At 42.5% G+C, this 72089-nt stretch overlaps 1 non-coding gene across 1 annotated transcript; it reads right to left on the bottom strand.

The window, feature by feature from the left end:
- Positions 1-19530: 19530 nt before the first annotated feature.
- Positions 19531-19715, bottom strand: LOC135873137 (U2 spliceosomal RNA). The gene has a single exon (XR_010561082.1). It is a non-coding gene; the product is annotated as a U2 spliceosomal RNA (small nuclear RNA).
- Positions 19716-72089: the final 52374 nt, after the last annotated feature.

Below are 72089 nucleotides of genomic sequence, written 5' to 3' on the forward strand. Positions count from 1 at the left end.
GGAATCTTTCCACTGACTTCAATGGGCTTTTTTGGATCAGGCTCCCTAATGTCTTGAAGACCGGAGGCTGAAATTGCTCTGATGTATTCTAATTATTAATTTAATAATGAGTCATCCATATAATGTTAGGGAAAAAAAAGGTGCAGAAAAAATAATTGTAAAAAGTTCGTTTTTTGACTGTGAATAAACTGCTTTTGGCAACAATGCACAAATGGAAGGTAATCCTGCAGTTATTGGCAACAGGAATAATAAAAATATGTTGGCTGATTCTTTAAAGAATATGAAATGGATACAGATTTAGTGACATGTAAGCAAACATGTTGGAAATATCAGGGGTCCGATCTTGCATGTCTCAGGGACTGGTGTGACTTGGGAATTTTCAGCATCTCAGACGATCATGTCCTATCAGCTCAAGTAAGGTCTCCTGAGTGCTGATTTGTGCCCTATCCACCAGACCAATATTTTTCATCTATGTCAGGTGGGCAACCCCTTATTCAAAGTCAAACTTCACCACCCCCTTTCATTTACTATGAAAATGTGTCAGTGATAAGTCTAAGTAATTTATTTGTGTGTGTGTTTCGAGAGCTTGACAGAGACTACTTAACCTTGAAGAGTAAGGGTGTGCGGGGAGTGGGGGAGCAAGATGTTTGTTGCTTTAGATCGTAATAACATTTTCAATTTGAACTCCCGCCTCCTTCCCCCACCAACTTGGGATTCATGACCCACTGGTGGAGAAACACTGCACACTAGACCATCCTCTCTGCCCCACTAAAGCTTGAGTAAGAAGAGCAAGATGTGTCCCTAAAAGAAGAATATGAGGATCGATCTGAGCAACATTTCTACTAAATTTAAAAGGGGCAGTGTGTGGGTTTTTTTCCCTTTTCTTTTGAAAAATCTGTGGTGGTGACATACTTTATTTGGTGAGCAAGTTAGGATCTCAAGGGGAAGCAAACACTAACAGACTGATCTTCGCCTCCAGATTAGGAAGTAGGGTCCTGTTCAAGCTATCTGGTAACATTTTCTGTAGTATAACCACTGACATGGAAAGGCTATGTTTCATGATGCTGCTTGCTGGTATTTTAAATTTCCATCCCTTGGACTCCAAAGCTTCTTTTAGACCTCTGGAAATAAAGCTGTCATCGTGCTAAGAAGAAAGCCTTTAATTGTCACTATTTGCAAATAGTCCCACCAGGCCAAGAGACAGGCCTTGCTAACCTGGCAGGAAGAACAGCAGAAAAGCCTACAGGATTTTATAAGAGAGCAGGCCAGCGTGCAGCAGCAATTCCTGCAACGAATGGTGAGTCCCGCAGTAGGGGATGGCACCTGGCCGCTGGGCTTGGGACTCTGTAAAATGGAGCCAGCAGATGACCTGGATGCCTTCCTTGAAATGTTCGAGTGGGTAGCCACAGGTGCCAGATGGGCTAGGGCTACCTGGGCCCTATGTCTGGCTCACTATCTAGCGGGCAAAGCTCAAGCGGTCTATGTGGCATTGAGTGACAAACAGGCCTGGAACTATGAGGCGGTGAGGGCGGCTGTCCTAGACCAGGTGGGCCTGTCGGCAGAGAAATACCACCAAAAATTCCAGTCGGCTCGATGGATGGGGGCTGTGTGGCACCGGGATTCACCCAGGGGCTGATGGACTGGGCCACCCACTGGCTGAAGCCCGAGATGCAAACGGTGGGAGAAATAATGGATGCCCTAGTCCTAGAATAATTGCTACAGGGCCTCCCTGATTCTATCCGAGTCTGGGTCAGGCAACGTCAGCCAAGTACAGTCAATGCAGCGGTCAAGCTGACTGAGGAATATACAGAGGCAGATATCCCCCGAAGGAAGGGCCGACCCTATAAGGACATAGAGTGGGGGAAAAAAAACCGAGGGAACCCCTCCCTGGGAAATGCCTGGAGAGGAAGTAGGAGGAACTCCGAGAAGCTCCCAATAGAGCCGGTGTGATCGTTTGCTGGCAGTGCAGGCGGCCAGGACATAAAAAGGGAGACTGCCCAGACATGGAATGTGGGTGGGCCGAATTTTACGGCTGGACTAATGCTGGAGGGAGGGAAAGGGGGCAGAGGCTGTCCACCATCCCAGTGAGGGTGGGAAGGAAACCCCAGAGGGGCCTGGTGGATTCAGCTTCAGCCTGCTCGCTCGTCCAGAGGGGGCTGGTAAAACCGCAGTGGATAATTCCAGGTGCACAGATGGCCCTGGAGTGTATCAACGGGGACAGGAAATACTGCCCGATGACCCAGGTGCCCCTAGAAGTACAGGGCAGATTTAAATGGAAATGGGTCGGGTAGTAGAGGAGTTACCATACCCTGTTGTGTTGGGTATGGACTGGGGCCCTCTCCCTGGAAGGAAAAGGAAAGGTTCCCTGAAGAAGGGGGTGGGGACCCCTAGACTGAGAAGGAAGGAAGGAAGGTAAGGAAGAAGAGCAGGGTCCTCAGGGAAGTGAACACGGAAACCCTAGGCAACAGATCCCAGATAGGATAGAAAGAGGGGAAGGAGGTGTGGGGAAGAACATAAAATGGCCATACTGAGTCAGACCAAAGGTCCATCTAGTCCAGTGTCCTGTCTTCCGAAAGTGGCCAATGCCAGGCGCCCCAGAGGGAATGAACAGAACAGGGAATCATCAAGTGATCCATCCCCTGTCGCCCATTCCCAACTTTTGGCAAACAGAGACTAGGGACACCATTCCGGTTAAAAGCCATTGATGGACATATCCTCCATGAACTTATCTAGTTCTTTTTTGAACCCTGTTATAGTCTTGGTCTTCACAACATCCTCGGGCAAGGAGTTCCACAGGTTGACTATGAATAGTGTGAAAAAATACTTTCTTTTGTTTGTTTTAAACCTGTTGCCTATTAATTTCATTTGGAGGTGTGTGACAGGGTGCTGGCTAAGGAAAACTGAGCCAGTTCCTCTGTCACACCAGCTCCAATCAAGAAAGGGGAATTGCAGCTGGCTGAGTAAGCCCAGGCCTGATTGGCAAACAGGGAACAGTTGCGGGCCTTGTTAGCCAGGGGCTACAGAAAGGCTGGTAGGAAAGAAGCCTGGGGGAGAGCGGAAAGGGAGAAGCCAAGGAGTTAGAGGGTGTGGGACCGCTTCTCTGTAAGACTGAGGCTATTTGTAGCTACAAGGTGGTGGGACAGTAAACTAAATAAAGGGCACGGGTGATTGCACCAACGCAGAGGTCTCTGGCTGGTTTGTGGGTGCAGCAGGGGCAGAAGCTAGAGGGGCCCAGCTGCACCCCGTTACAGGACTATTGGATTTCTGGACTATCACTGGCAAGTAATAAAGTTCTACAGGCCAAATTCTGCCTTGAGTTCCAGCTGCACTGTCCCATTGCCTTTTGGGGGTTTGGCAGGTGAAACTCATTTGATTCTTAGTAAACCATCCTGTTGTCGATACCCAGCAAGCAATGGAACCATGCTCTTTCTTTTAGCTGTTTGCGCTGTGTAGTGCTGAAAGGACATGGCTCTGAATCTACGCAATGGGCAGATCTGAGAAGAAGGGCTGGTTGGAAATTTTAGGCAAAAATGAAATTTCAATGAAAAACAGAAATGAACATTTTCATGAGACTGCCCCCCCCCCTTTCCTGTTTTCTCACTAGAGGCTAAGTAAAAAGGTGCCATTTTTACATAGTGACTTTTCATAGTGGAACCCCACTTTACCGATTAGATACAATTGCTTCTAAACACTTTAATAAAGGGATATAAAGCAGTTACCAGCATTTGGGGCAGTTTTAACAACCGTGCTTGCTCTATGAAGACAACCCACTCTTCAGTTTGATAGCCAGACCTTTAGCTTCTTTGTCTATTCATGTGCCTGGGAGGAGTGATTCAAAGTCTCTCATTAATTAGTGATTTTATCTAGATTTCCTTTTCAGCACCAAAAGGTCACGGTGCCCTTGAAGTGCTAGCAAAACAAATGTCACAGGTTTGCACAGTAAGTTGAGGACCGTGACTAAGCAGCCTCTGCAAGTGATTTCAATAGGAGAGGAGTCATTTGGAGGAACTGGTAGAAAGAAATTTCCCACTGCTTGAAGTGGTGCATTGTGCACTGAACACACAACTGAGCTCTGGGGCCGATATAATTTATTATTATTGTTTATGTTGCGATACTGCTCAGAGGCCCCTTCCCACTATCAGGGCCCCATTGTGCTAGGCACTGTACAGATGCATAGCAAGAGACAGCCCCTGTCTCCAACAGTTTGGTGATTGGGATAGTCTGGAAGAGCTGGCAAGAAAAAATCAGTTTCACACATACAGAATGGGAAGAGACTGTCTAGGAAGGAGTACGGCAGAAAGGGATCTAGGGGTTATAGTGGACCACAAGCTAAATATGAGTCAACAGGGTGATGCTGTTGCAAAAAAAGCAAACATGATTCTGGGATGTATTAACAGGTGTGTTGTGAGCAAGACACGAGAAGTCATTCTTCCGCTCTACTCTGCTCTGGTTAGGCCTCAGCTGGAGTATTGTGTCCAGTTCTGGGCACCGCATTTCAAGAAAGATGTGGAGAAATTGGAAAGGGTCCAGAGAAGAGCAACAAGAATGATTAAAGGTCTTGAGAACATGACCTATGAAGGAAGGCTGAAAGAATTGGGTTTGTTTAGTTTGGAAAAGAGAAGACTGAGAGGGGACATGATAGCAGTTTTCAGGTATCTAAAAGGGTGTCATAAGGAGGAGGGAGAAAACTTGTTCACCTTAGCCTCTGAGGATAGAACAAGAAGCAATGGGCTTAAACTGCAGCAAGGGAGGTCTAGGTTGGACATTAGGAAAAAGTTCCTAACTGTCAGGGTGGTTAAACACTGGAATAAATTGCCTAGGGAGGTTGTGGAATCTCCATCTCTGGAGATATTTAAGAGTAGGTTAGATAAATGTCTATCAGGGATGGTCTAGACAGTATTTGGTCCTGCCATGCGGGCAGGGGACTGGACTCGATGACCTCTCGAGGTCCCTTCCAGTCCTAGAATCTATGAATCTATGAATCTATAAGGGAATTGGCACTTTCTCTAGCCAGCTGGGGTGGAGTGCTTCCTGACAATGGAATGACTTTACTGTTATGTTGACCCTTTCATTAAGGCCAGACCATATAGTACCTCCAAAAAAAGCGCTGCCACCTCTTGAGTGCCAAATTCCCCAAATTGGTTCCTATGCCTTCTGGGTCCCAAAAGCCCCAGTTGTCCTCTACGCAGCTGCCAAAACCTCTAGCTCCCTTCTTGAAAACTTTTCCAATGTAGTTAGGGATTGTCAAAAGAAAAATTTGTGGCCCGCTGAAACTTGGAGCAGCATAAGACATTGATTTTCATATCAAAATAAGTATAGCACAATGGCTGAGTCGACGGGTCTATTATTCATTTTCCTATTTGATTTAATACAAATCTCTATTTTGAATTCATCTGAGTCTTCCACAGAATTTTCCTTTTGCTGCATCACCAAAACCCAGGGCCTTGCCACAGAATTTAGGTTCAGCTTGCCACATGGTACATGGGCTGTGTGTCACTGATTGTAGAGGATATGGAAAAAATAGAAAGTGTGCAGAGAAGAGCTACAAAAATGATTCAAGAGCTGGAAAAAATGCCTTATAGTGAGAGACTTAAAAAGCTCAATCTATTAGTTTATCAAGATCAAGAGGTAACTTGATTACAGTGTATAAGTACCTTCACAAGGAGAAAACACCAGGTACTAAAGTGCTGTATAATTAAGGCTACGTTTTAGTCATGAGTATTTTTAGTAAAAGTCATGGACAGGTCTCAGCCAGTAAACAAAAATTCATGGCCCGCGACTTTTACTATATACCCCTAACCAAAACTTGGGTGGGGAGCTGTGGGTGGCTCTTGGGGGGTGGTCCGGGGGTGCCGCAGGTGCTGGGGAGTGGTGGCATGGGCAGCGGTGCATGGCCCAGGATCCCTGCTGGTGCTGGGGGGGGAGGCAGGCACGGTGCATGGCCCAGGACCCCCGATAGTGTGTGTGTATGGGGGGCCTGGGATCCCTGCTGGTGCTGGGGGGGATTGGCAGGGCTGGCAAGGGCTCCTTACCCGGCTCTGCATGTCCCTGAAGTTCCTAGGCGGTGGAGGGACCAGGGGGCTCCACTCACTGTTCCTGCCACTGTGCCACAAGCACCGGCTGCGCAGCTCCCATTGGCCGGGAACCGCAGCCAATGGGAGCTGTGGGGGTGGGGACTGTGGGCGTGGGCAGTGCACGGAGCCTCCTGGCCCCTCCGTCGCCTAGGAGCTGCAGGGCCATGCCAGTGGGAGCTGGGGAGCCCCCCACCTTGAGGTAAGCAGCCCCGCACCCCCCAACCCCTTCCCCTAGCCCTGAGCCCCTTCCCACACACCCAAACTGCTGCTGCTGGCCCAGGGGCTGCCCGGCTCGGGCAGCCCCTGAGCCAGCACCAGCCGCTGCAGAAGTCATAGAAAGTCACAGAGGGTGAAATTCTATGGCCTGTGTTTTACAGGTCACACTAGATGATCCAATGGTCTGTGCTGGCCTTAAAGTCTGTGAATCTATGAGAGTATGTGATATGAAAACCAAGATCTATTTAGGGTTTGATACCACGGTCATCACCATAGGCTCCAAGCAGCCAAAATACATTAAAAAAAAAAAAAGCAAATACAGCTAGACATGAATCAAAGAGATTCTTGGGTTGCGTGGTGTTACTATGGGAAGGCTGATCAAAGAAGTGGGTTTCACATCTTGCTCAGAAGGTGCTAAGGTTTGTGCTTATCCTGGCTGCAGGTCCATTGTTCCACTGGAACCTAGCTATTGTGGGAAGTTGTGAGCACACAAAGTATTGTAAGCAAGACACGAGAAGTAATTCTTCCGCTCTACTCCGCGCTGATTAGGCCTCAGCGGGAGTTTTGTGTCCAGTTCTGGGAGCCATATTTCAGGAAAGATGTGGACAAATTGGAGAAAGTCTAGAGAAGAGCAACAAAAATGATTAAAGGTCTAGAAAACATGACCTATGAGGGAAGATTGAAAAAATTGGGTTTGTTTAGTCGGGAGAATGGAAGACTGAGATGGGACATGATAAAAGTTTTCAAGTACATAAAAGGTTGTTACAAAGAGAAGGGAGAAAAACTGTCGTCCTTAACCTCTGAGGATAGGACAAGAAGCAATGGGCTTAAATTGCAGCAAGGGTGGTTTAGGCTGGACATTAGGAAAAACTTCCTAACTGTCGGAGTGGTTAAGCACTGGAATAAATTGCCTAGGGAGGTTGTGGAATCTCCATCATTGGGGATTTTTAAGAGCACGTTCGACAAACACCTGTCAGGGATGGTCTAGATAATACTTAGTCCTGCCATGAGTGCAGGGGACTGGACTAGATGACCTCTCGAGGTCCCTTTGATTCTTTGATTCTTTGAAAACGAGAAGGTCCTTCAGGTAATTTGAGTTAATCTTATGCAGGGCTTTGAAGATGAGGGTCAAACCCTTGACTTTGACCTGGTTTTCTACAGGGAGCCAGTGGAGAGAGCGGAGTGCTGGGGCTGAGGTGCTCTCAGCAAGCTGCACTGCTGAGCAGGATGTGCTGCTGTGTTCTGAACCAATTGCTGGGTTTTTAAGGTCAGTGGCTTCAAACCGAGGTGCGGAGAACTACAGAACTCATGCTTGGGAGCTATGAATGCACGGGGCACTGTGCTTAAATTTGAATTGGAGAGGAGGGAATGCAGCATCCTCTCCAGTCATAGAAGCAAACAGGTTATTTTGTTTTTGTGTTTTTTGCAACCAAGGCTATTTGGGTATCCAGAAGCAGGAAGTCACCCAGGTGAACTCCAAGGCTGTGGACTAGCCTAATCATCTGAGGTCAGATACCCTCAATGAAGGGTCATGTTACAGAGGTAGCAAATTCTTCCCACTAGCATCGCCTGGGTTTGATCTAATCTCTCTAATCTGTTTGTCTATGTACCAGTGTGATGAATAGGCAAAAGCGGCAGACAGAAGTCCTCTAGAGCCCCCAAGTGGTTTGCTTTGAATACTACAGCCTAACTATTTACTTCAAATGTTCAGTTCAAAATTAGCCAGGAAAAGTGAGGCTAGATTTTGATTTCAGTTACACCAGTGTAAACCTGAAGTAATTCTGCTGATGTGAAATAGAATTATTCTGGATTTACCCTGCCATAATTTAGTTCAGAATCTAGCCCTTATCCAGAAATTTACTTTATCACCCGAGTTATCTTCATATCAATTGAAAATATCTTACCACGTTACTCAGCTATAAAACTGCTAGCATGTAGTAAGTATACCAGTATCAGTGTGGCTATGCCACATGCATTGCTTATGATGAGCAAAATACCTGGTGTAAATAGTTGCAGCTCCACTGAAGCCATTAAACTAGAGAGATCTGTATGCATAACTGATGGAGGAACAGGGGGAAAGCAATCTGTTGGTCGATACTTTAGCTAGAACTTTTTACATTAGGAAGGAAGACAGGGCAGGAAGAGTTACACAGTTCTGAGTTTTTGCTTTTCTGGGAAAAGACTACGATTGCAGTTGTGTTAACAGTAGATCCAAGGGGTTTCAAAAAGATTGTACATCAAGACCTGCTTTACCAGCTTGAAATTAGCATATGCTTATCTTTAAGTATGTGCTTAAATCCTACTCGCTTAATGCTTTTCTGAATCAGGGCCTTGGAGCGATTTAATAGCTTCTTGGATTCTGCTCAGAGTAATGCCCCTTTAAACTTTATGAGGTACTGTCACTTTATATTTTTCTATCAATATGGGGAATTTTAACTTCTGTAGGAACTTTTTGATGTCAGCTAGGACTATATTGTCCGTTTGTCCACTTTTCCTGTAAAGACTGTTGGGCTTTCTCCCATGCCACTGCTTTGACTTGGGAACGCCCCCCAGCAAAATTCTCAGAGCCATCACCTTATCCTCATTTAAGTTTCTATTTAAAATTTCCCTTTGCTATGTTGCTTGCAATTCACTGCCACCTGGCACTGGTTAGGCTGGGTGACCGCTTGAGACTGCTGTTATGACTAATTAATGCATGCACACCTGTCCCTAATCTTGTCCTCCCGCCTCCCGATTGTTTATTCACCTGTTGCACATTATCTAGATTGTGCGCTGGCTGGGGCAGAGACTCTCTCTGTGTTACAGTATTTATTTGTGCAGTGCCTCACACAATCGGGCCCTGATCCCTGGCTGTGGTGTCTAGCTACTATTCAATATCAACAATAATATTAATTGTTGTTCCTGTCCCTTTTATATCTATTAGCTTTTTCAGATGATAAAAGGTCCAGTTCATTTTTAGTCCGAGTTACCTTCTACAAGAGTTTAGAGGTTACGGTGACTCTCCCATGCCTTGTGCAGTCATTTATGCTTGTGCAAAGTTATGTGTAAAATTCTACCCAATTAGAATGGTAACATTCTGCACCCACTTTGTACTCCCTGGCCTGATTCTTCACTGTCCTGCTTTGGGTAGCCATTTATACCTTATGTAAAGGGGATGTAAATACTACTCAGGACATGGGCACTGATCCAGCAAAGCACTTCAGCACATGCTTAGCATTCAGCATCAGAGAAGTTCTATGGGCCTGATCTAACTGATTGAAGCCAGTGGGAGACTTTCCAGTGGCTTTAATGGCAATTGGTTAAGCCCCATTGATTTCAATGGAGCTACTCATGTGTGTAAAGTTAAGCATGTGCTTTAGAGCTCTTCTGATCTGGGGCCATGCTGTTGTTGCTATTTGGTTCTTTACCAGAGGCTGCTAGGAGACTGCTATGTCTGTGTCTGTTTTTGTGCTAATATAGGTCGCAGAGCTTTTTTTAAAGCAGAAACGTGTCCCAGGGATGTTTCTGTCACTCTAAAGTTCCACAGCTCCATGTGGGAATGGAGCTAGAGGTCCGTGCTTGTGCAGTTGAGAGGTAGGTCTGTCTTGCATGGTGCTCCCTGTCCCTTTGAATATAGTCATTTCTGGTAAGCCTGGTGAATAGGAGCAATTCTTTATCTCATCCCCTTGGTAGAGAGAGGTAGGACGTTACCTGCAGATCCAGCCAGGGTCAAACTGATAGGAGCTTCCACTTAATCAAGCTTTTACCCATTTCACAGACTGTTTTCATCCATACCAGCTCCAACACAGGTCTATATCTAGTTAGAAGTGGCTACTACTCTATTACAACTGTTCCTATGTGTCTGCCTTTAATTTATGGCAAGCAGGGGGAGAGATCTAGATGCGGATTTGATGGAAGCAATTCTGTTATGGAATATGCTTGATCTGGCTTTTCTTTTTTACTTCTTAATTACAATTTTCCTCAGTATTATCAAAATACATGTGCCAGGATAAAATGTTTTACAAGGATTTCTTCTAATAAATTCCACTGGGATTTAGCTAAAGCCTAATTACTTCCCGTAATTGGTATGTGCCACATTGGGAGGCTCAGGCCAACTGCTGATTATGAATTGTCCTTACTTTGCTAATGCTTGCATTTTCTTTTTGGCAGGTAATATTTACTGAGCCAGATGGTGGCCATTACCATATTCATAATGTTTTGTGTAACTGCTGAAAAATAAAATCACATATGCACAAATGGAGTTTCTCTCTGATGCAGCTATTGCCCAAAGTGACTAGACTGTTCGGAAATTCGTAAGAACCTTTTCTAAGCTCCTACTTTCATGAGTGTGAGCCCTCACAGTCCAATGGCGGCGTGGTACATGTGTGCACCACCATAGACACACATTAATTTCCTGGCGGTGGCTTGAATTCTGGTGTCTGCCCAGTCTCATTTTAGTGGTGCCCATTCAAGCGAGAGTGGGATATTTATGATCTTGTGCAGTATAAGTTAGGGATCTTTTTTTGTGTGCTCATGCACTCTCAGGCAAGCACAGCTTGAGTGCTCAGAGCCTGCAGCTCTGAATGTCTCTTTCCAGAATGTTTAGGTGGCAGCTTATAGAAACAGGGGGAAAAAATGTACCATGAAGCCATCTCCCACTTGCATGTCTCTCTGAAAGACGCTGTGTAAGAAGAGCTATTAGAATATGTGATGATGCGGCTTGAAGGTAAAGAGAACTTCAGTCTTTATAGGGATGAAGGGAAGGCAATGAATAGGGTCTATATGTTTAAGGGTAATATTTTGGCAGTGGAATTAGGGATAGATTGGACAGGAAAAAAAGACATTGTGGCAATCGGGCACCAGCATTGAGAGAAAAAATGATTTTGTGTTTAAGGTACTAGACTGGGATGCAGTGGATCTATGTTGAGTTCCTACCTTTACAATGTTGAATAAATCACTTCATCTTTCCATTCCTTAGTTCTCCATCTGTAAAATGGGGGCAATAATACTTCTTTTCCCAACCCTTGGTCTGCCTTGTCTATTTAGATCATGAGCCCTTTGGGGGCATCTCCTACTGCAGGCATGTACAGAACCTAGCACCTCGAGTCATAGTCTCATTTGGGGCTTTTGGGTGCTACGGTAATACCAGTAATAAATAAAAGTAGGTCAGAAAAGTGTCTAAGCGTCAACTGCATATAGTTATGTGATATCTGGTTTCTTTTTTTCTGCATCACCTGCATCTGTTACAAGCTTGAACACAGTGACAAGCAATTGCTTTTACATTTTGTTTTACATAAGGTTAGAAGAATAGACGGACAAGGTAATATATGAAATGGAAAATAACGTACACCATATTTTTCAGGATAAAAATTAGTACAGGAATATTGCCAAACTGTTTCCTTAAGGAGCATTTCAGTGTATCAAGGAATGTGTTTATTATGCTGAAAGAGAAGGGATTGCAAAAGGAGGCTGCCCTCTTCCGATAGCTGTGAGAGGAGGACAGTGCTGTTCATCTGAGCGTTTTCACTGTTGCTGAACTTGGACAAGAGGCCATTTCTGGCCCTACGTCATGGGCGGGGCAAGAAGGAGTCAAAGAAAAGAAAGATGGGTCACTGACTATGTTAATAAACATCTATGGAAAGTTATGTACCGATGTCATGCAGCCTCTGGCTCCTGTCAAATTGCCATTGTAGCCCTTGGTTTTGCAGTCTTCTGGATATCCCTCTAGTAGAGCAAAGAAAAGGCCAGTGTGCAGCAGGAACAGGGTATGCAGAAAACTCTGCAGAGACCCTGGTCTGAGAGGTGTGAATTGTCTCATTTATCTCTAAGAGTTAAGTCTGATGCCCACTGACGATGATTTAAATTGTTAACTATTCCATTCCTCAGGTAAGAGTGGAGAGGGAGGTTCAGAAAGAGAAGCGGCGAAAGCTGCCTAAAAGTGTGTGTGGGGGGACTGGTGCCTGAACTGTGGCCCCGCCCCTGCACCACCCCTACCCCGAGGCCCCGCCCCCACACCACCTCTTCCCCTGAGGTCCTGCTCTCACGCTGCCTCTTCGCTCCCAAGACTCTGTCCCCCGCTCACTCTTTTTTGTCCCTCCCCCTGTCTCTCGCCCTTATGGCCAGTAAAAAGTGATGGGGCCATAGCCCTCTGACCCCCCCGTTCCTGCGCTCCAGCTCACAGACCTGCACAATTTACTGAGTGATGTCTCATTGTGGTGCCACAATTGAGTGGCATTTAGGAGATACCACTCTGTATTTTTTTCTCCACTCAAGAAGGAGCCAAGCCCAAGGAGCCTAGAAGAGGCCATGGACATGTTCGAGCCCCACGGAGGGCAAGTCAAGCTCATGGAGCTATTCTATTCTATTGTATATAGGTTCTTATATCATGCTCATCACTGTAGTATCGAAGCACCTTCCAGGAGTGCATTGAGCAATGTGACTAACACCTGTCATTTGTTTGCTCTCTCATCCACTCTCCTGGGGGAGAAGTGTCTGCAGTAGCGTGTTTTGGTTTGGAATTTTTAAAAATCTCTCTCTCTTTCTCTCTGTACTGTTACTACATGTTTATGATAGAGAAGGCAGGTCTAAGAATTGCACCTTGAGCTTGGAGTGGAAGATGGGGAGGTTTGTGGTGGTCCTTAGTTCCTGGTGCAGTTCATCCCATGGTCTGGGATCAGCCCCTGAGAAGGTTCTGTTTCCTGCACAGATAAGCTTTGTCCTCATAGCAGACAGTCCCATTGTGTCAGGGTCTACATCACAGAGCTTTAGTCAATTGGTTAGATAGTCTGAGCCCAGGCCATTGGGCACTGTGAACTTGATTTAATAGTCTATGGGAAGCGAGTGTAGGGAAAGGAGGACGGGTTCAATGTTCTTGTGGTAGTCAGTGTTGTTGAGGCAACTTCTTGCAGTGTCCTTGTGATGTTGTGCAGTCTATATGGTTTTATAAAAACATGATAATAAGTGAATATAATGTAACTGGAATTTGCTTCATTCAAAAGGTCTCTTGTAAGGTATCATTACAAAGCTTATAATCTACAGAGTGTGATCATCCTATTTGTATACATGTACCACTCTTGTATCTGAAACTAGAAATATGAAATATAACTCTGAGGGCCTATTGTAATTATGCAAAGTGTGGGCCATTAATGGTGGTTTGGAACCTTGATGACTCCCATTGTCTGCAGATGGCTGTGTTTATCTGTGAGTCTTCCTGTATATGTGTGTGCTGGCAAGTGGGTAATGAAGTCTTGCAGTGACATGTGATCATGTCACCTGAACTGGAATCCATCTTTAACCTGGTGCTTTTCCAGTGAGGGGGGTGAAAACCCAGAGGGACAAAGGGTTCCCGCCTTATGCAAAAGATATATAAAGGGGTAGAAGGGAACAGAGGGGAGAGGAGCCATCATGAAGAATCCCCTAGCTATCACCTGAGCTGGAACAAGAGCTGTACCAGGGGAAAGAATTATGCTCAGGCCTGGAAGGTGTCCAGTCTGAGAAAAAACATACTGAAGCATCTCTGAGGGTGAGATTATCTGTATTCAGTTTGATTAGACATAGATTTGCGCATTTTATTTTATTTTGCTTGGTGACTTACTTTGTTCTGTCTGTTACTACTTGGAACCACTTAAATCCTACTTTCTGTATTTAATAAAATCACTTTCTACTTAGTAATTAACTCAGAGTATGTATTAATACCTGGGGGAGCAAACAGCTGTGCATATCTCTCTATCAGTGTTATAGAGGGCGAACAATTTATGAGTTTACCTTGTATAAGCTTTATACAGGGTAAAACGGATTTATTTGGGTTTAGACCCCTTTGGGAGTTGGGCATCTGAGTGCTAAAGACAAGCACACTTCTGTGAGCTGTTTTCAGGTAAACTTGCAGCTTTGGGGCAAGTTATTCAGACCCTGGGTCTTTGCTGGAGCAGACGGGAGTGTCTGGCTCAGCAAGACAGGGTGCTGGACTCCTGAGCTGGCAGGGAAAACAGAAGCAGGGGTAGTCTTGGTACATCGGGTGGCAGCTCCCAAGGGGGTTTCTGTGATCCAACCCATCACAGTCCTCTTAGCTGGAGTTTCCCAAGTGCTGAAGGCATTATGCCTAGGTGTATTGCAGCTCTCTAGTCAATGGTATATTGCAGTGGTGTAGTCAGTGTAGGTCAGTGTCGCTTGGAGAACACACATGATAATATTCCGAACATCTGCACAATCTGCTGTGAGCAGTCTCTCATTCTGGCTACTTCTCTGGGCTATCCAGGCTGAACCCTGGAACTGAGAATAGGGGACTGTCTCTCGGGTGCTCTCAATGCTCCCACTGCTGACACCCATGCTGTGTGGAGGAGGAAGCTGCCTGATTCAGTTGAGCATGGGGCAAGAGGTGGACCTGGTATAGGGGTAGTAGATTGAGACAAGTAGCCGGGGGGGGGGGGGGGAAGACAGGGACTGGGAGTTCAGGTGGGGGGCAGACTGGAACTGGCTGGGCAAGGAGACTGGGAAAAAGGAGGCAGTGGAGGGGAGGGAACTGAGAATGGCTGGGTAGAAACTGGGACTGAGATGATAAACATGAGGATTGAAGACTTGGATTGGCTAGGTGAGGAGAATAGGGCTGGGACGAAGAACCAGGAGTGGGGAAGAGGCAGGATTGAAACAGGGACAGGTTGGAGGTGACAGGGCAGCAGGGGTCAGAAGAGTTTGTGCCGACTAGAGTACACTCCCCTCCAGAGCTTGGAATGGAACCCAAGATTCTTGAAAAGAACAGGAGTACTTGTGGCACCTTAGAGACGAACAAATTTATTAGAGCATAAGTTTTCGTGGGCTACAACCCACTTCTTCGGATGCATATTCTTGAGTCTTATGTTTCCTCTGTCCTCAGCAAGTGTCTGTGAAACCCACTGGCAAAGTGTGTCTTATCTCCCTATACGGCTGATCCACATAAAGGATGACAACCTACTGCTATTATCAGTTACTCTGTCAGCTGCCTTAGAAAATTAGATTCTATCTCTGCCTTTGCCAAAGAGTCCCTGTGGGGTGCTAGGCAAGTCACTTAAACCAAACCTTTTAGAGGTGGTCATTGTGTGTTCCTCAATGTCTGGCTGCCTGACGGGAGACCCTAGGGCCTGATTTGCAGAAGTGCTAAGCGCTCCCAACTGCAACTGAAATCAGTGGGAGCTGTGCTTTGAACATATCTGTACTCCGCAGGTCCTAGATGTCTCAGATTGGGCACCCACAATTAGTGGACGCTTTTGACCTTAATCTCCCTGTGTCTCAGTTTCTCATCTGTAAAATGGAGATAATACCACTCCCCTAACCTCACGGGGGAGTTATGAATATAAACCAATTAATGGTAGTGAATTACTCAGATACTAGAGTGATGAACGCCATAGGAAAGTCAATGAGGAAATTATGAATTCTGTCTTCAGAGCAGAGATTGAACAGTTGTGCAGTAAATATGGTTTATGGGCACACATCGAATAGTGAGGATAAAAGCAAATACCTAATAGCTGCTCATTAAGTAAATCACCATCCATTCCATGGACTGAATGAGGCAGGAGGAGTCCTATGGAAAAAATAGTATGTGAGCATGTAATAAAAAGATTGCATCATAATGCGCATGCACAAGGGGGCTGAATTAAGACAACCTGAATTCTGGCATTTCCTAACTTTTCAGTGCTCAACTTTGCAACCTTAGTAATGTTCTTTTAACATAGTTTTTGTGTGTAATATGTAGGTGTGTGGTACCCATTAAGCCCGGGGCTTTAACAAATGCTGTTTGTCTGCAGGTATTTTACATACAATTTCTTCACTGTCAGAGGCATAAATACACTTGCAATTTCCTGCCTACCATTTTTTGGAATGTTATTTTGACTCAAATTTGAATGAATGTTGTGGTGTTCATTGCTATGAAATCGGGTGATTGTACAATGTGTGGAAATTGTTAGCTTGAATATGTAGCTCTGTTGTGTAGTAAGAAATCGGAAGCAGAATTATTTGGTAGTAATAGATTCTACATAGTGTGTCATAGTTATATTATGTTGAAAAGTTACTGATATGAGAAAAGTGCATTTCAAGTTTTTATTCTGTGTTGATAAGTGTGCAATTTTTTTGCAGTTTTGAGGGTGTAGAGTTAAGATCGAGTGGGCATTGTAAATCAGTTGGAGAGAATGATCTGTGGTTGTGTGGCGGTGGGAAACTGACTTGCTGAGCATCCTAGTTTGATCTTCTCTTTCAGGTGATGTACAAAAGTCAGGTGACTGTATTGACGCTTTTAGGTCTGTCCCCAGTCTTTGATCCTGCTGGCCGTGAGGTATTGCTGGTACAGGGTAGCATCTGAATATGCCTCAGCTAGATTCAGCTACAGCTAAACAGATTTATTGTCTGTCTGTCTCATTAAGGTTCTTCTTCTTCTTCTTCTTCACACAACCTACTCTTTTTGTGACCTGTGTTGTGTTATACAGGTCAGGCTAGGTGTTCCCTTCTGTCTTTAACATCTATGAATCATTGGTAGGTATGCATCCTGCAGTCTCGAGAGGCCATGGGTATGTGCCCCTGAGTGGTAAAGAATTTACTCAGTTGGTTTTATGGCAGCCATGGCTGTGGCTGAAAAGACCTACTCAAGAGAGCCAGTCTCTGCTGCAGCTGACACATTTGAAGGGGATGTTTTGCCACTTTGGGCTCTGCCTTCTGCAAGCTCTTTTCTCCTCTCGTAACTCCAGAGACCTTTGTTTAGCTCTTGTTTCCAAAGGCTGCGGTCCTGAGTGTGATCATCCCTGTTATCCACATCAGGTCCGTTTCTTTGAGGTCTCGCTTGCACACATCCTTGAAAAGAAATTTTGGACACCCTTTGGGTCTTTTTCCAGATGCCAATTCTCCATGCAGGATGTCCTTTGGGATGCGCCCATCATTCATTCGGCACACGTGCCCAAGCCAGCGGAGGCATTTCTGTTTGCAGAGTGTTGGTATACTGGCCGGCTTGCGCACCTCAGTGTTGGTGACTCTGTCCCTCGAGGAGATGCCAAAGATTCGACGAAAGCAACAGCATAAAATATGTGTTTTACTTTTATGTAATTTGCTTTTTTTTTAAAGTGACAATTATATCCTATCTCCAGCAGATGGTGCTAAAATCTTAGTATTGTGCCTATCAGATAAGGGTTGTAACAAAAGTAAAGCATAAGGCTTTGCTAGAACACAGAAAAATTAAATATGCGAACAGAATAGTGCCACTTCTTTTCAGTGGATACCCTAGTTATATGGTCCTGGTTGCATATAATATTATTCTAAGATATTTTCACAGATGTGCACGCCAGGTCAGCCACTCTTACTCTTCAATATCAACAATATTTTGCAATTCTACAGCATCTTCCATCTGTACGTCCCAAAGTTCCTCACAAACAGGAACTTACTTAACCCCACAATGTGCCAGAGAGATTGTAACAATTTCTCATCTCCCTTTCTACAGGTGTGAAAAGCAAGGCACGGAGAGTTATCCACTATCACACAGGAAGTTTGGGGCCAGGCTTCTGACTCCCAGTCCTGGCCTACAGGATAATCCTTTGTCCCTTAGGTCAGAATCCTTTCCCCAGTCCCTGTAAAAACAGTCAGAGGAGTCTGATCCATATGACACGTCAGAAGTATTGAGCCCAGTCACATGAGCCAACTCTGCCATCGGAGACTGAGACTTTATAACCTGATCCGAGTCACTGATTCCATTGGCTATTATTACCGTGCCCAACCTGACTAGCTCAGCTGAGTACTGGGGAATGCTCCCAGTGGAAAAGGGAGAATCTTCTTACCCAGGTCAAAGAATGGTAGTGGAGCCACTCCATGCCAAGCACCAGGGTGGATAAAAATATCAGCATTTCATTTTAGTAAAAAATCAGATTTTTAAAATTTAAATTGGACTTTTTATTTAAATGAGAAACAGGTTTATTTATTTAACAAAAGCTATTTACAATGACATTTGAATTTGATAGCCTAAACTTATAATCTATTAAAATCATTTCAGTTAAATACAAATAATAATATTAAGCAGTACATATTTGCCTCCAAGCTTTAAAGAAGGTCATACTGCTGAACTGGCGGTAGTCACTGGCTAACCACCTGAAACCCCTGTTTGCTGAAGTGCTAAACCAGATTTTGACAGCAGTAGCCTCCTCTGCAGGTGCAGTGAAAATATTTTCTTCATTTCAGGTTATTCAATTGGTTCAGTTCAGTGACTAGTTTGTTTAGTTCTTTCAAAGTTAAGAAACCAGTTGGGAGTGAAAAAGCAGGAAAGCTTGGTTTCCTCTTCCAATCTATGAATAAGCATTCGGTATAACAGGATGAGAGCTATTAGTTTTAAAATCTTGAAGGACATAGTGATCAGAAATAATCAGTTCAACTCACTAACGAGAGATAAAAAGAACAGGAGTACTTGTGGCACCTTAGGGTAGGTCTACACTTATCCGGTAGTTCGGCGGCAAGAAAATCGAACTTCTGGGTTCGACTTATCGCGTCTTGTCTGGACGCGATAAGTCGAACCCGGAAGTGCTCGCCGTCGACTGCGGTACTCCAGCTCGACGAGAGGAGTACGCGAAGTCGATGGGGGAGCCTGCCTGCCGCGTCTGGACGGAGGTAATTTCGAACTAAGGTACTTCGAACTTCAGCTACGTTATTCACGTAGCTGAAGTTGCGTACCTTAGTTCGAATTGGGGGGTTAGTGTAGACCTGTCCTTAGAGACTAACAAATTTATTTGAGCATAAGCTTTCGTGAGCTAAATTTGTTAGTCTCTAAGGTGCCACAAGTACTCCTGTTCTTTTTGCGGATACAGACTAACACGGCTGCTACTCTGAAACCTAACGACAGATAATAATTCCTTTGTCTAATAAGTCAGTTAGTTTTAAATGCAAAACATGTTCTGATAAACCTTTTTATAAACTTTTTTTCTTGTATATCCAGCACATTTAAGGGAGTTTTATTTAATAGGGTAAAAATCTGTTTTCGATCATTTTTAACTGAATTTGAATTTTCATCTAGACAGAGCTTGACAAAAATCCCAAGTAAAAACTTAATCATCTAGTAAATAAAAACTGCATCATTCAGCATTTTCTAACATAATAAAGACCAGAAAAATTAAAAGCCAAATAAATGTTAAGTTAAGCTATGCAATTGCTTAAATACATGTGTATAGACATAGTGTATGCTCCTGGTTAGCAGAAAGAAACACCACATTTAGTCTAAAGGCTATATTTAGTTGCAAATCATCACATTTTAATGGTTATCTACCAATGAGAATCAGCCTTTCTTTAAAAAATATACTATAAAGTATAAATGAAAACATGATTAACATCAATGACTTAAATCAAGGTTTCAGTTCCAACACTCCATTTAATACACAGTGCCCAGATAAGGGAAGTATCAGATATTAAACTGATAAGAACAGATACTTGATTTTAGCCAAGCCAAGAAGCAAACAATGATAAAAACTTCCAAGATCTTCACGTTAATTAATGTAACATCAACCCCTGAAGGCTCCCAAGAAAATGATAGAATAAAACTCTTGAAAAGTATTAAACAAAATCTCTTAATAGGGCTATTAAGAACAAGCATCAAAGCTGAAACAGTTTTAAAATCTCATTAACATTTGATGATATAAGTTTGTTTACTTTTTGTATTTCACTCAGCTAGGACAGTGAAATCTCTCTGTCTCTTCCTCTCTCTCTCTCGCTGCTGTCTATCCTCTGATACTTATAACTATTGTATCTGAGTGTCTTACTTTTCACTTCCCTTTACACTATAATATCAATTTCACAGTGAAATTCCTTTTTTTTTTTAGTAAACTGGTTCCATTGAATAAAGAAATTTCTGTTCCTCTCTCATAAAACCCTCTAGGGTAACAAAACCCAAAAGTGAGACATACATTTTTTGAGAGTGTCCCTTTAAGCCCCACTGTTCATGAAGACTTCAAATGGCCAAATCTGGCTTCCCCAAAGTTGTTAAAATCAGTTCCATTCTGTTTCAATTTAATTGTCACTTCCTCCTTCCTTTATACACGAGTAAACAGAAAACAACAAACAGCCATCGAAGGAAAATTGTTAGGATTAATTTGCTGTACAAGTAAGACATTCATGATTTTCTGAACTTGGTTCATTTGGTCAGTAACAACGAAGCATGTGGGACTATGTATGGGATGTGCTAAGACATTGTCAATGCACCAGATGGCTAGCTTTCAGGCATGGATAGAACAGCATATGTTGCTAAAACCTGGCCTTGGGAGCTGCATTCACCCTTCACAATACATTAAAAGGCCAATTTCCCCATGCTGATAGTGTTGTTACCATGCTGGCTTGAGTCCATGACTTCAGAGGTAAAGAGCCACTCTGCACTCTCAGTCCACTTGTTTTGTGCTTCCAGAGCTGCCAGACATTTCAGACATTCTGTCAATCACTGATTTCCTGTCTTCATTCATTACTGCAGCCATTACTTTCCATCTTGGAGCCAACCTGGACATTTTCAAACTTCATTTATATTTCCAAATAGGATGGGCACATTTTGCCCAATTGCATCTTACTAGCCACTTTCTGGTATGAGCCAAAGTGTACACAGATGGAATTAATGGGCTGAGTTCTCTTTTCATCTACATCAGAGGAACTTCTTAGAAGTGAGATGTAATTGAGCCTAGCATTTGGCCTCATTATCATTTATATTATGGTAGCATACAGAAGCCACAACTGTGCCAGCAGCTGTACAAACACATAGGATGAGACAGTCCCTGTGCTGAAGACTTTACAGTCTGACAGTTCAGGTAGATAAAGGGTGGGATGGGACACAGAAGCACAGGGAAATGAAAGTACATGCCAACGTTTGCATAGCAGGCCTGTGGCAGAATCAGGAATGGAACCCAGATCTCCTAAATCTCAGTCAGATCTCTGTCCATGAGACCATGCTATTGCTTTCTTGCCTTATGTGGTCACCCTCCAATAGCAGCCTTAAGTACATGAGAAATACAGTGAAATCTTGCGCTAATGACCATATAGAGCTGGAAATGTGCCCAAAGACCCCAGTCATGAATTGGGGGGTGGGATCTATTTTGCCAGACAGAAAAGGACAGTCCAAGCCCAGATGTGTATACAGTATTGCAGCCAAATCATGGATGCCACCTATGAGGAATCTCTATGCTTTTTTCCCTGTACCCCCACCAGTCCTACTTCTGTGTCCACAAAGGGCCAACCACAACTTAGTCCTCGATGATTAACTCTTTTTAAAATGCATGTCTATAGTTCAAATACAATTAGTAGTGTTTATATGCCAGCACATGCCACTAGAAGCAAAGGACAGGTCCTACCAGCTAACATTTATAATCCCCTTTAGGATGCAGTGATGATTTTTTCCCCCCCATCAGACAAATCCCTGCCATGTCAAAGGTCCTGTAATTGATCTTTGTCATTAAATCCAGTAAAGCCCAAATTTACAGATCTACCTTGTTTCAGGCTAATGTAGATAAATGAGGTTCATGGTAAAATATTGACTTTTTCTTGCCATCTATGCACCTCAGCACTTTATGCGTTTGATTAACATACAAGAAAGGCTGTAAAATCAAATAAATGACTGCAAGGAGCAACTTTTATGCTCCTTAAGTGATCTATGAGATGTAGCTATTTATAGTCAGGTGAGGGATGGGGAAATGTAAATGTAAGCCAATTCTAGGAATGCTGATACAGGAGAGTTGGGGGGAAAATTGATATTGGCGTGAGGAGACTTCTGTAGTGAAAGCCAGAACAACATGTAGTAATGTAATACTCATTTTTTCTGTGCCTACACCATAGTATATATCAAATACTGTCAAACGCTGAATACAAGCAATTTTACAGACCTAAGAAACAAGGTACAATGTTTTGAACAGTGAGGATAATTAGCCATAAGAACAGTTTACCTAGGGTTATGGTGGATTTTTCATCCCTGGAAATCTTTAATGAAGATTGCATGTTTTTCTAAAAGAAGTGCTCTAGTTCAACTACCAGTATTGGACTTGTAGAAGGAACTAATTTACTCCTATAGCCTCTGTTATGCAGGAGGTCAAACTAGATGCTCACAATGGTCACTTCTGGCTTTAAAATCTGTGCACTGAATTTAATACATTCAAACAGAAACAAAAAAGCACATGGTATTGCCATCGCACTGTTATATTATTAGGAATGGCTGCATCCAACTTAAGGATCGATGGAGCCTCAAAAAGACGTGATAACGTAAAGAAAATATATCTGTAACTGAAATCCTGACCTCATTAACATGGCCCACAGACAGGGAAGCCCTTAAATACAGACCTAGAGCACAGGAAAACTATTAATTTCAAGGCAAGCACATTGTTTTATTCCAAGCCATCCTTATTACCTGATTTTCAGAGACATTAAGCACCCCATTGAAGTTGGTGGGAATTATGGGTGTACAGCAGTTCTGACAATCAGGCCTTAGTTGTCTATTTTCAGTATGGCATAACCTGATCTTTTGGAGAGTCTGAAATGAGTCCCCCTCTTCATCCCCATCAATGTAGTTAGGAAATTTACATCACTAGCAGACAGGAAGGATGGTCCAGTGCTGAAGTTTCTCTTTGTGAGTGTGGCGAAGTGCTGAAGCTCTGGGTCTTCTGCTATACCGAAGATCTTGGACAGAACTCACTGATATCTTGTCCTATCCCCACTAGCATGTTCTAATGAGCCCTGAAAACATTTTGTTGTTTGTCCTTGGATGAAAAATAACAAAACTCTGACAGTATTTCAAGTGGAGTTTCTTTATTTCAAGGACATCATAAATTAATTTTGGAGATCCATTGACTCAGTTGCCTATGTCCAATAAATTATAGCAGGTAATTAAGCTATTCATTTTAGCTTCTCTGCTGTCTTTCCAATGTCCTTGTGGATCTGATGTATTTTCAGTTAGAAACTTGTATAGCCAGTCGCAGCATTATTTGGATAAGAGGGTTTATGCAATTGTGTCTTATGAACATTCAGATATGAAAAGTTACCGTAAGTTGTTCAATTAATTTAGCAGTCCCTGATATATTTTTTCTCTCTGGTGTGGAAAAAGGTCCTACCTGTGCCTAGCTTTTGATTCATTGCAGCTATCGAATGATTTAATTACAAAACTCCCTAGAATGAATGCATTTGATGTATGTATCAGATATTCTCTGATGCTCGTTGCTGTAGTATCTAAGCACCTCATGATAGTTAATGACTTTATTCTCATAAGACATTTGTGAGGTAGGCAAGTGCTCTCTCCCCTCTTTTACAGGTGGGGAACTGAGACAAACCTATTGACTTGGGGGCTTTGGATTAGGCCCTAAGTGGCTTGCCTATAGCCACACGGGAAGTCTGGACACAGCTGGGAAATGAACCCATATCTTCCAAATCTCAGTCTTGTGCTTTAATCCCATGACCATAGGAATGTTTTGGACTCAGCTGTATACAATCCTTTGCTTTCTCTTTTAGATGATTGTTGTCCTTGGTTAGTTTCTCAAATCATTATCATTTTTATAGTGTCCGGTTTGGTTCTGTCTATACCTAGACTACTGTGAGAAGATCTTGAGCTGTGGTGTGACCTTCAGCTAGCAGACCTACCGGCAGAACGATCTGGATGCAGCCATAGCATCTATCTAGAGATTGAGATACTGTGTGCAGTTCTGGTCTCCTATGTTTAAAAAGGATGAACTCAAACTGGAACGGGTACAGAGAAGGGCCACTAGGATGATCCGAGGAATGGAAAACCTTTCCTATGAAAGGAGACTCGAGGAGCTCGGTTTGTTTAGCCTAACCAAAAGAAGGCTGAGGGGGGATATGATTGCTCTCTTTAAATATATCAAAGGGACTAATACCAAGGAGGGAGAGGAATTATTTAAGCTCAGTAGTAATGTGGACACGAGAACGAATGGATATAAACTGGCCGTGGGGAAGTTTAGGCTTGAAATTAGACGAAGGTTTCTAACCGTCAGAGGGGTGAAATTTTGGAACAGCCTTCCGAAGGAAACGGTGGGGGCGAAAGACCTCTCTGGCTTCAAGATCAGGCTTGATAAATTTATGGAGGGAATGGTTTGATGGGATAACGTGATTTTAGTCAATTAGGCATTAACGTGCCATCGCGGGTAAAATGAGGGTCCGGCTGTAGAATCTTGCCTGTATGCTCGGGGTTCTGCTGATCGCCATATTTGGGGTCGGGAAGGAATTTTCCTCCAGGGTTGATTGGCAAAGGCCCTGGAGGTTTTTCGCCTTCCTCCGCAGCATAGGGCAGGAGTCGCAGGCTGGAAGATTCTGTTGTGGGTGGGTCAGCTTTTGTGCCCTGCATCATGCGGGAGGTCAGACTAGATGACCATATTGGTCCCTTCTGACCTTAAAGTCTATGAGTCTATGAGTCTATGAGCTGAAAAAGTGGCAGCTGTTAATGGAAACTCCAAATACGGTTTCATGGTTAAGGCTGAGCTGAGTTTTTCCCTTAAAGGAGGGATTCAGCCAACCACTCTGTTATGTTTGAAGAGTACAATGTATCATCCCCATATTTACAGCCCTTGCTCTTTGAATGAATTTTCTGAGAATTTACGAATAAATTGGTTGACTTGTTTATGAATTAAAATTAATTAGTGACAAGTAGTGACATCATGAGGAAAAAGATGTCTTTAAAAATTAGATTAAACTAATCTGAGACTAACAACACTATTATGCATTAATCGTAATTGTATGTTTATTACATGGCATCGCTACAAGGCGGAGTTTGAGTGCCCTCGCTGTGCATTCCCATATCCAGGGCCGGCTCCACCATTTTTGCTGCCCCAAGCAAAACAAAAAAACAAAAAAACACACACACAAAAAGCCGCTTGGACTGCCGCCCGAACGGCTGAAGCAATAAATAAAAAAAAGGCCGCCCGGACTGTGCCACCCCAGGAATGGACGGAATGCCGCCCCTTAGCATGTGCCGCCCCAGGAGCCAGCCTTGTTGCCTGGAGCCGGCCCTGCCCATACCTTTCTTTAGAATTTAACCTTCATTCTGAATTTTCCGGTTTCGTAACACCTGTTTTCCTAGAGAATCATAACTGCTCCGTAATGTTAATTTAGGGTTTATCTGGGAATATTTGAGGTCCTTTTTTTGAATCATCGCAGTAGCAATGCTTGGGTTCTTCTTATTTATGTGCGTTACAGAAGCACGTAGAGCGGGTGGCAGAGAGCGGGGCTCCATTGTGAGGAGCGCTATACAAACACACAGCAAGACACCATCTTTTGAAGCTTCTACCGTGTAAACAGAGAAGACAAACAAGATTCCCCGCCCCTCCCCTGACTCCCTTCTGTGTGGCTCCTCTGGCTCTCATCCCTATAGCAACATGAGTCCTGGAGGAGCTGGCTGCCCTTTGTTGAATCCCCCTGTGGCTGCCCAATGGTAGTTGCGGATGGTACTTTGCAGGCCCTAATGTCACTTTCTGTAGCATTAACTCTCATCAGGATAGACACTTGTCTGGCTACTAGCAGAGCAGAGGATGGAGCTTTGGGCCTGACACTCAAAGGTATTTAGCACCTCACTCCCATTGCAATCAATGCCTAATACCTTTGTGAGGATCTGGGCCTTGGAGACCAACAGCTTCTCTGTTCCACCTGCTCCTACTCCTAGCCCTGCTCCCGAGACCCCGTGTAAGGGCTTCTGCAGAGTACAAGGCAAGGGAGGAGATGCTGCAGAAGAGGTGGCATTTCTGCCCTTCAGTCTGGGGAAAAGGAAAAGCCAGTGGGGTGGGGTCTTCAAAGAGATGTTCCAGCCCCATAGTCCCATGCCCTGGGGCCTGCTGCACTTGATTCCAGTCTATGGACTTCCTGTCAGTTTCTCACCACGTACTCAGGGAACAGTGGGGAAAAATGAGAGAAGGGCACAAACTGCAAAATTCAGATAGAGATCTGGGGTCATATCCTCACCTGGTATAAAGTGGCATAGCGCAGTTGAACTCCATGAAGCAATGCCAGTTTCAACTAACCGAGAATCTGTCCCCCTGAATTTTGATTGCTCTAAAGTTTGCCCTAGGAGGGACCAGCTGCAAATTTTCCTTCTGGATCAGGGTCAGGTTGTGAACTATCCCAAAGTTTAGGGTTTTTATTTGGACCCATTTGTAATAAAAACCATTAGGAAAAAAAGTCATCCCTCCCAGTAAAACCTGGGGTTTTATTAATTAGGGAATTTCAGTGTCTTGTATGCAGAGATTACATAAAAGGCGTTCCATGAAAATCTAGTGAAGTAGCTCCCAATGAGAACACTTTAATGAAACAGTGGAGTTGTTTACCAAGTTAAGTTCATTGTTGATGTTGGGAAACTAGCCCAAATCTGAGCTCTGAAAGTCTGATAACGGGGAGGGGGAAAATAGAGATGTGTCTTGGAATCCACAGACAATAACAGACAATGAAGGAACCCAAAGATAAGTGGGAAGAAATATTGTTAACCAAGGGGGATGGCAATTGTTTTTCACTAAATTAAATATTTATGAGGTTGGGATTTGATTACAGATCGTTTAACGAGGTAAGGTGAGAAGTGCTTCGGTTTTCATGAGATAGCCATAGAGATAAATACGCTGCATATAAGAATAATTTATCATAAGAAGATTGACATGAAAATTCTGATGAATGTTCTAAAGCCAGGCTAAGCAGCATTTCTATGGTTATCTGCCTACAGTGCTAAACATCCATTTCCCATTAGTTCAGTGCTCCTCTCTCTCCCTGCATCAAACATCCAAGGCCCACATCTCTTCCCATCCACAATTCAAACGCTACAAGCAGGATCTAAATCTTTCATCGGTAGAAGGCTTAATATTGAACTCTAGAGAGATACCATATACAGACCTTCTGCCATTTGGGGATTAATGCAGCACATCGGGAAATAATGGCACGTAGTATGCTTCTAAGGTGCACCCAGAGCCAACTGCATACAGGAAGGATGGTTCAGTGGTTAGAGCACTACCCTAGGACTTGGCAGATCTGCATTCAGAGGAATTATTTTATGTGTCTACAAAGAAGGCACATTCTCACCTGGAGAAAGGAACACATACAGGCGAACCAGTCTGCAGTGCTCAGCTTAAATTGCTTCTCAATCAATTGGAGGCCATTTGAGCTGTACATGTGAGATGCTGCGGTGAGAGGGAAATGAGAAAGCTAGCTGGGTGGCTATTTTATTAGCCTCTTAATGCATTACTCAAATTCTGATGAAGAATAAGCATAATGTAGCATCGCTCACAGTGTATCTGTTGGACTCATGTCACAACAATTAAACAGAGCTAAGGCATTTCAGGTAACTAGGATGAAGGGTCAGAGGGAAGCATCCATCTTGCCAAAAGGAAAAAATAGCTGGTAAAAAATAAAGCCAAAATTGGACTGGCCCAAATAGGATCTTAGACTAAATTGTGATGATAAAATGAGTGTCTCATTCAACAGAGGAATATAGCTGAGATAAACTCAGCAGTAATTCCTTTCTATCTATCCTTCTATCTACTCTCCGTCAAGTGCAAGGCTCCCATTTATAGGAACTTTCCCCTCCCCAATATGCCTGAGTGGGGTTGACCCTTGAAATTTGGCAGAACCAAACAGCCACAACCCTAATGTAGCCATTTTGCAACTGGTAGCTGCATCTCTGTCTCTTCCATCTGGTAAGTACCTCAGATATTTTCCCCACTCCTACTGCTCACAATTTAATTCTGTTAATCTGCTTCCTTCTCAGTACCAAGTGTTTCATCTGTATAGGGCCAGTTATGGGTCCAGTCGTGATAGCTATTGAGAACCTTAGCACTCATTAAAATAAAGGATAAGCAAGGATGCTCAGCATCTTACAGGATTGGTACCTAAGTGCCCTACCTTGCACAGAACAAGTTCTCTTTAAATAAATTAAAAAGAGACCCAAGTGAATAACATCACCAGTAAGGTTAATAAAATGTTAAAATGAGAAGGTGCTCACCCACTGGTTTATCTTTAGTTCAATGCTTTTTCCTAAGAGCAGTACATCAGTAACCTGCAGTATATTCTAACTGATTGAATAAAAAGTTATATTTAATTGGGAAATCAATGAGTAGGAATAGGGCATGGAGGTCATATAGATTGTAGCATCCTGACCAATCTAACTCACTTGCCCTTTCTGTTGGTCTTTCATCATTGGATTTCACTTGCCAATTCCTCAACGGTCTTAATTGTGGGCACAGCAATTTGTCTTCAAATATCACACTACTGTGAAATCTATGCATCAATAAATACAGCTCAAAAGCTGTTTTCCACACTGCTGGAGAGTTAATTGGTTCCATGGTTAAAGCAAATGCTGTAGTTCTTCACATTTGAGGGGATTTTTCAAGGTTTTCAAGTGGCTGGAGGCCGTTCATAAAGCCAAATTAAAGGAAAATATTGCCTTTGAATATAAAGAGATGTCCGGAGCAATCTTCTACACTTTATCTGTGCAGAACATTCTGTGCTGTACTGCAATCAAAGTACTGTTTAGAAATAAAGAGGACATTTTTTGAAACCATGGCTATGCTAAAGGTGAGCAAAGCAGAGATAACCACTGTTCATTTTTTACGTACCAGCTTAAGTAGCACCTGATGTACTGAGTGCAATGAGTGAATATTAAAATTGCAAATCAACCCAGCCCAGGAATCATGTCTGTTCAGGAAAGAATAACTAAAACACTAATCCATCTCAACTGTGTACCTTCCAACATAAGAATAGCCATATCGCGTATCCTGTCTCCTGACAGTGGCCACTGCCAGGTGCTCCAGAAGGAATGCACAGAAAAGGCAATTATCAAGTGATCCAGCTTCTGGCAATCAGAGGCCAGAGACCTCCAGACCATGGGGTTGCATCCCTGACCATCTTGGCGGCTAATAGCCATTGATGGACCTATCCTCCATGAACTTACCTAATTCTTTTTTGAATCCCATTATAGTTTTGGCCTTTACAACATCCCCTGGCAACGAGTTCTACAGGTTCACTGTGGGTTGCGTGAAGACGTTCATCCTTTTGTTTATGTTAAACCTGTTGCCTATTAATTTCATAGTGACCTCTGGTTCTTGTGTTACGTGAAGGAATAAATAACACTTCCTTATGCACTTTCTCGCCACCTCTATCATATCTCCCCTTAGTCTTCTCTTTTCCAAGCTGAAAAGTCCCAGTCTTTAATCTCTCCTCATATGGAAGCTGTTCCATACCCCTAATCATTTTTGTTGCTCTTCTCTGTACCGTTTCCAATTCTAATATAGCTTTTTTGAGCTACGGTGATGTGATGGGGTGTTCACCCCACACTTGCTCTGAAAGGGTTAATGCAGACTGAGAAGGGGGCTAATTAACCCAACAGACCACAGCTGAGGGGAATCAGGTGGCTAAGCAATCCCCTGAGTCAGGGAGGGAGCCCAGCTGAGGTGGAATGAGTTGGGCTGGATTTATAAAGCCAGGAAATCAGAAGCAGAGGGGGTTGCAGGGAAGTAGTCTGGGTGAAGGGAGGTGTGTTTGGGATGACAGAGGCAGGTAGCCTATGGTCACTCCCTGGGAGGAGGGAGCTTGGGCTTGCAAACCCAGAGGAGTGGGGAGAGCCGGAAGAGGCTCAGGGAAAGGCAGGAAGGTCTAGGAGGGAATAGACCTTGGCTGCTGCCTTGAGGATCCCTGAGCTGGAACCCGGAGTAGAAGGCTGGTCTGGGTTCCCCTACCAGCCACAGAGGGAGTGGCACCTGAGGCAGTAAAGGGGAAGACTGCCTGAGACTGCTGGTGAGAAGAGTCTTTGACTCTACCCCAGAAGGGAGAAACACGGTTAGCGACCTGACCAGTGGGCTGAGTCACAAAGAGGAGGCAGCAGGTCCTGGAATAAGAGAGGGGACGCAGACAGCGGCAGCAAGGTGTGCAGTAAGCAGCCCAAAAAGGCCTCAGACCTGAAAAAAGCGAATCCCCAGATTGGCCAAGAGGAGGTGCCACCTGTGGTGAGTGGACCCCGTCACAGGTGACCAGAGCTGCACAGCAGGATTGTTCCCTAAGGTGTAGTGTGGCTGCTGTCTATGTAGCTACTGTAAACATAGGGCTTGACTGTGCCTTGAGGGATCAGTCTGTGGCAGAGGGGCAGTGCACAGCTGTGTAAGACATTGGGAGGTGGAAGGAAAGACCCTATATTGTGGTTATGTCAATAGACTGGGCATGAGGATATCTAAGCCTACTGCCCAGCTCTATCACAGGCTTTGCTTGTGTGACTTTAGGAAAATCACCTAGGATCTGATTCTGCCACATTACTCAGTGGGACTGCTGTGAAGTGAGGAGATAATAATGCTCCCTACCTTACAAGGGTGTTGTCAGGATAAATCATTAGCATTTGAAGCTCTCAGTTGGGTCTGTTGAAGCACCTAGATAGCTAGGCAGACACATTGGATGGGACTCCCAAAGGTATTTAGGTATCTAACTCCCATAGATTTCAATTGGAATTAGGTGCTTAAGAACCTTTGTAAATCCCACTGATTGTCTCCTGGCAAATTCAGTTTTACTGTGCCATCCTTTTAAGGGTGTAGCTTGTGCTCCTCTACAAGCTGGTGTCAGAAGGATGGTGGTGGTGGTGGTGGTGGGGGAGGGGGGAAGGCATCTGACTGTGGAAGGGACATATTGAAATAATCTCAGTCTACCTGCAAAATACTTGTACAAATAAATCTGCTTTCTAATGGTCTGAGGCACATGCTGTAAGAAGCTTGTTCTCTGAGCCAATCAGAGTGCAGACTTGAATAACAGTGCAGTCTAATGCATACATATCCAGAAGACACATTGATTATCTCTACATCAGTCATTGGGTATAATGGAAATAAAGCTTCTGTAATAGAACATTATCACAGGGTTCAGTGTCTCTGACTTTTGGCTTGGTTTTACCTCTGTGTTCATAAAACAGCTGGGGATCCTGTGATGTAGACCATTGATATTATCGTGCCCCTTTGTGAGCTAAAGTTTGACAGGCCTGAAACCAATAGAAATCTTTTCCCCCTGCTCCTGATCCTAGAACCAAACCTAAGGGTTCCTCTGAAGCTAGAGTAGAAGGATGGTGTCCTTCTAAGCAACTGTAGCGAAACAGTGATTGTACAGGAGTCACTTCCTTGCCTGCCTCCTTCTATAGAGCAGGAATGGTATGAAAACATGCAAGAAACCCAAGAATGGAACTAGTCTCCTTGTCAATATATATTAAATGCCCTGCAGAGAAGAGAATGACACACAAGCATGCCCTTGATTCACAAATAAGCCCAGTGCGCTGGGCTCGGCTCCAGTGCCCAAGTGGGTTTCTTGTGGGTGTCTTTTCAGGCAGTGAAGTTGTCTTTACCTACACTGCAACTCTAGCTTAGGAGGAGCTGTTAGGTTTGGTGTATACACAGGATGTGCCTACACACAAACGATCCACTCAGAAATTACCTTTGTGAGTATTTGTTGCCTCTACTCACGGAAATGAATGTGTTCTTAAATTCTCTATATGTGGACACTTTACTTGATCTTTCCTGGCAGGTGAAGACTCACACTCACTGAGTTTTGTTCTTTCCCTAGACACAGAGTCTTATTGTTCTGCTAGTTTTATGGAACTCTGAAAAGCAGGCAAGTTACGTAGGCTTTGTGCAGAGTGCAGCTACACCTCTACCCCGATATAACGCTGTCCTCGGGAGCCAAAAAATCTTACTGCATTATAGGTGAAACCCCATTATATTGAACTTGCTTTGATCCACTGGAGTGCGCAGCCCCGCCCCCCTGGAGCGCTGCTTTACCGCGTTATATCCGAATTCGTGTTATATCGGGCTGCGTTATATCGGGGTTGAGGTGTATTACCTATTTTTGTTTTGCCAGTGGGGATTTGGCTAAATTATCTCCCTCCAGCACATAAACTGTAAGTCTGTTTTTTATGCACATCACTGATGTGTTGTTGAGGTTTTGTCCTACCAACGCCAGAGAAGATTGTCTTGTGACTTTGCCCTGAGCAAACTAACCTTACTAAAACTGAAGCTTCACCTTTGTGGATGTTGCTTCAGTGTTTTCTTTGTGAAAATAATTTTCTTTCATGAGTAACAAACTGTAGTCATGTATTACAACCCATGGAACTGGAATCTCTAGGCAAAGTATCCTGTCTACTTGGGGGAAAAGCAAAGACTAAGTGTTCAATTCTCAGTTACACAGTGTAGATCTGATTATTGTACAATCAATTCACTGGTTTTGTCTTCCCTATGACTCGTGCTCAGTAACGTATAACTATATTATAAAGCGCAGCAGTTTAGCAAGGGAAAAAATAATTATAGAAAAGGGCTGCCTTAGTGTACAAACGTTTTCTCCGCTTGTAGCGTGCAGTTTCCTTTTGGATTTCACGTGTAATTAACCATTCTGCTGAAATGTGCCACTAGATGTGAATAGTGATGAATTTACTATGTTATTTTCCCCTTTGCACAAAGCGCAGGGTTATGGTGGGCCACTGCTTGAATTCCAGTCCAGGCTGCAAACCCCTTGCTCCCTCTGAGGAGGTGTTACTCACATGAGTAGTTCTATTAACTTCAATGGGACTGTGGGTGTGAGGGAGTGCTCTTCTTAGTGAGTAAGGGATTTGTAATCTGGCTTTTGGAAAGAGGTATTCTCCCTCCCAGCTAGGGGGTACTTTTCTGCTAGAGGGGGTGTTCATTTAAAGGCCTGATTGCGAAATGCCTGCTCATATTGGTGAGCAGTGACCTGCTCATATAGTCCTATTGACTGCAAGAGAGACTGCTTGCAGAAGAAAGTGCTCACCAGCATGAGTAAGGGCTGCCCAGTTGGGCCCTACGTTTGAGACGAAAGGCGCTATAGCCATGCCTTGGACATTACCATTATTTCCTGTTAGGAATTTGAATGTTACACAAGTGAGCATTCAGCTGATGGTTGGATCAGAATTCTCCGCGCACAGTATTTATGTTAGGCTATTTCAGATCCTAATAATCAAACCTAACTTAGGGAATACAATTAGTTGGCCTGGGTCACTTCAGGTCAAAGAGCTTTGTGACCTTTTCCCCTTTTGCCTTTTCAGAACAATTGAACCTTTGAGCTCACTACTTACTATATGTTTCTCATTCGTTCAGGTCCCCAACAAAATCCATCTACCTATCACCTCATCAACTTTTACATCCCTCTTTAAAACTCACCTCTGCCATGATGCCTAGAAGACAGTGCTAGCAGCCAGGCAGGTCCCAAGCCATGACTAATGCCCATCTTGCCACAATACAGTTGTTTTACAGTTACTTCATTCTAAAAGATATGCTCTAGGAATTATGTTGGGGAAACTGTATGGCCTGTGTTATGCAGGAGGTCAGATGAGATGATCACAATGGTCCCTTCTGGCTGTGGAATATATGAATCTATTTTCAAGAAATATTTGTACCAGCACCTGGCATCCAATCCCTGAGCGGGGCTCCGAGGCAGTACCTTAATACAAATAAAGATGACTGGGCTTCTATGCAAGACCAAGCCGGGGCAGTCCTAAGAACTACTATTGGGGGTTCTGCATTCCACATTTTGTTTGAAGGAACAATGGGCCAAGAAAGAAAGGAGCATTTTGCTTCCAGAGTTAAACTATGGGAGGGGCAGAAACTCATCAAGAAGAAAGAGAAAAATTCTGACATGAGCTTCTAGCACAGGGCAAGCATGGTGAGAAAACTTGATGTGTGATCCCATGCTGCTGTGCTGGAGGAAGATCTTTGACCCCCTCCTAAGAGTCAAGAGCTTGCATGAGTGGCAAGCATTCAGATGCTTAAGCCATCCCTGCTGCTGCCTAGGATTGTGATAGCTGCACTTCCTCATGTCTGTTGACAATAGTAGACCCAAGAAACTTCAGTAGCGGGGCTGAACCTGAGGCACCTGTCTTGCCAATGATCTTTAGATAATAATGCCACTTTTGACTTCTATAGCACCTGCTGGCCAATAAGCTCACAGATTTTTTACAAAAAATAATGAATCCATCTTGGCAATTTCCTGGTGAAGAACAGTAGACATAATGGCTGTTGTTCTTGTCTTGCAGATGGGCAAACTGAGGCAGCAGAAAGGTAAGGCCAACATCTTAAAATGTAGCTCCTTCAGAATTGGCATTGTCAGTAACCTAACATGGATGGAGCAAACCTCAGATGACTGTAGCTCCATTGAACAATATCTAGTGGAAAGTTTCTTCTCGGTGGCGTGGAAACTCCTCTCTTGTAACTACTATTATAATTGGTGGACTCTGGATGGGGAGGTTTGGATTTGTAGGTGTTACTGTAATACCTGTAATACAAATACTCACATAGGTTTCAAGTATTATCTTCCCCAGCTGTACTTACAATATAGCTAGACCATGTACAAACATAACCAGGGAACGGGAAGAGACCCAATCAAGGCAGCCGAGAGAGTTAATATAGCCTGCTCCATAGAGGTTCCACAAAGTTTGTTTGGATTTTTTTAATGTGAAAAGGAATGACGATTTTCAGTCGTGTTGTTTGATCAGACCCACCTGAGGAGAGGGCTAAGGCCCCGATCCTGCACATGGAACGATGTGGGCAGGCCCCTTTTAGGAAGCATTGTTCGTGGAGAGATGGAAACATGGCAGATCAGGCAGGGAGCGGTTTCCAGGAGTATTGGGTAACGTGGAAGAAAGTCCAAAGCCAGAGACTTTTAATAACTCCCCTTTGTACCTTCGAAAATCTCCCCCATGATTAATCGCATAGCTTGGGCGGCGTGGAGAACAGACAGAAGAGGGATGGGAGCAGGAAGGGTAGGTGGGGGAGGGGCTGGGTACAGCAGGGCAAGGAGGGACCAAAGCGTTTAAATCTGATACAGAGGGTGATGGGTACGTGTAACATATTAGTACGGGTGCAGAAATCATCGTACCCAGCAGTGAAATGCATCCTCCTTAGGCAACTGAAACAATGGGGAAATTCAGGCAGGCAGAATAGAATTCCTTTGGTAGCGGAGACCAGCCAAGACAGGGCAGCACTAGCCTTTTCAGCTGAAGAACACGAGTTGAGCAAGAAATAAAAAAGAGGCACCATCAGCAGGCTGCAGCTTTGTATCCCAACAAGTTGGTGTCATTTTTTTCTAGAGCAGTAATGGAAGAAAATGAGTGGCCTTTGTTTTCAATAATTGGGAATCATTTAAAATCAGCTGGGCAAGTGAGCAAAAAAAGGGGTGGAATCATTTTAAATGCTTGAGTGGCTGTAGGGACTGGTGGATTAATTATTACATTAGGCAGAAGAAATGCCTGGGTTCTAATCCTTGCTCTGACAGCAGCTTGCTGTTTGTCTTTAAGCAGATCATCTCACACCCCTGACTTCATTTCCCCATCTCTAAAATGGAAATAATATTACTTTGCAGGGAGATGCTAAACTTAACTAAAGAGGGCCTCATTCTGCTATTCTTACTCATGGTACCTTGCTTGACAAGTAGTTTCAGTTAAATTATTTCAGGAGCAAGTTCCTATTCAGTGTGTGTGAAGGGCAGGAGACTCTAGTCCTAAGTGTTCGGTATAAATACAACCTCAGTCATCCCAAACTCTCCATCTGAAACAGTGTCATGTCCCCTGATGTCTCTTAATGACACTGGAAATTCTTTGGATAATTGAGGCAGTACTGTGCTATTTTTAAAGGAAAGAATGAATAGAAATGATCCATCTACACCAGCCTCTTCCAAAAGGTCATCAATGGTATCACTGTCACTGAAATATTTTTGTCAATGTGTAATTTCCCTCTTTCTCAGGACATAATAGTCCATGTCGCTTGGCTTGGCTTGGGGACACTGAATATAGAAATCATTGGACAACAGCAGATGGCATGTCATTCTACACGTGAGTAATCAATTTCAGAGTTGCTCTGCACCTTGACATGAGGTTATTCCTTTTTATTTCTCAGAAGTCCCATAGATTTTTTTTCAATTGGATTCAGGTCAGACCTTTGTTCGGGTCTTTGATTTTGTGGGGGATTCTGCTAGTGCTCTAGAATCCTGACACTGCAGTCAGATAGATACAATTGGGGAAATAATTATGAATTTATTACTACTTTAATGGGATGGCACATAACTGCTCCTGCCCAAGAGTGAATGGAGACTGAGTTTGCCTCCTTGATAGGGCGCAGCTTATGCCCTGCCATGTACTTAGCCAGACACTCTGGCCAATGAATAGGAGATGGAGCCAGCCTCTCTCCTTCCTCTGCTCTTGGGTGAGTGGAGAAAAGTATTTGGAACGGAGGTGCACTCCGCACTGGAATTGAACCCTAGATCTGGGTAGAGCTGAACAAGGAGGCATATGCAGGACTTACTCCCCCTCCCTGCCCTACTTGGCCAAGTAAGACAAGGGGCCAATCTAGATTTAAGCAACCACTTCAGTACAGTATATTGTAGCAATTCTGGTAGTGTGTGTGAAAGAGGTAGTGGTCCTTGTAAACAAATAGTGCCCTTATAGAAAAGACCTATAGGATTTAATAAGAGTGAAACCAATAGCATTCACCAGAAATTCTCCTGAAAGTGCATAGAATTTAATAGAGAATGAGATCACTTCTATAGCTTATGTGAGTCATCCTGTCAAATTCTGTAGCAGGGATAGAATTCTCTATTCAGGTCTCTAGGATGGCTCAAGAGGCCTACATTTCATATAACATTTTTATAGCTCTTTCCCCAAAAGAGACAATAACTAATAGGAATCAGGTTTACCAAATCCCGATGATGAATGCCATGAGTTGTTGTTCATTGCAGAAGGCACACAAATACTTTATGGAAAAAAACTTGTCCTGGAGTCTGCACAGCCCAAAAGCAAGCTAAGGGGTAATGCAGAAATATTCTGGTGAAATTTCTTTTTGCCAAAGATGTTATGACCAGCTCTAGTTAGAAGTGAAGGACTCAGATTTCTGCTTGTAATTCAGCTGCAGCTGCGAACCGGCAGCCTCAGAATTCCCCTATAAAAAGAGAAGCTGCTTTTCAGGACCCTTGCACTAGCAGTGAACAGGAAACTAGCCTTGGTTCTTTAGACTGTGATCAGCTGGCAGGAAGTCAGAATATAGCTAAATGTGCCAAAATCACCTAAATCTGAGGATTGAGTTTGTGTGCTCACAGGCTTGTAACATCTGATCAAAGCTTGTATGTGACCATAAATTTGTCCTGCTATTAAAAATAAACCTAATTGTAAATGCTGGAATTGTGTGAAGAAAAGTCACTGGGTCAGATCATTGTCTGGTATAAATTGGCATGGCTTTGTTGACTTCTGTGGAACTGCTGATTTCATACCGGCTGAGGACCTGGCCTACAGTTGCTTACCAAATGAGAAAATGACCTCCTACTGTTAAAATAGTAGCAAAACCAGTTCCATTGCTTTGAATCTAGCAAATGAAGGGAAAACTGCTGAGGATTTCTTCACCCTTCCCTTCTCCACTTTATTTCCTAATCTAATGGCTGGCTGAATGAAATACGGACCCTTTCAGGGATGTAATGCTGTTGAGCAGACTGGAAAAAGGTTTCTGCATTTCACTAGTAATCTACTAGAGAAATCTGTTGCCAATAAAACAATTGGGTTTTTCTTTTTCTTTTGAGCTGACACACAGTTTTTTCTAACTCTATAAAGGTGTTTTATTGCACTTACTAAAGATATCAAGGATATTAAACAGCAATGCATAATTTACAATAGACTTTATAGACAACCGAGTCATTATAGCCACTGCTTTCTGGAATGTATTTATTACTACTTTACTACCTGCACTAGTAACCATGTTGAACTTCCAGTACATCTGTCTGGTGAAAACACAGAAGGAAAGTAGACAGGGGCCAAAGGAGTGAAGAGAGAAACAGCTGGATGTTCTTTGGACACTTGCCAGTTTACCTCAGATACAGAGATATGGTTACCGCATTAGCTGTAGTCTTCCCTTTACTTACTTTAGGAAATGATTTAAATATAGAGAGGACAGATGGTGCAGTGGTTAGAGAACTATCCTGGGAGACCTGGGTTCAAGTCCCTCCTCTGCCATTGACTTCTGGTTGACCTTGGGCAAGTTACATTCTCTCTGTGGCTCAGTTTCCCATCTGTCAAATGGGGGTATTAGCGCTGCCCTGCCTCACAGGGCTCTTGTGAGGATAAACATCTAATGATGTGAGGTGCTTAGATGCTACCATGATGGGGGCCAGATACATGCATCTAACTTAAAATTTAATTAGAGCTCGTTTCAGTCTAGCCCGTAGGTGAGGCTGCAGTGAGGGATTGGAGCGCACTCCCCACTCTGCATGGAGCCTTGGCAGAAGTATGAATACATATACTGTGATAGCGCCCGAAGGCTCCAGTCGGGATGGGGACCCTGCTAGGCACTGAACAAACACGGAGAGAGACAATCAGAGGGTTGGTGATGTCAACAAGGAAACGAACACAGCGCTGACAATTTTCTTCATTACATGTTTTGGTGCTGGGATTTTTTGTGTGCTTTCGAATGGTGGAGAGGGGTGTGCTGAGGGGAAAGGGCAGGAATGGGGAGTTGGTAACCGGAAGGGAGCAGAAGAACCAAAGGGAAGGAAGGCATTTGCAGCTCATTCCCTAGACAGAGTTAATTTATACACCCGGCCACACATGCACTTAATCCATTCTCCACACCCCACAGTTGCTCGGCGCACACATATAGCCTGTGTGTTGAGGGCGACTCAGCATGCCATGAGTACAACGTGAACATCCAGAATGTCTGGATAACCCTTCTGATCTGGGGTCTGGCCCTCCTTTCCTTACACAGGCAAAACTCCCTGAAGCCCAGAAAGTTTTACCTTCATAAAGCTGCAGGGTCAGGTCCTAAGTGAAAAACTGCAACAAAGGGTACGTCTATACTTACCTCCGGGTCTGGTGGTAAGCAATCGATCTTCTGGGATCGATTTATCATGTCTTGTCTAGACGCGATAAATCGATCCCGGATCGATCCCGGAAGTGCTCGCCGTCGACGCCGGTACTCCTGCTCTGCGAGAGGAGTACGCGGAGTCGACGGGGGAGCCTGCCTGCCGCGTCTGGACCCGCGGTAAGTTCGAACTAAGGTACTTCGACTTCAGCTAAGTTATTCACGTAGCTGAAGTTGCGTATCTTAGTTCGAAGTGGGGGGTTAGTGTGGACCAGGCCAAAGGGAGATCCTCAAAGGCATCCAGCTTCCACGGGCATGCAATGGCCTAAGCAGCCTTTGTGCCTTGGAAAATCTCCCCTCATTAGCTCATTGTTCTTAAATGTTTACAATGGCCCTATCAACGGGACTGCTCACACATGCAAAGTTAAACATAAGTGTTTAGAGAGTCCAGACCAGTGCTTGTAAGTGAATCAAAAGGAAGGAAGTTGGAGGATGTTTAGATCTTGGAGCTACTCAATCTTTTTTTCACAACAGACCTCGTTCTCCTCCTCCTTGCGTGACAAATCCTGCGCAATGAAACATATCAGGTACATAATTAAAATCACGCATATCCTCTTATTCATACATGGTCTGACTTTCAGAGTTGCCTTGCTTTCTCAGTTAGTCAATGAGATGGGATGGTGATCCGCAACATATAAGAGCACAGATCTTCTATAAAAACAGAGGAATTGCATAATAGCCATACTGGAAATGAATGGTGATCATCTTGACGAGTGTTTCTCAACTAGGGGTACACATGCCCCTGGAAGTACCAGAGGTCTTCCAGGGGGTACATTAACTGATCTAGATATTTGCCTAATTTTACAACAGGCTACATAAAAAGCACTAGCCAAGTCAGTACAAACTAAAATTACATAAACAATGATTTGTTTATACTGTTCTGTATACTATACACTGAAATGTAAGTACTATATTTATATTCCAATTGAGTTATAATTATATGGTAAAAAATGAGAAAGTCAGAAATTTTTCAGTAATAATGTGCTGTGGCACTTTTGTATTTTTATGCTTGATTTTGTAAGCAAGTTCTTAAGTGAGGTGAAACTTGGGTACAGTAGTCTGGAAAGGTTGAGAGCCACTGATCTAGACCAGTGTTCTGTAGTTGCCAATGTTGGATGCTTCTGAAGAATATTGACTGCCTTAAATTGACAGGGTAGATTTAGGCCCACTGATTTTCCACATGTGGCCCTGCCACATGCTTTATGAACTGAGAATGAAAACACAATGGATTTTATGACCTTTTTAAAAAAAGATGAAAACAAAGAGTTTGCCAACCTTGGCTGCAGCTGACAGGAAACACAAAGACAACCAGAAGCACAACCTGGGAATAACAGATGAGGAAACAATGACATCTTGGCTCTCTGGCATTTTTCATGGAACCTCCCCATGCTCCAGCCTCTAACATGCATTTCCATGTTATCCTGCAGATGACATGTCCTGCCACATCACTGTAGCTTGCCATCTGTTGCCGAGCAACCTGAGGTGACGTAAAGGCAGAGTGAAATAAATGAGTGACCAACTGAAAGGAAAAAATATCTATATTCTGCCATACCAGCATGTCTGGTCCCTGGGCCCTAGCCAAACCAGGGAAGTGGTACAGAAGTAATGATGACTGAGGTATGTCCCTTGGTTGTGAAGTTGTGGCTAGCATAATTTATTAACATCTCCTAGAGTGTGAGACTTTTGAGACTAGGATGCCGGCGTGGGTTGCCTATTTCCAGGAGTATTTTAGAATGAATACACTTTTTCTCCAGCAACATACATTATTATTTTGCAGTCAGATACAGTAGATTTCCTTCCAGACATGAGGAGAACCACTGATGATGACTGGATTCCTGTATAAAAGACACTCTCAACCTTCAGGAGACTGGAATATTAAGTTTCCCTATAAGTTATTGCTATGGTGTATAGCATCTTTCATCTGTGGACCCCAAGTAGTTGATGAAGCTTCACAACACACCTGTGAGGCAGGTGAACATTTTTACCCCTTTAACAGAGGGTAAACTCAAGCACAAAGTGGTAAAATGGGACTGGCCAAGGTCACACAGCAAATTGGTGACAGAACTGGGAGTAGAATGTTTGCTCTGATTCCTTAGCCACACTCCTTCCCGTAAGAACTAAAGGCTTGATTTTCAGATGTGCTTTGCACTCAAACTTACAGTGAAGTCAATGACTTGTGTTCTGCTCCTCTGAAAATCAGATCTGAAGTGTATTCCTTACCAACAGTAATCAGATATTCGGCTGGCTGGCTAAGATTCAAAGACAGTTATCTTATTCCTTCCCCAGTATACAGCAGTAGTTTGGTACCTATGTGAGGAAAATGAGATTTTCATTATTACCTCTGAAATGAGGATGTGTCAATTCTCTGCGACCTTATGCTGAATATAAACAATAGTTAATATAACTAGTTTTCTACTGTGGCTGACAAGTAACTACAGCAGGAGCATAATTAAAAAGAACTGCAGGGATATTTGCCTTTATTCTTTAAAAGGGCACAATTCCTTTCAGGGAGAATCAGCTTTGACAGTGTGATGGTACGATGAAAAATTCATACCTTCCCGCTGTTAGGTTCCCAATGTGAACATATATATGTTGGCATACTCTCTCATGGGTGTCAATGAAATCTCAGTCTGAAGCCTTCCTGTTGAAAGGTATCGCTCTGGATGTCATTATCTGTGATGTCCTTGTATCTGATTTCACACTGGTTTTGTTCCTGAATCAAATGAGGCAGCTGCATTTCTAAAGGCTGTTAACTTTGCTGGCATTGGTCCCCCTCTGGAGATTTGAGCTTCTTAAGTGCTAATTCTCTTAAATTTAAGCTGCCTAGATCATGCTGAATTGATCAAGCAATTAATTGATTGCTGAAGACTTATCTGAAATAGCGAGTCAGCTGTTTTTCTTCCATATCAATTACTGGCCCCTTTCCCCTCCCCGCCAGTACACCTCCAAAATATGGAAGTAAATTATAGCTTGGTATAAGCAGGTGTCCTTTGGTGCCTGATTTTGTTTCCTAACTCAGAAGAGAGTGCAACTTTACTTCTAACAATGGAAAGCTGATAGATGGATGGGGGATGTAAATTGTTATTATCCATTGTAAGCAACACAAATATCCAGTTGCTGTTAGTAGGGTGGCTAAAACTTTAAGCCTAATTGGATTGTGCTGTGTTGTGTTGCTCAGGGTTGATGCACATTATCTTCCTGTCTGTCATCGGATAACAGGGTCTTGTCTCTTCTGACACCCCAGGAAGTTATTTCCCATATTGCAGCTGTTTCTTTGTGGGATGTGTCTGGAGAAAACTGAATGGCCCTGTGATATAAAATAAAAATATAGGAGATGGCAGGTCAGATTTACAACTGAAATGATTACAGATTCAAGGGTTTTCACCTTCAGTCCCAAACTAATTCAAAAGTTTTGGCTTTATAATAACTGCTAGACATCGAGCTCCAAGAATCAGTATTGATGGGTGGGAGTTTGTCAGAGTGCTATTTTCTTGATGCTTTGCAAGTCAGATTAGCTTACTGAATTTTCTATTCTCCGAAGTTGCAAAGCAAGTTAAAAATAACATAAACCAAAATCTCAACATTCCCAGTAGTAAAAGACTCTGAAGAGAACAACTCCAGTGTGTTTGAATACTATATGCACCTGATCCAAAACCCACTGAAGTCAATGGGAGTCTTTTTTTTTTGGAAAACCATTCGGAAAGAAATAGAGAACTCAAACAGGATATAAAGAGATGTGTATTGGGAGCCAGCCTGTTAAAAAGATTCAAACGGGGAATAAGGAAGCTACTCCTATTCTTAGTCTTTATAGCACAAAAAAGCAATCTTAACCTTGTGGACCAATGCAATTATTCCTACTGTAGATCACTGGGGGGAAAAACTATTAATAAAATATCTAATAAGGGAACACTTCTCAAATTTTATGAGAACAGTGCCAGACAAATTCTCTCTCTCATGCATGCATACATGCACCAAAAAAAAAAAAAGGCTAAAAGTAATAGTACACTTTGCACAGTAAAACAATACCACTGAAGTCACTGAGATGCTTTGATCTAGATATGGTAATTCTATACTTGTGAGATAGTCAAGAAGGATATACACAGAGGATAATAATCGAATTACACCCCTCCTCCCTTAGCTTTCCTTTCTTTCTGTTTTCCTGAGATTCTTCTTCCCACCACACCTCCACCTCTTGGAAAACATTCACGTACACACACACACACATACACACCATGTTAAGGTTGTTTAAATTTTGAAAAAAGGGAAATGTGAATGATATAACAATAAATGAGAGACAAGGTGGGTGAAGTAATATCTTTTATCAGACCAACTACTTCTGTTGGTTAGAGAGACAAGCTTTCGAGCTTACACAGAGCTCTTCTTCAGGTCTGTGTAAACTCAAAAGCTTGTTTCTCTCACCAATAGAACCCACCTTGTTTCTCTAATATCCTGGGACCAACACGACTACGCAAACACCACTATATACAATATGTTGCTTAATATTGTTAATTCTGTATTAAGATACGTACCTATACATCTTGATGGCATGGCTGATGTGATTAGGTCCTATGATGATGTCACTTGAATAGATATGTGGACAGAGTTGGCATCGGGCTTTGTTGCAAGGATAGGTTCCTGGGTCAGTGTTTTTGTTCAGTGGTGTGTGGTTGCTGGTGAGTATTTGCTTCAGGTTGGGGGGTTGTCTGTAAGCGAGGACAAGTCTGTCTCCCAAGATCTGTGAGAGTGAGGGATCATCTTTCAGGATAGGTTGTAGATCTTTGATGATGTGGTGGAGAGGTTTTAGTTGGGGGCTGAAGGTGACAGCTAGTGGTGTTCTGTTATTTTCTTTGTTGGGTCTGTCTTGTAGGAGGTGACTTATGGGTACTCGTCTGGCTCTGTCAATCTGTTTTTTCACTTCAGCAGGTGGGTATTGTAGTTTTAAGAATGCTTGATAGAGATCTTGTAGGTGCTTGTCTCTGTCTGAGGGATTGGAGCAAATGCGGTTGTATCTTAGAGCTTGGCTGTAGACAATGGATCGTGTGGTGTGTCCTGGATGGAAGCTGGAGGCATGTAGGTAAGTATAGCGGTCAGTAGGTTTCTGGTATAGGGTGGTATTTATGTGACAGACTACAGATACAGACTAACACGGCTGCTACTCTGAAACCTGTCTTTAGGCGTATAATTTGATTTAGTACATGTGTAACCCATGTGCCTAATAGGGAGATATCTCTTTAAGAGACCCATTGGTGGGGGGTAGGAGTGAGCTGTGTCTGGGTCATTGTTGCTAGGCAGATTAAGCACTCCACATCCAGAAGCTTCTGGAATTGGGTGTGGTAGTTTTGGGTCTGCTCCAATAGGTACCCTGTTGCGGGAGTCAGACTCCATGAGGGCAAGCGGTCAGGGCAGCTGCTTTACAAAGGGCCATGTGCCCTGTGCGAGTTGGGAGAAGCTGAGCCCAGGAGAAGAAAGGAAGCTGTTGTCCCTAATGGGGGGGAGGGATAGCTCAGTGGTTTGAGCATTGGCCTGCTAAACCCAGGGTTGTGAGTTCAATCCTTGAGGGGGCCACCTAGGGATCTGGAGCAAAATCAGTACTTGGTCCTGCTAGTGAAGGCAGGGGGCTGGACTCAATGACCTTTCAAGGTCCCTTCCAGTTCTAGGAGATGGGATATCTCCATTAATTTAATTTAACTCTGAAGCATTTTGAAGCAGGGTTTTCTTTAAATCTATACACTTAACTGAGTGGTTGGTTAGTCAGTCAGCTGACTGGCTAGCAGTGATTTCAGCAGGGAAAGAGTCTGCATGGATTCCGCTGAAGAGTCCTACAAGCAAGTGGAGGGAAGATGTTGTTTTAGACTCAGCAGATTGTATAGATTTGGTGATCAAAGACTGTCATGCTGTAAAAATTAGATTATTATTTGTTTCTTTATCATAAGATTGTATAAAGTTATTGAATTAAATTCATTTCTTCAGTTCCTTTTGGGACTTGAATGTGGGGAGGTTGACCCTGTGCAATCCTTGCTGAAAATCCTTAGAGACTGAACTCTGGGTCTCCAGCTACTTTCTATTGGAGTTGGGTTTTTGTTTTTTTTTAAGGCACTGGAGACGGGGAATGAAGTGAACTCTAGCCCACCCGAAGGTTACACATGCATCTATCATGAGAATCAGCTTCACTTCCAAATTTGGATGTTAAAAGCTAGTCACTTAAATCCATATTTAGGCAGGGAAGTAAGTGGTCTTGTTTTAAAAGGTACTGAGCAACTGTGGTTCCCACTTTTTAGGTGCCTAAATTTGGTCTCACAAGTCTGAAAATATTGGTATAAATTTTACTTTATATCATGGGTCTGCTGGTTTGGGGAACAAATTGCCACCCTGCCCCATTTCTGAAGTCTAACTGAAAATGAAAATGTTAAAGCTTCTGAAAAAAAGCTGAATTAGTTACTATTTATTGTTCATTATTTATATATATTACCAAAAATGTACTAGGTATTTTAGAGATAAGTTATGGTCCTCTTTCTCCTTTCACACTGTTAACAAGGACTAACTCAAAGTCAATAGGTCTGATTCTCCTTACACATAAATAGATTTACTCTCAGTTAACACCATTGTAACTCAAACACTAGTTTAAATGAGAGGAGAATTAGATTCAAGCTCTCTGTCCTAAAGATCTTACCATAGAACCAGAAAAAGAAACAGACGTAGGATGAACCTTAAAAGTGAAGTAGTTGAGGAGAGATGTTCTGCAAGTATTTTCATAGATTCACAGACTTCAAGGCCAGAAAGGACCCTTGTTATCATCTAGTCTGACTCCTATATCACACAGGCCACAGAACTTCCCCCAAAATAATTCCTAGAGGAGATCTTTTAGAAAAAAATCCAATCTTGATTTTAAAATTGACAGTAATCCAATGGTTAATTACTCTCACCATTAAAAATTTACACAATTTATTTCCAATCTGCATGTGTCCAGCTTTAACTTCCAGCCATCGGATCATGTTACACCTTTCTCTGCTAGACTGAAGAACCCCATTATTAAATGTTTATTCCACATATAGGTACTTATAGACTATAAATAGGTCATCCTTTAACCTTCTCTTTGTTAAGGTAAATTTATTTGAGCTCCTTGTATCTATCACTGGAAGGCAGGTTTTCCAATTCTTTAATAATTCTTGTGGCTCTTCTCTGAACCCTCTCCAATTTATCAACATCCTTCTTGAATTGTGGGCACCAGAACTGGACTCAGTATTCCAGCAGTGATTGTACCAGTGCTAAATACAAAGGTAAAAAAATCTCTTTACCCTTACTCAAGATTCCAAGGATCGCATTAGCCTTTTTGGCCACAGTATTGCACTGGGAGCTCCTGTTATGCTGATTATCCATCATGTCCCCAAATCTTTTTCAAAGTCACTGCTCTTCATGATAGAGTTTACCAGCCTGTAAGTATCATCTATGGTTTTTTTTTGTTTCTAGATTTATACATTTAGCTGCATTAAAACCTATATTGTTTGCTTTCACTCAGTTTACCAAGTGATCAGATCGTCTGTATCAATGACCTGTCCTCATCATTATTTACTCCTCTGTTAATTTGTGTCACCTGGAAACTTTCAGTGATGATTCTGTTTTCTTCCAGGTCATTGATAAAAATGTTAAATAGCGTAGGGCCAAGAACTGATCCCTGCGGGACCCCACTAAAAACACACGTGGTCAATGATGATTCCCTCTTTACAATTACATTTAGAGACCTATCAGTTAGCCAGTTTTTATTCCATTCAATGTGTGCAATGTTAATTTTTATTGTAAAGTTTTTAATCAAAGTATCACATGATACCAAGTCAAATGTCTTACAGAAGTCTAAGTATATTACATCAACACTATTATCTTTATCAACCAAATTTATAATCTCGTTAAAAATCAAGTTGGTTTGACAGTATCTATTTTCCATAAACTCATGTGGATTGATTAATAATGAATTAAAGGAGGGTAATATAATTAACTGAGTCCTGTATCAGCCATTCCATTATCTTGCCTGTGATCTATATTAGACTGACAGGCCTACAATTACCTAGGTCATCTTCTTAATCCTTTTTAAATATTGGCACAAGATTAGCTTTCTTCCAATCTTCTGAAACTTCCCCAGTGTTCCAAGACTTATTGAAAATCAACGTTACCAGTCCAGTGATATCCTCAGCCAGCTCTTTTAAAACTTTTGGAGGCAAGTTAATCAGATCTGCTGATTTAAAAAAGTCTAACTTTAGTAGCTGCTGCTTACCATGCTCCTGAGATACGAGGAGAATGGAAAGTGTAGTTATATGATATTACTGCATCTGTTTTCCCCCCAATATAGAACAGAAATATTTTTGAACACTTTTGCTTTTCTGCATGTTTGTTGACAATTCTATCATTGCCATCTAGTAATGGTCCAATACCTATGCTATAGTTCTTTTTGTTCCCAATATAGTTAAAAAACTCCTTCTTATTGTCCTTAAGTCTGCTGGCCATATATTTCACTCCGTGTCCCTTTGCTTCCCTTATCAATTTTCTATAATTTCTACCTTCTGATTTATATTCATTATCAACTTTCCCGTTCTTCCACTGGTTAATATATTATTTTTTAACTTTTTCTAGCTGCCTTCACTTCTTCTCTAAACCCTATCCATTTTTAACCAATGCAGCTTTCTTCTTTTATTGTGGGATAATGATTTTGTTAAGTCCATGTTGCTTTTGCATCTAGTGAGGATCAGAACTGGAATGCTGAAATGCTATGAGAAATGCATGTGCTTTCAGTACTTCTGGATGTGACCAGATTCAGAAGCACTGGAATTCTTTCAAGAGCATTCCAGCTTGATTTTTATAATCTCCATCCAGAGGATGAGGTGGTTCTGATAAGCATTTGAGTTTCTAGATGCTTATCCAAATTGAACCTGAACTCTAAGCCTTTTGTGCTTTGCTCATCTCTGCTTTATATTTGAAGTGAAGAAAGAGGGGTTGTTTCATTAGCACTTTGTCTTGTTTCCTTGTCCTGCACTGTTCAACAGAACTAATATGAATGAGATTTTAAAGGTGGAGTCTGTGGGTCTGACAATGGATCCTTTACTCATGAGAGTAATGTTTTACACCCATTCTGCATAGGTGTAAATGCCTGCACAAGGAACAAGATGGTGGAGAATCAGGTCCCCTGTGAGGAAGGGATCTGGCCCTACACCACTGCAGTGTAGGTCCTGCTAATCACTAGCATCCCCTACTTGGTGATGCACAATACATGTACCTCTGATTTTATATATCGTTATTTTATTCCCTGCCTTCCTCGGGGCTCCAGTTGTGACCATGCATAGTGAAACATCACCAGTGGCAGAAACATGTCAATTGTGCTTTTATTGTCCTGCCAAAACAGGTCAATTTGTTACTGATGTGTGACAGTTTAATCAGTCCTATACTGCTGTCCATCCCTGTCCTTCACTTGTGACAATCTAATCTAAGGTGAGCAAAACACAGTAAGAAATGGCCTACCTCAAAACAACCTTTCAACCTACATTGGCTGTTTACTCTTCCAAATGTAGAAATGACCACATATTAATCAGATAGGGCTAAATCCTGTGTCTGGGCTCCAGTTACAGCCCAAATCCTCAGCTATGAAGTGATCTTTGCAGAGAAAACTGTGTCGTAAGCCTAGCTACCTCCCCAAACTGCTTTTCAGGCCTGTGTACTGAGCCATAGGAAATCTGTTTCCTCCTGCCCTCAGCACAAGAGATCAGTGGGGGTGGCCATGTGGTGACTGTATGGATTCTTCTGGGATGTTTGGAATGTTGGTCCCATTGTTCTAGGTGCTGTACAAACACCAAGGAAGACAGGGGCCCTGTCCCTAAGGGCCAAATTCATGAGACTACGTGTGTGAGTGTCTGGGATGTGGAGAAGGGAGGAGAGGTGAGGTCAGAATCTCAACCCTGATCCAAATTTCACTGTGGATCCTTGTGCTGGGGTGAGATGAACAGACAATCCCTGATCTGAACAACCCTGAACTTTGGGTGGTCAAATTTTGAAACCAGATTTGAATTTACAGCTCTGCCCTGTTTCTAATTTATGTTACTGTATAGTAACAATTTAAGTTGAGAAGGGAGAGAGTAGGTACCATATCTAGCTAGGACCATGAAAGTATGAGGCTATGTTTTCGGTCTTGGTGTTTATGTAGGGTGTAGTGGTAGTTGTTACGAGCTGCAGAAAGGAAGCCATTTGCAGTGCACAAGAAGTAGTAGTTTTATTGGTTCTTCAAAACCCAGAAACTATACGACATACTCCTGAGCACTACCTACTGGCACTGTATCTGTTAAATAACTATTTACATCTATGCAGACATGCAGCACTCCTGTAACAGCCAAATCCCGAAAGCATGTTAAAACAATGTTAAATGGAGGTGTTTGCTTAAAGGGAAAGTTAAAATGGACAGAAAAGTTGCCAACTGGCATGTTGAGAAGAGCTGTTCATTATGGCTCCCATCTGGCTGACCGGCAGCCCCATTCTGGGAAGTAAGAGAGTGGGTGGAGATAGGAAAGTTGGATCTGGGAAGGAAGAAAAGGAGCGAGACACAGGGGCTGGCACTTATTCCTTTTCTGTGTCAGCTATTGAACAGTCAGAGAAACCCAGTCCAAAGGAGGAGGTCAGGGCAAATGAAGATTTAGAACTGCTCTGTACAGAAAGGAAAGCCTGGCTGGGGAAGTTAAGGAAGTTACTGTATACAAATGTTTGTCTCTTCTCAGGCAATTTTCTGTGCCCATATATCCCACTCTTCCGTCTAGAGGGCAACATATGAAACATGGACCTTGGTAAAGAGATGTTATTTTTCTGAGATAATTTCAAAGCTTGGCTCAGTAAAAAACTTCAGGAGTCTCACAGGGGAAGGGAAGGGAAGTGCATCAAAGGTTAACAGTGAGTGCTTGGAGTCACCTCAGATGTTGTCATCCTTGGTGAAATCCCAGGAGAGATGGAAACAGCAACTAGGAAGAAGTTCCCAGAAAGTAATTAGAAGCTGTTGCAGAATGTCTGAGGACAGCTTGGACTGAAAAAGAAAATTGCAGCACAGATACACTACTTGAAGTTTCAGTTAGTCTTTGTTTGGGAGTACAGACCTTAGAGTTCTCTGTCTCTGAAACCATAAAAAACCTCTTTCCACACTTCTGTGCTTCTTTCTCTGAAACCCAGGACGATGAAGTAATTTCTGTTTACTTGGGGATTTCTACCTTTCTAGTCACTGGTATCTGAGCCCCTTCTTTCCAGCTGTGGGGTAGAGATGGGGTGAATAGGCTGAATCGCCCCCCATCCCAATCCACCCACACCAACCAGGGCTTGCATATTTCAGATTCCCAAATGTGTATCTAAACGTCACCTTCATCCACCCCGGGGAGTAGTATTGAGACTTATAGCTTGTTGGTGGGCTAGCCTCTAGAGGGTGACGTGAACACTCACTCCTGAGCAGGTGTGACATTCTATCCAGTAGACAGTAGTAGTGAACAGGGCTCATGGTAAGGAACAGGTACAATACATCACATTACATCATATGCCAACTTGCATGACCCTTGTGTTGAGGAAGCACTTCTTGATGCAAATGATGCCATTGAAACCAAGGGTCTGTTTGTGTAAGAGCTCATTAATGTGAGCAAGAGTGGCACAATCAGAGTAAAATTCAATCAAATACATAGTTGTTATTTTCATATAGTGACAGAATACAATAAATCCAAGCAACTTTTTTATTTATTTTTTAAAAAAATTTCAAGTTACTCTGTTATTTCCTTAGCTAACATAGAATGCACACCTGAGAGATCAGGAACTTTCAGTCAACATTCAAAATGGGGAGACATCTCCCAATCAGACAACCATGGAACTACTTCCTTTCCGCTTGATTAACAGCAATAAAAGTTATTCGATCTTCCCTGGGTGGTTTCTATAAGTGCCCTAGTTTATGTTCCTCCTTCACTGGACAAAAAAAGATAAATGTTGTTAATCTGTAGGACACAAGGACACAACGTGAATATAAACTAAGAAACGTCCCATTTGAGTACGGTTTTCGAGCCGTGTCTTTTCGAGTGCAATTCACAACAGTGGGGCAAAGTTCACATAGACACAGGCTTTGTATAGATGACAATGAAGTGTTGGTGCATGTAGGCCATGGCTGCCACGGTAGGTTGTGAAGTGGCTGTGGAGCTACTGCTACAGCTACCACCTCCTCTATAGTGCACTGCTTCTGTGAAGGGTGGGGAAATGGTGAGAATATTCTGTTCCTCCCTCTCCTCTCTGCCCCCAGTCTTTATCTGTCTCCTTTGTTACGGTTTGCAGGAAGCTCCACACAGAGGTCTGTGTTGCCCAGATGTGTTGTCGTCATATCTGGGATTGCTGTTTTTCTTAAGCAGGAGGTGATCTTGGACAGCATATTGGACTGGGAGTCAGGAGACCTGAGCTCCATTGACAGCTCTGTCCCTGAACCAGCGGTGTGACCTTGAGCCCCTCAGCCTTGGTTTCCTCTCCCATCCTTTGGGTCTTGCCAGTTTAGAGTGGTAAGCTCGTTAGCACAGAGACTCTCTCACTATGTTTGTACAGCTGCAAGCCCTAACTTTGCTTGGAGGTTCCAGGGGCCACTAAAATTCAAATAATACTTAATTAAGGAAGACAGCTACAAACTACAGACCCAAACAAACAAGCTGCCACAGTTTGTGTCTTGGGTTTGTCTTCCTTGTTTACCAAGGACCACACCCTGCCGGGCTCTCCATACAGCGCACAGAGACAGCAAGGAAGGGATGGCCCTGTGGTTAGTGTACTAGCTTGGGGCTTAGGAGATCAGGGCTCAGTTTCCTGCTCAGCCACAAACAGCCTGTGTGGCCTTGAGCAAGTCCCATACTCTCTCTATGCATCAGTTCTCCATCCGTACAATGGGGTGCTGCCCTCCCTCACAGGGATGTTTTGAGGATAAATACACTAAAGATGGTGAGGTGCTTGCATGCTGCAGTAATGGGGCCCTGTAAGTACCTAAGACAATTCTACACAGACTAATATTCAGTGCCATCTCATTACAAAAGATGTGCACCCCCTATTTCAGTGTCCATGTCCCCTACCATGCTAATGGTTCTACACTGGTTCTGCCATCAGGGGCCGTCCGTGCCCTTGTAAAAGTAGACAGGACCTTCCACCCAGGGAGTAAAATCCCTGCCTCTTGTTTGTCAAAGCACCACATCAATATTTAATATTGTAAATTGAAAATGATGTTATCTCCATGTATTTCTATAACATGGAAAGCTATCTTAGAATGAGATTTCTCTTCATGAAAAATCAGCCCTCCTGATTAATCTGGTATTGACATTTAAACATCATGATGTCCCTTTAGGAATCTGTGATGTTTTTAGGCAATTTCATACTGTTTAATTTACATTTATTTTTAGCAGTAGGAAGGCAACTGGTTTTTTCTAAACAAGGATTAAAAAAAAAAAAATTTCATTCATCCATTCTGATGATAGCTGATCTTTCTATTTTCATTATACTTTTAGGAGATGAGCTTATTAAAATATGAAAATAAAGCCAATCCAATCCACCATGTCAAATAAAATGCACCACTGCTTTTTTACTATCCATGCAGAGATGTTTTCCCATCATGCTACCTGGCTTTTTAAATTAAACGTTAAATACCATTTTGTGCCCCAGACACTTCAGTTTTAGGGCAAAGTTCAGACTTATTGAGTACAGACTTATATTTATCTTAAAGCTTATTATATATCTAATTACCATAACTGTAAAATGAATAAATCTTGGATTTTAATTTTGAACCATTCAGGTCTAGACTGAAAGGAATTTCACTTCTTAGTGTAGCCATTAGGAGAGCAACAGAGGTCATATATATATATATAATAAGGGGTGTGTTCAGCTAGAAATATAAACATCTTCTATGGAACCAAAAGGCTATGGAATCTCTCTTTCTCTCAGGTACTTCTATGCCCCCCCCCATCATGCTAGTCTGTGAGCATCTGACAATCTTTAATATAGTTATTCTCACAACACCTCTGTGAGCCAGGGAAGTGCTATTACCTTCATTTTATCAATGGGGAATGAAGGCACAGACAGACTAAATGATTTGCCCAAGGTCACACAGGAAGTCTGTGGGGGCAGCAAGGACTTGAGTCCTAATCCAACTGCTGGATCATCTTTCCTCTCCGTTTGACACAATTGTCTCCTGCTAAGAGCTGGATTGTGGGTGGTGTATTTATGCCAATGAACTTGGTACTCAGTTATTTTTGGGGAAAAAATAATAGTTTTGGTCCCAGCTCAGTTTCCTTTCAGTCTGTGACTTGACTTGACCAAGGTCATCCAGTAAGTCAGAGAGGGAAGTGAGGTTATACTACTTGTCCACAGTCACACACAGCTGGGAATAGAGACGGGGAATTTTGACTTAGTCTGCTGTCCAACCACCTGATTCCACCCTGTCCTTTTAAGTCTGTTGGAAGATTTTCATTGGAACAGTCAATTCTAGGGCAAGAGCCTCATCTGGTGTGAATTGGCCTAGCTCCATGAGCTTTTATGAAGCTATGCTGAGTTACACCAGCTGAGGATCTCCGTCCCAATGCCTAAACCCAGAACCTCATTTTATAGTTTGCATCTACCCCTGCCAAAGGACTCATTGAATCCTGAAAACTAACACGGAGGTAGGTCATTATCAGATAATACCTCTTGGAGAAAACGGAATGACATTATTCTGGCAATATCAATCTTAATTTGATGTGCTGTAATTTATTGTGTCAAGGACAGTATATTTCTAATACGTTAACTTTAAATTGCCACTTAATGCAATTAGTGCAGTGTTGCTAATATAGTTAACACTTTTATTGGTAATTATATCATCTCTAATACAATACATATAATGGGTTATTAATGCAGTAATTTATTAGCATCAAGTAAAGCTGCAGCAGAGCAATAAACCTGGCTTTATTGCTGCAATGTAGCATTCCAGTGCATTCAAGTTCCTTACGCTGAGACTACAAGCTACTGCTGCGTTCTGCCTAACCTGATAAAAAGATAGGATTCAGCACCCTTTTGATGATCTTGATGTCCCTCTGCCAGTAATGGGGGTTGATAATTTTCTCTGTTCATCCCCCAACCCTCCCCTTGACAGGATGCACCAGGTCTCCCTCTAACTGATGAAGATTCCTGTCTGCGAGAATGATCTTTAAATGCCTTCAGTTCAAGGACGCCGTAGACTGTCTCTTTCAACTAATATGAGGTACCAAAATAGTGAAATTTAATGAGATACAACAACCAAATTGATTGTCTGGAAAAAAGGACCTAAGAGGATAGTTAAGGTGCTGTGTCAATCACTTTGTTTTAGCAGCTTATAAGCTGCCATCGTCATGTGACACTGTGGAGTGACATGAACATACCTTGTGCCAGGGACTCATATTTATACCTTTGGTTTAACAGGCAGGCAGATAAGTAGTGTTGAAGATTGTGGAATCCTTTGTTAAGGTCCCAGAATATAGCTTGTGGTCTTGTATTTTTTTATATTAATATACCAATTTGAAACGTTTGATTTTATTTTTGCACCAAACGGAACAAGGAGTTTAGATGAGTTTGGATGCGCTTTAATTTGGCCAGGCAAATGAAATGTCACCAAATTCCTGAGAAAGTTATCTTCGAGGAATACAATTGTGACCCCTTTTCTTTTTTTCCTTTGTGGATCATGTTTAAGATGGAAATTTCATCAGGCAAAGTACTTGTTCATATTCTAGTCCATCCAGCAAAATGAGGTCTACTCATGACACAGTTATATGGGCCGACTGCCTGGTTTGTTCAGGCTACTTTGCACTATCTAGTGATGTGGCGAAAGAGAAAGGCAGGTCTCCAATTGCTTTGTCACCAGAGTGGCATAAAGCAGCTGGATTGTACTGGAGAATGCAGCCCAATAACTATGATCCTGAGTTCAATGGGAGTCTTGCCTGAGTAAGAACTGAATGACCAGGTCCAGACTGTTGCTTCATCCACTGACTGAAAAAGAGAGAACCCCCTCTGATTTTTTTGTGTACGTTCCAGAATGATAATTCAATGTAGTAAGTGAAGTGTGGAAGCCTCTAACCACTTACCAAGCTATCATCTGAGGTGCTCATGCTATGACATCCCATTTCTGATATGAACAGAAGGGGCCTGGCTGCAAGGAATTCTGAATGAGAGGTCGTTGGCCTAGGGACTTGTTGCTCTCCTTAGTCCACTGGAGTTCATATCTGGTGAGGTTCGAGACATGTTGCAAGACCAATCTGTCTTCCCAAGTTCTTCCTATAGAGGTGGGAGACTGAGTGGCTGGGGATGGAAGGCTGGGATGGGATTGGGGAGATTTTTTCCCCATGTTTGGTCATGCTGTTTGTTTTGTTAGGATCAGGGAAGAGGCTTCAGCTGTAGGGACAGCATGGAAGGAAACATGGGAGTTCTCGTTATACAAAAGAGGCAGGGCCGGCTCTACCATTTTTGCCGCCCCAAGCGCAAAAAAAAAAAAAAAAAAGCCGCCCGGACTATGCCGCCCCAAGAATGGACGGAATGCCGCCCCATAACATGTGCCGCCCCAGGCATGTGCTTCCTCCGCTGGGGCTGGCCCTGAAAAGAGGAGTGAGGGAGTGGAGTTAACAATGCACAAGCGGGGGAGTAGCCAGTGTTGGCAAGACAAGAACATTGTGAGGCCATGGAGGTCAGGAAGGAGATGTGGAGCCAGGTAAATGTATTATTGATCTGACATTTCTTTTGTAAAATGTTGGTCGTGCCACTTTGCAATGCCATTTAAAATCTGCTATGCTACAGGTTCAGTGTTTTAAATACCTAGCAATAATAACAATAACAGATCGAATTTCTAAAGTGTCTCCCATGCAGAAGGATCCCAAAGTGTTTGCAGTGCCTCACTGGGTTGGCAGTCCTTTGACTAATGGCACTGTCAGTTTCTCAGGTGTAACCAAAATGAGAGTGAGCGACTCAGATGATGTTTCAGATTCCCTCAAAATAGGCATCACCTGTAGGGATAATGAAATATCAGGGACAGGGTTAGACAAGCTCATAACCAGTCTTAAAAAGGGGTTACTTTAAATGAGAATGTGGAGCTCCCCATGGCAAATGCTACACACCTGCTTCCTCAAAATGAACCTTGTAATTGAATTTTTGGCTCTTCTTGGCTCCTTTTTGAATCTTTCCCCATCTCTGAGTTGTAGCTGTGGCCCCGGTCTCAATTTGAGCCATCTGTTCCATTTCTAATATTAACGCCCTGCATCATACCGTGTACGATGCCCCGAAAAAGCGATAAGATCACTTCCTCCTGGGAGCAAACCTTACATTTCAACAAAAGGTTCATCTGTCACTTAAAACCAACACCATCCCACACACACACACACACCTGCCACATTAGAATATTTATTAATAATCAAGCCTTCATGTGTTTGACAAGCCAAAGAAAATTAACAAATCTATGTGAAGAGTTCTAAAGAAGGTGAGAGAGAGAGAGAGAGAGAGAGTCAATATTTCTTCTAAGAATTATGGTGCTCACGGTAGTCCATTGTAGCAAGCAATGCATTTTTAAAAATAAGTATTTTCTTTTGATTTAACTCCTTGTGTACCCTGTAATGTACTGCCAGGCTCCAAACTGAGTGGCATTTGTATAACTACATGCTAAGCCATTTCAGAGACATTGTAGGCACTGATATGGTGCCTAAAACCATATTGATCTGGTTGTGCCTACTGCATAGCATGTAAAGGATTAACATTCTGGCACTGGGTCCTCAATGTAGGCTCTTTGGGCCAAGGACCATGTCTTATTTTGGCTTTGCCTGTTGTGGGTGCTGCGGTAAACATATATATATATATAACCACACATGCGCACGCACGCACACACACAGAAAATACATTAAAAGAGCATTGTTAAGGTCACAAAGTCCTGCACTCAGGTTAGGAAATGTCAGAACAGAGGTTATGTGTGGAACCTTAATTTTGTCTCCTTGTGCATATACATTATAATGCAGTCTTTAATTACATGATCGCTTACTGTTGTACTATTGGAACTAGGCACAGAGAGATTTAGGTCAAAAGCATCCACTAAGTTTGGTTGCCCACTTTGAGATGCCTAGGACCTGATTTTTCAGAGTACTTAGCATTACATAGCACTTTATACATTCAAAGCACAGGTCCCATTGACTTCAGTTGTGGCTGTGAGTGCTCAGAACTCACATTGGGCACCCAGAAAATGAGGAGCACACAGTGACCACCTGTGAAAAAGGTTAGGTTTAAGTGACTTGCTTAACATCACACAGGAACTATGGGTAAGAGGCAGGGATAGAATCTAGTGCAGCATTCAATGGTCTTAACGATCAGACCCTCCTTTCTCTTCACTACTCACATTCCAACTTCTGCAACAAATGAAGGCAGAAGTCCTACAGACAAAAGCCTCCTTCATTACCCAACCCTGATTTATCTCCAGAGCAGGGCCCTCTTGTGCACTGCATGAGATAAAACTTTTGTGGAAAAATTAGTAGGTGATCACATAATTAAAGACTGTATCATAACGTGTACATGTGAGGGGGCAGAATTAAGGTTGCACAGGCGACCTTAATTCTGACATTTCCTAACTGCTGAGTGCTTGACTTTGCAACCTTAATGTTCTTTTAATGTAAATGTTGTATGTAATTTATTAGGTTTTTAAAAGAAGCAACCTGAAAAAAACACAGCCATTCAATCATCTGGCATCATACTGACAGCCATGTGGTTCATCAGCAGGCCCGGAACCTCTAGATCTGTCACACAGAGCTCAGTCACTTCAGCTAACAGAGTAACTGATTTCAGTAGTAGGTTGTCACTGCATCTGTGGACCAGCCCAAGAGGGAGCTGATATACACACGTTGTCAGTGGGTTTCACAGATATTTGCTGATAGCAGGGGAATGGTAAAACTCAGGCATCTTAGGCTCCATTCCAGGCTCTGGAGGACCATGTGCTCTAGTGGCCGATGGCTCTGCCAGTTTCCTCCAAGCTTGCCCCCTTCTGCCCCATCCTCTCCAGCCTGTCTCTGTCTCAGCCCTATCCCTCACCCCTATGCTTTGGTCCAAGGCTACAGGGGTGGAGCTAGATTTTTCCCTGTAATAGCTGCTTTGGGCTGGGGTAAGGCCAAGCACCAGAATGGAGAGCAAAGAGCTCTTAATGACCCCGCTGCTAGTGCCCAAGCAGTATGGAGTAGGAAGCATCTGATTCAAATGCAAAGAGGACAAAAGCTGGACCAGGAGGAAGGGAAAGGAGTAAATTGACAAGGAATGTGGTGAGAGTGAGCCTGGAGGGCAGGGGGAGACTGGGACCGGTTGGGCAAGGGGACTGGGAATCAGGGGGTGTGGAGGCTGGCCTGGGAACCAGTGAGGAGAAGGGGGAGGAACTGGAAGCCAGTTGGCAGAGGAGGATGGAATAGTTAGATTGGATGAGGAACTGGAGGTGGTGGTGGGGGGAGAACTGAGGCTGTGACTCACTGAAGAAGACTGGGACTAAGAAGCAGTGTGGTGGGGACTGCAGGTTGGGGGGAAGGGGAGAGAGAGCTGACCTTTTAGAGTGTAAGGGATTTGGCCTCACCTGTTGTGGGTGCTGCAGTAAACATACCAAAAGTATACACTGAAAGTAGTGGGGTTGACAGAGATATGGATGGTATGAGAGATGGGGCAGAGCCAAACCTTCAGGTCCCAACCCCCTTTAGGTCTGAAAGTCCCCTCTACTATACGGTTCCATGTTGAATCCAGACTCCAAAGGGCCTGTTTCTGGTTTTCTGAGACTCCAGTTTGAGCTGGCAGAAATTTACAAGAAGACCTTGGGAGATTTTGGTGTGCTTGATTCCAGATCTTTCTCTCTGCCCCATATATCTCTGTCTGTCTACCTTATCTTGTCTAGCTCTCCTTACAATGTGCCTATCATTGAGGCATCTGTGTTCCTAACCCTCACCCCCATCACCCCTGCTCTGATCTAGTTGCGAATCCAAACTTTTGCCTAACAGTACAATTGTCAAAATGACACAGTGACTTAGGAGCCTAGGTCCAATTTTCAAAAGTTAATTGGGAGTCTAAGTCCCATTGACACCTAAGTGCCTAAGTCTCTTTTGAAACTAGGACTTAGGCTCCCAAGCCACATACACGCTTTTGAAAGTGTTACCCCAAATCTGGACCACATCCAGATCTGAACACTATCTCATTGGCCCATCTCCACTGAATGTAACAACCAATGCGTCTCCTCAGATTTAAGTGAGATTCATATTTATGCTGTACTATGTCCATGATTTTAAAATGTATACCAGTTGGACCTAGATTTTTCTCCTTAATTAAGAAATCATGTTGGCTGCCATTTTACAGAATGTGATTTACTCGCTTAGAAAAGATGAAATGTATCACAACAAACTAGGGAAATGCAACCTAGATGGAGCTATTATAAGGTGGGTGCATAACTGGTTGGAAAACCGTTCCCAGAGAGTCGTTATCAGTGGTTCACAGTCATGCTAGAAGGGCATATTGAGTGGGGTCCCACAGGGATCAGTTCTGGGTCCGGTTCTGTTCAATATCTTCATCAGTGATTTAGATAATGGCATAAAGAGTACATTTATAAAGTTTACGGACGATACCAAGCTGGGAGGAGTTGCAAGTGCTTTGGAGGATAGGATTAAAATTCAAAATGATCTGGACAAACTGGAGAAATGGTCTGAAGTAAATAGGATGAAATTATCAGTTGCACACATACAAAATGGGAAATGACTGCCTAGGAAGGAGTACTGCGGAAAGGGATCTGGGGGTCATAGTGGACCACAAGCTAAATATGAGTCAACAGTGTAACACTGTTGCAAAAAAAGCGAACATCATTCTGGGATATATCAGCAGGAGTGTTGTAAGCGAGACACGAGAAGTAATTCTTCTGCTCTACTACATGCTGATTAGGCCTCAGTTGGAGTATTGTGTCCAGTTCTGGGCGCCACATTTCAGGAAAGATGTAGACAAATTGGAGAAAATCCAGAGAGGAGCAACAAAAATGATTAAACATGACCTGTGAGGGAAGATTGAAAAAATTGGGTTTGTTTAGTCTGGAAAAGAGAAGACTGAGAGGGGACATAACAGTTTTCAAGTACATAAAAGGTTGTTACAAGGAGGAGGGAGAAAAATTGTTCTAACCTCTGAGGATAGGGCAAGAAGCAATGGGCTTAAACTGCACCAAGGGAGGTTTAGATTGGACATTAGGAAAAACTTCCTAACTGTCGGGGTAGTTATGCACTGGAATAAATTGCCTAGAGTGGTTGTGGAATCTCCATCATTGGTACGGAGCCTAGATTGACAGAGGGTTGAGACAGAGCTACCTCCATGGCTGCAGTTTCCCTTTAGATCGGAGTGACTGCATTTGTCCTTATGTACATTACCCCCTTCACAGAGTAGTTCCAGAGAAAAAAAGCAGTTTTGTTCCCTTGGATCCACCAGTAGCCTTAGCTGCATGATAAACAGTAGGAAAAAGAAAACTTTGCTAGCTGGTAAAATAAGGAAGAGACATCAGGCATCTATTCACACCTCACTCCTACCACAGGTATGTTCCACAGTGTCTGCCAGGCATGAGTGATGTGGAGCTACACATTAAACTGAAGTTACAGGTTGTTTTTAGTGCCCCAAACCAAAAGGCTTTAATGCAGAAATACACTGTGTCAAAATAAAGCATCATTAGAATTTAAAAATAACGTGCTCGTTACAGAACTGAACAAGACTGTCAAAATGCGATGGGGCAGATTCTCAGCTGACATAATTTAATGCTATGTGAATATATGCTCCTGTATTTACAGTAGATCCCTTTTGTCAGCTTCTGTAGCACAGCACAAAATGCACAGATCTGAAAATTGCACATTTAAAGAAAGGGTGCCTTCTGGGACCCCCCAAAATGTGACACTTAGGACATGCCTAGGGGTAGCTCAGTTATAGCAACTTGTTTTCAGAGCCCTGCATGGGGCTGGCCCAAGCTATCAGAGGGACCGCCTCACTCTGTGTGATCATGACTTCTTGTGACAGCTGTGGTGTTCTGCAGGAACAATGGAACTGCCAGCTTTGAGAGTGAGACCTATTCATGTTGGAGACAACTTTCCTGATGACTGACCCATTACTGCAAAATTCACTTCCATTAGAACATCCATGAGTCTCATTGCTTTCAGACTGAAATGTCAGCTCCATCCCTTTCTTCCTCCTAATCTATCTATTTCAAAGGGTTTGGTCCAACGGAGCTAAAAAAGCATAATGCAATAATTGCTGTCTAAGAAACTTCTTCAAAATGTCTGCAAGTTGATTAAAACTTTAATGTTATTTTCAAATCCCGTCCAGAGACTTAGAAATACAATTAATATTTTGTAAAGTTAGCAAAGGTAATGAGACCCATAGGAAACAACAGAAATGAGGGATAGTTGGAAAAAAGGGAAAAGCTCACTGTGTCTATAGAATTACTGAGAGGAAGGGAAGAGGGATGACTGCAACAGACAGAGCGCGAGGGCTCAATCATACTGGTGATTAGATACCATGATGGCGGCTGTGGTATAAGAACCTAAAAATAATAGACCATTTTTTTGTTCTGTGTTCATACAGCACCAAACACAATGAAGGCCTGATCCATGACTAGGGCTCCTACATGCTATGGAAATGCAAATAATTCATGATAAGAAGAACAGAGGTTGTGAAACTTTTGGTACACTTGAACCCATCTCTGATTTAATCTATATTCTCTCTCTCTCTCCCATACATTAAAATATAGATAAGTAACTACTTCAAACCACAGTTCCTGGTCCAGGCACTTGATGCAATATAAACAGTCCATGGTTCAAGTACCGTTCCATATGGGGACAGAGATCTGTCTGCGTACAGAGAGCTCCTTGCAGGATCTGGGGCCCCCACAGATAATTATAAACAAATAATAATTAACTCTAAATAAATTAATCAGATGTGGTTTGGGACCAAGATGATGTTAGTCATTAACCTCAGCTGTCAGTTACCAGATGACGACCACTTGGTATAGCATGGATGCAGGCACCTTATTGACAGGTAAGTCTAGTACATCCAGGCAAGGACATTCAGTCTTCATGAGGAATTCTGGTTGTTGGAGTCAAGTATCAGGGGGTAGCCGTGTTAGTCTGTATCTACAAAAACAACAAGGAGTCTGGTGGCACCTTAAAGACTAACAGATTTATTTGGGCATAAGCTTTCGTGGGTAAAAACCTCACTTCTTCGGATTGTTGGAGGTTGCAGGAAGAATTTTCTTAATATTATTGGTTACAAAGAGAGTCTGTTAGCTAATGAAAACAGCCCTTTTTCAGAATAAATATTTTTTGGACTAAGAGGAGGGAACTTGAAATAAAATAGCATCCATCCATCCACCCAGGCATTTATAAAAGGAAACCCAGTGAGGGCTGGTCTGTACAGTTTCATGTACCAGTGTCATTATGCTGGTTAGTGGTGTGATATTTTTACTGAAATAGTTATACCACTGTATCTGAATCCACATTAGGGGGTAGAGCTGAGTGAAATTCAGAATTTCCATCCTGCAAGAAATTTCAACATTTGCTGAAATTTCTAATTTGCAGAATGGAAATGCCGAAACATTTCTATTTAGAAATTTTGAGATATTTCATTTCAATATTTTTGATCTAAACAAAAGTAAAATTGAAAAGTTGTTTTGGTTTATTGAACTGACCTGATACACTTAGCTTTGAGTCCATTCAATATTAAACTGCATTTTTGTAGAGTGACACATTGCCCCATGGGAGCTGTAGTTTGACACTCGCATGTCCACCTTTACCCCAGTGGGCCAGGTTCCCTGGCTGGACTATATCTCCCATGATGTACCTGGAGTCACATGACTCCTAGGATGCACCACACTGCTCACTCAGAGGAAAATCCACATTGAATTATGGGAGATGTATCCTCCAGGGATCCTGACCCATAGACAAGAATAGGGGCCCAAACTTGCACTCCCATAAGGCAATGTTTTTACTATACTGTGAGTGTGGGTGCCATCACCACTGACCATGGCAGTCAGTCTTTCTCTAGCCCAATGAATCTTTAATTAGTTATACAAAGTGGAACAGCTCCAACAGGAGACATTGAGACACAATGAGACAGTAGCCTTGTGTTTAGAGCACTTCCCTGCTGTATAGGAGAACTGGATTCAAATCCCTACTTCAGACAGTTTATCCCAGACCTGAGAAACTTTCCTGGTGAAGGTTTTGTAAAAACAGGTTCTTTCCCATGAATGCTTTCAGTGACGAATCATCATTTTATGACCAAAAAAAAAGTGTAATTGGAAAATTCTTGCACAGCTCTAATTAATATCAATCAATGTATATTAAAACACATCATTTTGCAGGGAAAGACACACTAGCTTTTAACAAGTGAACAGTATTAACTCCACGATATTTAACAATTTTATCCAAAAGGTGAATAATGTTTTGTTTGATCAGAATATTCAGGCTGGCATTTGAAGAGATCATGAGAAATGAAACATGGCAATAATGTGAATCTCAGGTTTTTAAGAAAAAAAACTGGACTGGTTTTAGTGTGTTCTGTGCACCTATTATCTGAAAAGAGTAATCGAATTATGACTTGTTTAGTTTTAATATTCCATAGCACTGACTGGAGGAATTAAGGTACAATTAACATATATTTTAACTGTCTAGAAAAAAATAAAAATCTATTTAAACAATGTGATGGTACCGTAATAGCTCTGAAATAGCTCTTGCTTGGCAAAAGTACTGACAACTAATTGGCATTAACTAACTTAGCTACTATAATTGTACTCAAGGGCAATCACTACACCAGTACTACATTTCTAACAATTTGCCCCATAACATTTCTTAACGAAGCTTACTGTTAAATCATCTTTTGGAATATTCTTTTTTTCTGAAAAACTAAATTGTTTAGAATAATAAAAAACCCTTCTCACAAATTACATCATGTATGTCCATCTTTCTGTAGAAGTGGCTTAGCAACATAAGGACTGGCACTTGGCAAGTCGAACTTCAGCAGGCCCATTTGCGCAATGGTCTCAAGTTGCAGAGGGGGAGGTCTAGGTTGGATATTAGGAAACACTATTTCACTAGGAGGGTGGTGAAGCACTGGAATGGGTTACCTAGGGAGGTGGTGGAATCTCAATCCTTAGAGGTTTTTAAGTCCTGGCTTGACAAAACCCTGGCTCAGATGACTTAGTTGGTGTTGGTCCTGCTTTGAGCAGGGGTTGGACTAGATGACCTCCTGAGGTCTCTTCCGACCCTAATCTTCTATGATTCTATGATTCTATAAGGAAGTAGTGAGGCCATTGGCCTTGGGATTCAAGAGACCCAGGTTGAATTCCCTGATCCATCACAGACTTCCTAAGTGACCTTGAGCTAGTTGCTTAGTCTCTCTGTGCCAGAGTTCCCCATCTGTAAAATGGGGACATTTGTCAGACACAGCAAAACAAGTTGGTTTGTTTATCAACAAGGGGAAGATAAAGTATATGTGGTTATCAATATCCTTAAAAAGAACAGGAGTACTTGTGGCACCTTAGAGACTAACAAATTTATTTGAGCATAAGCTTTTGTGGGCTACAGCCCACTTCATCGGATGCATAGAATGGAACACACAGAAAGAAGATATTTATACATACAGAGAACATGAAAAGGTGGGAGTAGCCATACCAACTGTAAGAGGCCAATCAATTGAGATGAGCTATCATCAGCAGGAGAGAGAAAAAAACCTTTGAAGTGATAATCGAGATGACCCATAGAAGGTGTGAGGATATTTTAACATGGGGAAATAGATTCAATTAGTGTAATGACCCAACCATTCCCAGTCTCTGTTCAAACCTAAGTTAATTGTATCTAATTTGCATATTAATTCAAGTTCAGCAGTCTTTCTTTGGAGTCTGTTTTTGAAGTTTTTTTTGTTGCAAAATTGCCACCTTCAAGTCTGTCACTGAGTGGTTAGAGAGGTTGAAGTGTTCTCCCACTGGTTTTTGAATGTTCATGTTCTCTGTATGTATAAATATCTTCTTTCTGTGTGTTCCATTCTATGCATCCGATGAAGTGGGCTGTAGCCCACGAAAGCTTATGCTCAAATAAATTTGTTAGTCTCTAAGGTGCCACAAGTACACCTGTTCTTTTTGCGGATACAGACTAACACGGCTGCTACTCTGAAACCTGTCAATATCCTTGAAGCAACCATCAGAATAGATGGAGAAACACTAGAAGAAGTAAGTCATTTTACCTATCCAGGGAATAAGATGTCAAGCAATGAATATCAAAAGCATCAAATAACTTTCATACATTTGAGAAGATTTGGAAAAGTAGCATGACTGGCACTGATACAAAAACACAATATGTTAACATTGGCATTATGTCTGTCCTCCATTATGGATAAGAGTCATGGAAATCTACAACAGAAATTGATAAGAAAATCAACTCATTCCAAAGTAAATGCCTGCAGAAGATTTTTAGAATCCATTGGAAAGAATTTCTTGCAACATCAAAATTCAAAGGAGAACAAACCAATCTAAAGCAACAAACATGGGTAGAAGAAAACAATGGACATATTTAGGACATGCCTTAAGGATGGCACCAACACTACTTCCATGTCAAGGGATAATATGGATGCCATCCAGAGAAACATTACACAGAACAATAGACTAAGAGAAAGAAGCCAAATCCATCAACATGACACTCAGAAGCCTGAACAGATCAGCACAAGACTGAAGTAAATGGTGGAAACTGCTGAATGACCTGTGCACCTGAGGGGGGGTGGGGGTGGGAATAAAGAAAGAAAGTTCCCTACCTCACAGTGATGTTGTGAGGTACATTAAAGATTGTATCACACTCAGCTACTTGTTAATTAGGGCCTTATAGCTACCTAAGGTAGGTAGACATCTTTCCGAGAAGAAGGGTCTTGTGGTTTTCTTATGTTATGTATAACTGATGATTCCTTCCCCTCTCCCCGCCTCCTTTCCTCTTTCTTGACATAGTGTTTTATAGTGGTTAGACTTATTGAGCATTGAGACTCATGGATTTAGTTTTCAGCTTTGCTTATCTATGTTATGGAAGTCTTGTGAGAATTAGTTCATGTTTATAAAAGTACTTTGAGCTCCTCAGATGAAAGGTGTATATACCTGTGCAAAGTAATATTTTTCTTGAAAGAATTCTGCTTGTACAGGTACATTTCCAAGGATAGGGAATAATCTGTCATAATGCCTTTGTGTAATCAACTAGCACTGTGCAATTCAGGAATATGAATCTGTGAACTAAGGGTTCTGGTACAACTGGGCAAGCTATTTGTAGTGAATAATTTATTTGTTGAGTTTTTAGCCCTTTTTCTAATTGTTGTGAATTATCTTTGAACATAAGACAATTCATGGGAATTTGTTTAAAATATTCCATATATGTTTACAGATATTTCAGCATGTGGTTGTGGCTAGCAAATGACATGTGCTTTGCTTCATATATTAGATATTTGCAATTAAAAATCCATGTTCAACCAATCCATTTGGAAGATTGCGATTATAGCTGAGCAAATTTTTGTGTACAAAACCTTTAATTGAAAAATGCAGATTCTGGTCAACTGAAACAATTCACCAATTTGGGTTGATTTAAGTGAATTGTTCTGTAGGAGACAAAATTCTGAAATGTCAAAAATGCATTTGGTATTTCCAAAATAAAACTTCTTGCATTTTGTTTTGGAATTTCCCTCATTTTAACAAAAAATAACCTACTTAAAACTGCTTAAAAACCCTCAAAACTGAAACAAACCATGTTGTTTCTGGTCAAACGAAATGTTTTGGTTGACCCACAATAAAACTTTCCAACATTTCTATTTATCAAAAATTTTGAAACAGTTTCATTTTGGGTTGACCCAAAAAAATTTTTTTGCAAATTTTTTCAGTTCGGCCACCAAACCAAAATATTGGTTATTTGCACAGCTCTAGTGACAGACTGGAGGTAAGTCTGTCGAAGTGTAAATTCCATTTTGTTTTGCGAATGCCAGTTTGTTTGTCTACTCTGTATTGTAAGCTTCATTTTGGAGTGTGACCTCCATCTTGTATTGTAACCTCCATTGTGGATTAAAGCAGGAGTTCTCAACCTTTTTCTTTCTGAGGCCTCCCCAACATGCTATAAAAACTCCACAGCTCACTTGTGCCACAACAACCCAGAGCTTGGAATGGTGACAAATCCCTACCCAGACCCAGGGATAAGAAGCATGTGGGAAGCCACTCACAGCAGACTAGCACCCATCCAGAGATGGCGGACTGGAAGAGGTCACGTATATCCATTTGCTAATGGGATGACTGCAATTGTCTGATGTGAATGCTTCTGAGCACAAATTCAAAGTTCTCTTTCTGTGAATATTCTGCAATATTTGCTTAATATTTTCTGTATTCATGAAGATCTCTGGGCCAAATCTTTGCTGGAGTAACTCCATCAACATCAATGGAGTTAGATCACCAGATGATTTGACCCACCGCCGGGAAATGTGTTTGATAGAATGTTTGTGGAAAGCAAACACAAAAGGGATAGGATTAGGGTAAATATAAACTACTTAAAGATTCAAGTGTATGTTTGCCAATAGCTTTGCATGTGGATTATTGCACGTTCATGTGTTTCCGTGAAGCCCTAAGCACTCCCTGTGAAGTGCTGAGAACTCTTGATTGGTGTAATTGACTTCAAATTACACTGGCTGAATTTAAAGCTCACATTTACTTACATCACCCGTGCTGATCACTCTTAGCTCCCATTGATATCAGAGTGAGTTGCGAGCATTCCAATATTTGTAGGAAGTACTCAGCAACTTGTAAGATCAAGCCTTTAAAATGACTTTGAGATCTATGCGGTAGGGGCTTGCTATCCATTGTTAACCTATTTATTGTGCAGCTCCATGGTGTACAGAATGTTTACAATGTTACACACATAATGATGATACAGGACATGATTAAAGCTGGTTCAATAGTAAGACTCTCATCAACTTTAGTGGGCTTTGGACCAGGCCTTTAAAGACCAACAAGAAAAAATGTCTTTCTTTCTGTCCCTTTCAGACAATTCTTATTGTCTTTTCTTCTCTCTTTCTGATCAAGTCTTCATTTATTTCAGGAGATTCCACCATAAACACATCTAAGTTCCTTAATGCCAAATGACTCTGAATAATTTGTCCCAATTAATTACATCCTGGAGTTGTTTTCAAAGGCTGGTATCATTCAGTAACTAAGCTATTGGCTACCTATTAAATGATATAATCCTGAATTCTGTAAAGGAGATCAAACATTTAACTAACTTTTGTCTATGTCCAGAACACATCAAAGAGTTGATATTTACACTGAAACCCTTCTGAAATGCTAATGCAAATCATTAACTCCAGCCTGCAGACTCCATTCAAATTGTTAACCAAAGCCTGCAATGTCTGGAGAAACAAAACTGGAAGCTTTTTTTAACGAGCCTTTTCTTTGCATAGATTAAAACCATGGTTTAATCTTTGGTCTGTATTTTGGTTAATCTAAATTACAATTAAATGATGAGTGAAATTGTCAAACTTTTTCAACACCACCCAACTTTTTGTTAACTAGTTCTTTCAGGAGACTACATAACTTTTAACAAGGATCCCATCCTATTCTTTACTTCCTAGAATGCCAGTCATCTTTCCTGTATCTCTAATGACTGTGCCTGGACTATTCTCATTCCACCACTTCATTGCTTTCATTGTGTCCTCCCTTCTTTAACATAGGGCTTTGTGGGTACAGTGAGCTCATTAAATAGCTCTAAAACATCTAGTAATAACATACCTATTGAGTGAATCATTGTAACCATTGAGATAAGTTTTCCACTACAGCTGGGTGAACTATTTACCTTGAATAATTTATTTGTCAAAATTAACCCGTCTCTCCCTACCCCCCCTCCACTTGGTCTCATCCACTATAATTAAAGTTGCAAATCAGTTTCCATTTGAATCCACCATTTTTACATGCTTTAAATTTTCAGGAACCATGTCCTTATTTGATCTTGAGAGGAAGGATGGTTTAGCAGCTAGGGCACTCCACTAGGCCTCAGGAGACCTGTGTTTAGTTCCTTGCTCTGCTAAAGACTTCCTGTGTGACCCTGGGGAAATCACTTAGCTTCTCTGTGCCTCCGTTACTCATGTGTAAAAATGACATGTTCCTGTCTCCCACAGGCCTTGTACATGTGTATAAATGCATTAAAGATTGCGATGTGCTTTGAGATCTACTGGCGAAAAGCACTATGTAAGAGGCAGGGATTACCCTGGTTTGAAGTTAAATCATATTTATTTTAAAGCTTGAGCAAAATGCCTTCCACTTCTTAAACCACAAGCAACAAGCTAAACACAAACTGTCACTGTCAAAATCTTCTTGCTACTTTTTTTTTTTTTTTCACGAGGAAAACTTAAAAATGGCTGAACTAGGAACATGTAAATTTGGGGCAAAATTCTGCCATCTATGTCTTGGCCTTGGTGCAGTTAGGGTCTGACCTAAAGCCCATTGAAATCAATGGAAGTCATTCCACTGGCTTCAGTAGGCTTTGGGATTGGGCCCTGACAGAGCATCCCATGGCACTCACCCAGGAGTACAATGCCTGGCTAAGAGCACTTAACAATGATCTGTTCTCCAAAGGGGAAAGATCAGCAGAACTAAGGGCGTAGCCAGGTCCAGCGCATCTCTGAGTGCATGCTGCTGTCGAGGGCCAGCCAGATGTTAGGGTAGTCCACTTATTGAGCTGTAGTAATGAGTGCTGGTGAACGGGCTGGATCTTGGCTTCCCCAAACCATTTTGCCCTGTGAAGAAAGAATGGCTGAAGGCCCTTTTATAGATTCATAGATTCTAGGACTGGAAGGGACCTCGAGAGGTCATCAAGTCCAGTCCCCTGCCCTCATGGCAGGACCAAATACTGTCTAGACCATCCCTGATAGACATTTATCTAACCTCTTAAATATCTCCAGAGATGGAGATTCCACAAGCTCCCTAGGCAATTTATTTCAGTGTTTAACCACCCTGACAGTTAGGAACTTTTTCCTAATGTCCAACCTAGACCTCCCTTGCTGCAGTTTAAGCCCATTGCTTCTTGTTCTATCCTTAGAGGCTAAGGTGAACAAGTTTTCTCCCTCCTCCTTATGACACCCTTTTAGATACCTGAAAACTGCTATCATGTCCCCTCTCAGTCTTCTCTTTTCCAAACTAAACAAACCCAATTCTTTCAGCCTTCCTTCATAGGTCATGTTCTCAAGACCTTTAATCATTCTTGTTGCTCTTCTCTGGACCCTCTCCAATTTCTCCACATCTTTCTTGAAATGCGGTGCCCAGAACTGGACACAATACTCCAGGAGGCCTAACCAGCGCAGAGTAGAGCGGAAGAATGACTTCTCGTGTCTTGCTCACAACACACCTGTTAATGCATCCCAGAATCACGTTTGCTTTTTTTGCAACAGCATCACACTGTTGACTCATATTTAGCTTGTGGTCCACTATAACCCCTAGATTCCTTTCTGCTGTACTCCTTCCTAGACAGTCTCTTCCCATTTTGTATGTGTGAAACTGATTTTTCCTTCCTAAGTGGAGCACTTTGCATTTGTCTTTGTTAAACTTCATTCTGTTTACCTCAGACCATTTCTCCAATTTGTCCAGATCATTTTGAATTATGACCCTGTCCTCCAAAGCAGTTGCAATCCCTCCCAGTTTGGTATCATCTGCAAACTTAATAAGCGTACTTTCTATGCCAATATCTAAGTCGTTAATGAAGATATTGAACAGAGCCGATCCCAAAACAGACCCCTGCGGAACCCCACTTGTTATACCTTTCCAGCAGGATTGGGAACCATTAATAACAACTCTCTGAGTACGGTTATCCAGCCAGTTATGCACCCACCTTATAGTAGCCCCATCTAAATTGTATTTGCCTAGTTTATTCATAAGAATATCATGCGAGACCATATCAAATGCCTTACTAAAGTCTAGGTATACCACATCCACAGCTTCTCCCTTATCCACAAGACTCGTTATCCTATCAAAGAAAGCTATCAGATTGGTTTGACACGATTTGTTCTTTACAAATCCATGCTGGCTATTCCCTATCACCTTACCACCTTCCAAGTGTTTGCAGATGATTTCCTTAATTACTTGCTCCATTATCTTTCCTGGCACAGAAGTTAAACTAACTGGTCTGTAGTTTCCTGGGTTGTTTTTATTTCCCTTTTTATAGATGGGCACTATATTTGCCCTTTTCTAGTCTTCTGGAATCTCTCCCGTCTCCCATGATTTTCCAAAGATAATAGCTAGGGGCTCAGATACCTCCTCTATTAGCTCCTTGAGTATTCTAGGATGCAGTTCATCAGGCCCTGGAGACTTGCAGGCATCTAACTTTTCTAAGTGATTTTTAACTTTTTCTTTTTTTATTTTATCTGCTAAACCTACCCCCTTCCCATTAGCATCCACTACGTTAGGCATTCCTTCAAACTTCTCGGTGAAGACCGAAACAAAGAAGTCATTAAGCATCTCTGCCAGTTCCAAGTTTCCTGTTACTGTTTCTCCCTCTTCACTGAGCAGTGGGCCTACCCTGTCTTTGGTCTTCCTCTTGCTTCTAATGTATTGATAAAAAGTCTTCTTGTTTCCCTTTATTCCCGTAGCTAGTTTGAGCTCATTTTGTGCCTTTGCCTTTCTAATCTTGCCCCTGCATTCCTGTGTTGTTTGCCTATATTCATCCTTTGTTCATCCACTGTACCTCTTTGTCTGGATCAGAGGAGCAAGGGCAGAATTTGGGGTTAAAAAAAACACACGTTATGGGAACAGAACCAACATCATAACCCTAATCCCTAAGCAGGGTTTGAATTGAACTCTGATCAAAGCAAGCTGGCTACTGCTCAGCAGCAGCACCACCCCAGTCTCTTTAATGTTCTTAGGTTTTGCTGTGTAGCTCAGTCC

This window comes from Emys orbicularis, chromosome 1, assembly GCF_028017835.1.
Source record: "Emys orbicularis isolate rEmyOrb1 chromosome 1, rEmyOrb1.hap1, whole genome shotgun sequence".
Taxonomy (NCBI): domain Eukaryota; kingdom Metazoa; phylum Chordata; order Testudines; family Emydidae; genus Emys; species Emys orbicularis.